The 72,089-nt window shown below is 41.2% G+C and overlaps 2 protein-coding genes and 1 pseudogene across 3 annotated transcripts; all 3 read right to left on the bottom strand.

Moving 5' to 3' along the window:
* Window positions 1-17,008: 17,008 nt before the first annotated feature.
* On the bottom strand, window positions 17,009-30,296 carry ARRDC4 (arrestin domain containing 4). Of its 2 annotated transcripts, none has more exons than XM_027571510.2 (8): window positions 29,825-30,296; window positions 25,437-25,503; window positions 25,038-25,185; window positions 22,926-23,028; window positions 21,439-21,695; window positions 20,767-20,929; window positions 20,170-20,324; window positions 17,009-19,794 (listed from the first exon to the last, which is right to left on the bottom strand). In XM_027571510.2, the coding sequence occupies exons 1-8, from the start codon at window positions 30,111-30,113 to the stop codon at window positions 19,738-19,740; spliced, it is 1,239 nt and encodes a 412-aa protein (XP_027427311.1). In that variant the 5' UTR covers window positions 30,114-30,296; the 3' UTR covers window positions 17,009-19,737. The 2 variants fall into 2 exon arrangements, with proteins under 2 accessions (XP_027427311.1, XP_027427312.1); XM_027571511.2 differs by lacking the exon at window positions 29,825-30,296 and adding an exon at window positions 28,954-29,572.
* A 26,589-nt stretch (window positions 30,297-56,885) lies between these two features.
* On the bottom strand, window positions 56,886-57,804 carry LOC113908581 (annotated as a pseudogene).
* A 7,923-nt stretch (window positions 57,805-65,727) lies between these two features.
* On the bottom strand, window positions 65,728-66,784 carry LOC113909165 (Y-box-binding protein 1-like). The gene has a single exon (XM_035728073.1). The coding sequence runs from the start codon at window positions 66,782-66,784 to the stop codon at window positions 65,861-65,863; it is 924 nt and encodes a 307-aa protein (XP_035583966.1). The 3' UTR covers window positions 65,728-65,860.
* Between the last annotated feature and the right edge of the window lie 5,305 nt (window positions 66,785-72,089).

The raw sequence follows: 72,089 nt of genomic DNA on the forward strand, positions 1-72,089 counted from the left end.
TCTTTGATTTTAAGAGTAAGAGAATTTTTTAAATGCGAGGACTGAAGAGCCATGTAAATTTTTCCTTTGACAGTTTCCATGGCTAGCAACGGCATTTTTGGGTTCCAGAGAGGTATTTATTCAGACACTAAGGAAGGAGTGTGAACCAGGAGAGGAGAAAATGGCATATTAGAGCAAGCTTAGGCGACACTTCGGGAAACCTGAACTCTAATCCTGGTGTCTCGCTGGTGTGATCTGGGATGGTGCCACCTCTCTGGGTCTTTGCCTTGTCTAAAGTGAGAGATGCTACCCAGGGGAGTGTGCTGAGACCACTAGGCTCTATGAGCCTGTGAAAGGCAAAAGTGTCTCACATATACTCTGATGTTGTCAAAGTGATAAGCAGCAGATCTCTACCAGACAATCCATGTAATTTAAAAAATAAAATGGCATTAAGAGTGAAAAGTACCACAATAGTAATAATTGACATTTGCCAAAAGTATATAATGTGCCGGACAGTGTTGGTATGGAGACTTTCCATTAAATTTCATGACTCCTGGATGGCAAAAGTAGCATTCTGACCTTTCTATTATTATTATTATTATTATTATTATTATTATTAATTTTTTAAAGATTTATTTATTTATTTGAGAGAGAGAGAGCACAATCATGAGCCAGGGGAGGGGCAGAGAGAGAAGCGGACTCCCCTGCTAAGCAGGGAGCCCAACTCGGTGCTCGATCCCAGGACCCCGAGATCATGACCTGAGCCGAAGGCAGACGCTTAACTAACTGTGCCACTCAGGCATCCCTGACCTTGCTATTTTTCCACACCCATGGAGGCTGGGGCTCAGAAAAATGGCAGCAATGGCCAGAAGTGATAAAGCTGGAAATTGGCAGAACTAAGGCTCAAGCCCAGGTGTCACGCTGCAGCTGTCGGGTCCCGAAGGAGGGGAAACTCTTATGAACAGCTTGTCTTCCTCCATGGATGGTCTCCGTAAGCCACTGAGGGAGGGGGGAAGGAATGGAGACCATGTTTCTCTCTCTCTGGGTTTCACATACCGAAACAGCTTCATGGATCCATCCCACAAGAAGGAATTTGCTGGAGGCAACCTGAGGCATTATCTTGTAGCTGACTCTCAGGTATCCATAACCACCACCTGCCTGGGACCTGGTGATTTGACAAAGGCGCCCAGATATCACCCCATAGTGACTCATCTCACTGCCTGCCTGTCAATGCCATTGTCCTCAGACTTAGTTGTCTGTTCATGTCTCAGGGATATGGACATGTCTTTGAGATGCAATGTAAGATGTTTTGAAAAATCAGATATTGCTGAACTGGATTGCATTTGGGAAAATCCAGGGAGGGTTCTCTAGATTCCAGGCCTGATGGCAAATGATTAAGTGGGAGTAAAGCCCCGAGAGGAGATTCTCTAAGAGAATCAAAGCCTTGAAACATAGGAATGGCTTTTAGAGATCGTCCAAGGCTGCAGTCATTAAAAGTTCGAATGTGTGCTATATCATTCATTCATTTACCAAACATTTTCTGAGCTCTGTGTTAGGCTCTAGGGAGGCGAAGATGAATAAGGGAAGTTGTGTACTTTCATGATCTCGTTGGGAGATACCTCTTATTACTACACCCTCATTAGTTTTGTGGGAAATTTTACAAGTTGTATTGCATAGTGTATCTCTTTCTTTGGAATCAGAATATCAACCTTGAATTTAGATCGGGGTCTCATCTCTCATTCTAACCATGCAACTGCTCTGTACCTGTTTTCTCTTCTATGATTTGGGCACAATCATTTCTACTTCATGTATCATTCTGAGGGGTAAGTGAGATTCTTTGTATGGATATACAGTTGACCCTTGAACAACATTGGGCTTGGGACAGTAGATATTCTGCATGTCATTTTGACTCCCCCAAAACTTAACTACTAACAGTGTACTGTTGACCAGAACCCTTGTAAACAACATAGTCGATTAACACATATTTTATGTTATATGTATCATAATTTGTATTCCTACAATAAAGTAAGCTTGAGAAATGAAAATGTTATTAAGAAAATCATAAAGAAGAGAAAATATATTTATGGTACTGTATTGTATTTATTTTGAAGAATCCACATATAAGTGGACTTGCACAATTCCAACCCATGTTGTTGAAGTGTCAACTGTAATTTGCCAATGATTTAAGGTAAAGGATGGTGAATAAATTGGGTGTATCTTGGGCTCCATGAACAGATTTTCCTCCTCCTTCTATATTCCAAGATCGTATGTAGCAGCCTTATAGGCAACAGGTGCATTTTTTTAGAAAGTTGATTAGTTGAAATTATCCCCTGCTTTTGTTCCTAAAATGAGACAAAGTCCATTTTTACTAATTTCTCAGGGTTGTCAAGCTTGGGAATTTTTACACCAGTTACAGCTCTTGGATGATAGGCATCTGGTGTTACTTGACTTAAAGGGCATTTCAGGGATGAGGCAAGGGGGATTTTTTAAAAAGATTTTATTTATTTTAGAGAGAGAGCAGGAGCAGGGAGAGAGGAAGAGAGAATCCCAAGCTGATTCCCTGCTGAGCATGGAGCCTGATGTGAGGCTAGACCCCATGATTCTAAGATCATGACTGAACCGAAATCAAGAAAGTCAGACCACTTAACCAACTGAGCCACTCAGGCTCCCATAGGGGGATTTTTGCTAACTTCATCAGTACAAAAAGTAAGCAAGGGATCTTAAGGATTATAGACAAAAGCCTTCATGAACACCTTTTGACCACTGTTGCCCAAATAGGAACAGACTTGTGGTGAGAAAGCCACAGACGGGCTTAGGTTTCCTAACAACCTGGATGGCCACCCAGGTGTTATCAAGGGCTGACCCAGTTCCTAGTGGCACCAACAGTAGGCGTTAAGAAAGTTCTTCTGTTTATGAGCTCAAGGTCAGGTGGGCTTGGTCTAACTGGCTTGCACTGTGCCAACAGATGCACATATTTGGGAAAGGCTGGTGATGGGCCAAGCTGAGCTATTGGTCCCAGAGCTGATCTCTTGACCTCTCTGTACCCTGAGTCTTCATCTGAGTTCTCCTTTTCTCTTTCCCACCCAATTCTCCAGTTCCCCATTCCTTATCTGTCACCTTATCTTAGCTTGAATAGATGACCCAACCAGGCCCCTCACCCTCCTGACTAAACACTTTGACCTCCTATTGGTTTTTGCTTCCAATTAGTCCTCAAAACTGCAAAGCCTGAGTTCAATGTCTAGAGTTCTTTCTACCTTGGCAGGAGTGGTCTAAGACAGAGTTTCTTAGAATTCCCAGACTTCCTGGGTTGCCTGGGTAGCTCAGTTCTTTAAGTCTCTGAGTCTTCATCTCAGGCCGTGATCTCAGGGTCGTGAGATCAAGCTCCAAGTCTGGCTCTGCGCTCAGTGGGGAAGTCTGCTGGAGATTCTCTCTCTTCCTCTCCCTCTGCCCCTCCCCCCATTCTCTCTCTCCCTCTCTCTCTCAAGTAAATAAATAAATCTTAAAAAAAAAAAATCCTGACCTCGTTTTGGCAGGCCTGAGTCAGAAGATTCATGGGGTATCCAGGAATCTCTCCTTCTAACACGTACCCTGCGGGATGTGATAATCAAGTTTGAGAAATAGCTAGCATCCTTGTGGGCATGGTAAGAGTTGATAATAGTGTCATATTTTACTTCTTCAAGTACATTTTCATTTTATGTTAATGAACTCCACATTGCTGCATGATTGGTTGTGTGGATGATCTGACCAGCAAGTATGGTCTTAATGGAATGATAAGAAATACTGTGCATATATGGTGGGGAAAGGGCTCTGGATGCTGACATATCCCAGGCTTTAACCAGGCCTTATGAAACATATTTTTGAGCTCTCAGAGCCATAAGGATAAGTTTTCAACGATGGCAATTCAGTCACCTGGGAAGATAGAAAAGGAGAGATTTATGTTCAAGTGTCTTACACCTTGTTTATATAAAAAAGACAAAAAGACTGGAACAAATAAGCTTCATGATGATAGGGACCTCCACGTGCTCTGCTCACATACAGTGCCTGGCACACAGGAGACTCTCAATAAAGCAAATGGATTGAACGACTAAACAAATGAGGGGCCACTGCATTCAGGGAATGTGAATATGGCAGTGCTCCTGACTCTATTTGCATATCGGTCTTCCCACCTGCGTGATGTGGGGAGGAGCTTTGCTGGAATCACAAGAATGGGGTGTAAACTTCAGACCACTTTCTATAGGACAGACATTCACTCTCCGTGGGCATCCTGGGCTTCAGGTATAAAGGAGAAGAGTCTCTCTAGGACACTGTGTGGGGGCCAGCTGAGACAATGGACTCAAAAGGCTTTGTCACCTCCTCAATCCTGAATAGAGGTAAAGGATTATTATATGTTTCCTCTATGTAAATCAAACCAATTCTCTACCGCATGTGACCTCAACATCACTTCTCGATTTCATATTCCAGAGGGGCATCTTTTAAAAGGAATCAGTGCCCAAGAGTTTGCTTCTTTTTCTCAATATAAGGACATTCAGTCTCTTTCAACTGCAGAAGAACTAAAGGTAAACTCTGGTATTGGCAGAAGAAAACAGCCAGAGAGGATGATGTCCTCGGTGACCTTGAGCAAATTCCTGGACATTTCTAGGCCGTGGTGTCCTTCCCTATAGAATGAGTCAATCCATTTCAATCATCTGTCCTGTACCTCCTATGTCTTTGAAGACCCCTGCCAGGAGATCAAGGGTAGGTCTATTTAATGGGCTGAGGATATATGGGAAGAAGCTCAAGGGTATAACAGAAGCAAAACGAAGGTGAGGGCCCTTTGACCCCTTTCCACAATGCACACAAGGAAAGGTAAAACAGCCATGACAAAGAAAGGAATCCTGAAAGAAAAGAACAGTAGCCTTATCTGTTTTTCCTCTCTGCTACAGTGACCTTCCCTGGGCCGCTCACCCATGTTGCGAGTCTACTTTTCTTCTTTTCCACCTTCATTTATACACTCATTCAACAGGTCAGTTCTGCTGGCTTTCTCGTCTGCACAATGGTGTTCCTGAGCTTTCCACTTTCCTATTGCTGAACGTTCGTTCCTTTTCTCAAGCAAAAGAGCAGTTGTTCCTGTTTATCTGCTTAGCTCCTCGCAAGGACAGAGTGTTAAAACCCTCTCAGGTGTTACTGCTCCGACAAATAGCTTGCCTGTGATTTCCAGAGGGCTGAGCTCCCTGTGTGCCACTCTGCTCAGGGTGACTCTAGCCTCTCACCCTCTGGCCGGCCTACCCCTTTCTAGGTGTAGCTTCCCTGTGCCCAGGCATCAGGCAGCAGACTTGGGCTCTACCAACTGGCCTGTTACCATGGCACGCATGTCCCTTTCACTTGGACCTGTGAGCCCTTGGGAGGGGGTGCAGTGAGATGGAAAGAGTAAAGGCTCTGCAGATCAAGAAACCAGGGCTTTACACAGAACTGGTTTTGAGAACCCTACAGAATTTCCTAAGTTCTCTGAACCTTGGGTTCCTCACGTATGAAAAGATAATGATGATAATCACTTTGCAGAATTGTCTTTAGGCTAAAACGAGAACAATGCAAATGGTTTGCTCAAAGAATGTGTTGCTATTTGCTCATGGAATGTCTAGCTAGATGTCCTGATCCCTGTTCTTGTGCTTCTAATTTCTACCCAAAGTTTTAAAGTAGGGTTTTTGTCAAATCAATGAGAAAAAAGACACAGTTAATAAAGTTAATAAAAACGAGCAAAGAGTAGGAATAAGAGATTTCACAGAAGATAAAACCCAAATGGCCAATAAACATGTGAAAAGTTGTAGGACCTCACTAGTCGCTATGGATATGAACACTAAAATAATGGGGAATCACTCCATAAAATGAAAACTGGACAAGGATTAAGTATTGGTGAGGATATAGGAAACAAGGAGTCTCAAAAGATATGTATTTCAAACAGATCACGAGGTATTCCTACAATGAAGTACAAACACGCATTCATTCCTACAATGAAATACAGTGAACCTGAACTACATGTGTTAACATGGCTAAATCCTGAAAACATAACAAAGAATGATAAAGAAGATAAAGAAGTATAGAATAGTGTGACCGAATTAATGTGTAGCGTCAACACACAACACACACACACACACACACACACACCCTATATTGTTTCTGAGGGGGAGACAGAGTAAGATTATGAAAACATGAACGAGATAGAGTCACACTATGGTCTTCTGTGGGAAGGAGTGAGGGGGGAAGCCATCAAAAACTTGCAATAAGATCTTTGACTTTACCTAATATGTTAGATTTCTGTATGTAGAAAATTCTAAAGTAGATAAATCAAAATGTGGGTGGAGAAGAACTGGGTGGTGATTAGGAGTGTTTGTACTTTCTTTGTGTTTCCTAAACTAGAAATAATTTATAGTTTTAAAAATAAAAAATAACATAAAATTTTCATGACTGACACAGTGAATTACCAAATGGAAATTCAGGTTTGCCTGAATTGGGCACCAACCTACCCAAAGGATTAACCTATGCCCAGATGTCTATTTCCTGAAGTTTCCAGGAATAAGCTCAAAAGGAATGGGGTGGGGGCTTTTTAACCTAAACAGAATCATACCTGAAGTGATCCTAAAAATCTAGGTACATTGTTAAGAACACATTTAAAAAGCTTCAATCTCTCCTACAGATATACTGCTTCACGTAAGGTGACCACTGTGCTATTTTTTTCTCATTTTCTACTCAACACTGATAGCGTATCACCTGCTGATAATGCCTTGACCTTCAATGCTGAGCGCCGAAGTCATTTATAGAAACACAAAAAACAGCTCTCCCCAAGGTCCTTCCCCCAGATCCCACTTCTCTCCTGAGTAGTAGTGCTGTGGGTGTTTAGTGGAAGTTGGCTACCAGGATCCTATGTGGTGGCTATGCTAGACCCTCCAGAACATCTTTGGGGGAAGAACAGAGGGTTAGTTTAGGGATTACTGGGTAGTGGGGGGTGGGGTGCGTTCAGGGAAGAGAAGAAGAAGATCTGGATGCTCAGTCTCCCTAGAATCAAATTTAACTCATCTCATCATTGAAGCAAATGATTGACATAACTGTTCCAGATTCATCTCAGGTTTACTGAACACCCATTATGGCTCCATATTTTATGGGATCTGTGCTTTGCACATGTTACCCCAATATTTCTCTAAACAACCACTGAGATTGTATTATTATTATTGTTCAGATAAGGAGACCGAGGCCCAGAGAAGTTGAGTGACTTGCCTAAGGTTGTATATTTGGGGATCCAGGAGTGAAAGCCCAGTCTCTGATTCTATCGCCTCTCTCTTGGATAATTCTCTGACTGGATCTACTTTCCTCTGTTGAATAACAAGCTCTTATTTCTCTTTCCAGGAAATGTTCTTTGGTTACTTGTAAACATATATTTTGAGAAGAGCCTTGCACTTTTCCCTACAATGTCCCATTTGATAACCTCAGTGGATGCAAGTGAAGAGAGAATGCCTTCCGGTCACTCCACAAACCTTTGCAAGTGGAGTAGGCAACTGACCCTAAGTCAGAGTCAAGTTTTATGTTGCGCACAAGGAATGTTTTATTCAGGGGCTAACAGGAGAGAGCCATTAAAGGATTCCTTTTGAAAGAGACTAGCAAGTTTACGTTTGTTTGAAAATACGTGGTAGCTTATTATAGGTTTAATATTATTAAAATAGTTTGTAATATTTTTCAGGGATCTGAGATAAAATACTTCTTTTTCATGTTTTCTTTCATCAGGGATCTGTCCATCCCTAGCTGAGTAACTCAGATTCTTTTCCAAGTCTTGCCTCTGAGTGTCCATCTTGAAGGTATCAGTCAACATTGTTGAGACTGGCCATGTCCAGTCATACAGCCCTCTGTTTCATGCAAAAAAAAAAAATACCTGGCTGGATTCCCGGGAAGGTGTCTTACATTGCTTGAGGAGTTCATGCCCAAATCGCTGGGACAGGGGAGAACTGAAGAGCTCAGTAGGAAGGACGCCAAGGATGATAGCTGCACCCAACTACAGATATGGCAAATTAGAAGGAGTCATTGGGGTTCACCAGAAAATCGTCCATGCCTTCGGGGCAGAGAAGCTCCTGCCTGATCATGCTTTTGAAGGAGACATCCAGGAACAGACTCAAGGGAATGACAAGGGTCGAAGATGTGGAAAGCATTCAGCTTCTAGATGCTGAACTGGTATCTGACGTTGCCTTTTGTGCTGTAAAAGCCAAATGAGAAGCTTTTAAATTATTTCCATTGCCTAGGAAAGAGAAGTATTATCTGTGGTGACAAAATCATCAAATTTTATTATGCACAAGTCAGTGCTATATATTTGAGTTTTGCTTTAAAGGATATCATTTAGAAAAATGGGGACAGCTTTTCATTGGCTTGCAAGTTTCTATTGTCAAAACATATTACCAGGAAAGTACAATATGTTGTAAAATGACAAGGCACTGCGATTTAGCCGTATTTTGACTTTATTTATAAAAAACAAATTAATAGCAAATGCATAAAACTTTTAAACCATTATCTGAGTAATAATACTAAACAAAACAACTAATAAAGCAGCCGCATTCAAACAGCTGTTTAAGAAAACCCAATGATATTTCATCCATTGTCAAACTTGGCATTTGGGCAGAATAAAGACCAAAGTAAATATTTATTGATTCATGTGAGAACACTGAAAATTCCTCCTTTATAAGTAGAATAAGCAAATAAACCATGATTTATAAAAACCCTGGCTAACTAAATCAGCTAATGGGTCTATTCAAAAAATTCTTACCATGTAAACTGTGAACTGACAATTATAATTGAAAATTACCAGTTTCTCTATGAATTTAATATACATATAGTTAACCACCTGCTTGACTGTTATACAGAGCCATTTAAACGTGCAAATGGATGTACAAATGTTTGAAGGCTTTTGAACCAAACACATTAATTGCCAGTCTGTGTTAATGGAAACAGGCAGAATGGATGCTTGCCTCTCTCTGTAATAAATATAAAAATTCCCTGGGCTTTTGAGTCTGTGCTGAGCACAAATGGGGGTCTTTTATAGGAGAAGCTCATGTGTCAGATGGAACCCCTCAACCCCAACCCAACAGATGAAAAGGAGACAGGAAAAAGTTACACCAGCCAGATTTATTATGAGTGTCACATTCTTAACATGGTTCTGTCTAAGCGGGGGACTGGTTGCTTCCCAACTGAGCCCCTACAAAATGGGCCGTGAGAACCAAAATAAGTACAAAGCAAGCCAGTGGGCACGTCAGTGCCCTGTTACTTTGTGATCCTGTGCTTTCTTTTAACCCCTGGACCTGCCCTCACAGGTAGTGACCCACGAGCTCAGAAACGCTTCCTTCCATGAAAGATCTATCAGTCCTCTGTTCCCGGTCTACTTATGGGGCCTGGTATATACTCCTCTGCCCAGTCTCTCATTCAAAGGAGTTATTGGTTGTCTGGGGTGGGTGGCCTCTCTGGGAGCTGGGCATTAGGTCCCTCCTGCTGTCACACTCTGGCATGCCCTGCTTTTCTGTGACTCTGCCCACCTCAGTGCAGAGTGACTCTGAGCCAGAGGTCTCTGATGGATGCAGATACATGGAAAACAGTAGGGGAGCCTCTGGGGTGGGAAAGACTCATCTCTAGGTAAGAGGCTGCTGGGGAAGGCAGATCTGGTCCCATCTCAGAGCTTTAGTCCTCAGAAGGGAGTGACGATTCTGAGGAGTGTGGGTCTCCAGACTATGCCAGCAACACAGTCCCAAGGTTGTTCATCTGGGTTGTAGGGAGCGGGAAATCAGCAAAAATAAAAAAAAAACAAAAACAGTAGTTTCACTAAAACTTGGCTATAGGTTGGAGTCCAAGAAGCCATTCTCTACTTGGTAAAAATCAACCTCATCTGTGTCTGTGAAGCCCTTAGGGCATTAGAGATGATGTCAGTGGCTAGTGGGGTTGGGCTTACTCATGGAGCCTTCTAGAAAGTTCTTGGGAATAGAAGAGGAACTTGGCAAGAACGTGAGGTTTTTGAAGAGCAAGTTGAGGTCAGAGTGAGTGACACAGAGTGGGGTCTTTATTTTTAAAGGGACCCAATTTACCTCCACAGACTAATGGCACCTGGGGACATCCAGGTGAGGTGAGGTGTGAATAAAGTATTACATGTCAGCCATTTGAAAATTTGTTTCAGAGCCAGCTGGTCCAATCCCACGAGGACGTCTTGCTCAATGCTGTTTCTCACCTCAGCATTGGTCAAGTTGCTCAGTGCCACCACAGCCTGGCATTTGTTTTTACTCTCCAGCTTGTTTCTCTATGGCTTTTGGATGGTCTCAAAGCACTGATGCCAATCTCAGAGGATAAAGACTTTTCACCAGTGACGATATGAAGAAGACTGTGCCTGAGGCTCTGAGGGCAAGTTCAAGAGAGGAGCTCCAGACGTCCTGTGAGCAAAGTTGTGTCGTCATGCTCTGCGCTTGTTCTGGTGTGCATGCGCATATCGTCTGGTCCTGGGACTTACCCCACGTGGTAATTACACAGTGAGGGGGGCCAAGCTCAAGCTGGATCCAGGTCATTGCTGAGGGAGCTACAAGAGGAAGAAAGGGACCCTGCAGCTCTTGGGAAATCAGGTCCTCATTTCTTTGAAGGCGAGAAAGGGGAAGAGAGACAGAAAGAGAGAGAGATGGCAGAGGAAGACAGCAGATGGACAGGGCACCACCACTGTGGCCGCAGGCCGTGTACATATGTGCACAGAGCTCAAAGCCTGGGAGGAAATTGTGTGCAGAGATGTGACCTGTGGTGCAGAACCAGACTCTGGGCCCGGCAGCGCTGTGGGCTGTAGGCAAGCTGACTGTCCTTGGCAGAATGAGGAAGGAGGGGCCACTGGGATGGGGGGAGATGGAGATGGGGTCATGTGCAGGGCTGGCCTCCATGTGGGTCCCAGTCCAAATCCCAGTGGCCAAAGTGGCCTCAGCATTCCAGGCCCCACGCATGCATCCTTGTTCACTTCAGGGGAACAATTCTCACAGGGGCTTTTGGGTGACAGAGGCAGACACAAGAGACAGTGACTCAGTGAAGGCCTACAGCCAATGTAGTTTGGGGTGTGAGGAATTGGAGCAGGCTTGTTCCTGATGGGGGTGGGTCAAGGGTAGGGTGACCAACTGTGCCAGTCTGTCTGGAAATGGGTCCTAGGGCATGGGGAATGTGCTGGGCAAACAGGATAATTTGGGTCCCCTCGAAGAGGGCAGTTAATCACTGAGCAGGGCATTAAGATCCTGGCTAGGTAGGAAGTGAGTCTTCAGCTTTGGGATTATCTGGTCTTAACATATAAACTTCCCTGACAAAAATCAGGTACAAAAAAAAAAAAAAAATTCTCACACAGCACAAACACCAACACAATTTCCTCCTCTTTTTTTTTTTTTGCATTTATTTTTTATTTTTTTTAAATTTGAATTCAATTAATTAACATAGTGTATTATTAGCTTCTGAGGTGGAGTTTAGTGATTGTATATCACACCCAGTGCTCATTACCGCAAGTGCCCTCCTTAATGCCCATCACCCAGTTACCCCAGCCCCTCCACACGCCTCCCCTCCAGCAACCCTCGGTTTGTTGCCTAGTTAAGAATCTCTTATGGTTCAATTTCCTCTTAGTGAATTTATCTGATATATAGGAACTCTCATTTTTGCCGAGAGGAGCCATTTCTGATTTATTTTTCAGTTTAAAGAATTTCTTGCACCCGTGTCTTCCTGGGGGACCCTGGGGTTGGAGTTGAGGTTCTAGGTCTCAGCTGGGAAGGCAGCTATCTGGGGAAAGGTTCTGTCCTAGCATCTGGCCAGTCCTATGTGTGGGTCACACAGCCAGTGTGTAGCAATGGCTGAGCAAGGCAGGTGCTCAGGTGCCTGGCTCAGACCAGACTTGAACAAGGAGCCATAGTCCAGCTCACAGCAGTATCTACCTTGGAGCCTCTGGGGGACTTGATCTTGGAACCAGTCAGGCTCATTTTAAAGGGTTGAAGACCTGGTATCCATGGCCGGGTGAGGCTGGAGAAAGAAGAACATTAACGTGCAGATTGTCCAGCCCCCACCAACTCAGCTCTTCCTTGTTGAGACTTCTGTATTGTGACCAGAAGCAAATGTGAGACATCAGAAAGCCCCCTGTTCAGTGTGGACACTGTTTAACACATCTCCCACTGGCAGATTCTTGTTTCGTTGGTCAGAGGACGGTTCTGGGGCTGGTTGTCTTAAGGCGGTCTCACGTACAATGCAATTCATTTTCTTTTTCTTTTTTTTTTTTAAGATTTTATTTATTTATTTGCCAGAGAGAGAGAGAGAGAGAGAGAGAGAGAGAGAGCACAAGCAGGGGGAGCAGTAAGCAGAGGGAGAAGCAGGCTCCCCTCAGAGCAGGGAGCCTGATGCGGGACTCGATCCCAGGACCCTGGGAGCATGACCTGAGCTGAAGGCAGACGCTTAACCGCCTGAGCCACCCAGACGCCCCTGCAATTCATTTTCTTAAAAAACGCCACTTTCGTGTGATGTGATCTCACCACTCTCTTAGAGGAACAGCTGTTGGTGTCTGCAGCGGGCCACGCGTGTTTAAGATAAGTTATCTACTGACATGGTTACCGAGGTTTTTTGTAATGTCAGATAAGATAAAGGTAGGTATTCGTTGCTACAGTTTTCCCCGGCACCCAGCATTCTGTATTTACCTAAAAGAGCCAGATGTTGAATTAAGGATGGAATTACAAACACTGGGATTTGCTTTTAAATCCACCTCTGGGGAAGTGGGTTCTCTTAAGAGGTTTACAAGGAATGTTTCATGTAGCCTCTCCAAAGGAAGATAAAGGAAACTTGCTTAATATTCAATTCCTCCTGTGAATACGCATACACAGATGTCTTAAATTTGTTTTGATTTAGGCAGGAAAAACATTATAGTGTGCTTAGGTAATTAAGCTGTTTTTCCATAATCTTAGTTCTCTTGGAACTATTAAAACTGATTTGCAGGGATGCTGTCAGGTAGCAAATATTCAGCGTACTTTCTTGTATGGACTCATATGGACACCTAGAGCTTTCTTAGTTATGCCATGAACTCTTATGACTCAACATTAGGGTTTTGCTCTTAACTTCCTGGACTGTAATGACTCAGGGTGGGCATGAAATACGGAATTGTTTCGTTGAAAGCCTCTTTCACTCTTATTTACTGCCCGTCCGTAGATCAGCTCCCAAAACAAAGACTCATCCTTTGTGTTCCTCTAGTAGTGGGATGGGTTGGTGATGACAGTGTGCCTCTCTTTACTCCCCAAGAGTATCAACAATGCAAGTTTTCATGAGCTGTCTGGCCTGTGGGGTAAAGTCCCCCGGCCAGAAACAGAGCATCTGTGTATCTGTGAGTGTGTGCCTGTTTGTTTGCCATATTTTGAAGTAAGCTAATTAACTATGGACCATAAACCTTTATACTTTACTTGAATAAACTCAGTAAACCAGTCCAGACAAGTCTGAATATTTGCAGTGATGGCAAATACAAATAAGCTATCCGATAGTGTGAGTGCTTATCATGCAGACTCTCAGATAGATTTTGGCATCTTAGATTAAAAGACAAAAACAAAAAACCCCAAACCTGGCATCTTTACGTTAGTTAAAGTGAATTTGTGTATGTGAAGAACACAGTAAATACTGTATGTATGAGTGACATTACTGTGATTTTGGTTTGGAAGACATGTCCTTCAGTCATTAAATAGACACAGGGCAGAGCAGGGGTGACGGGGGGTCGGATGACTATAATGACTGTTGCAGTATGCAGTAACTATTTTTTTTTTTAAATATTAGCTATAATTTTTTTTTTAAGATTTTATTTATTTGACACAGAGAGAGACAGCGAGAGAGAGAGAGAGGGAGAGAGCACAAGCAGGGGGAGCGGCAGGCAGAGGCAGAAGCAGGCCTCCCACATGAGCAGGGAGCCCGATGTGGAGCTCGATCCCAGGACCCTGGGATCATGACGCGAGCTGAAGGCAGCGGTTTTAACCAACTGAGCCACCCAGGTGCCCCTGCAGTAACTATTTTTATATAAGAAAAAGATAAATTCCTGGCATCTACTGCCTTCAGTTTACTCATTTAATAATTATTAAAAAATAAATAATAATATAATGTAATAAATATATAAAAATATGTAAAGGGGAGCATGGGTGGCTCAATTAAGCATTCAACTCTAGATTTGGGCTCAGGTCATGATCTCGGGGCCCTGCGATCCATGCCCGCACTGGGCTCTGTGCTCAGCAGGGAGTCCGCTTGAGATTCCCTCTCTCCCTCTCCCCCTGCTCTACCCCCCATGCCCTGCTCATGCATGCACTCTTTCTAAAAAAAGATCTATGTCTATCTATATAATAAAGATGATAAAAATGATTAGTCCCCTAATACCTCTCTTAGTGCTGTACTGTTGTACTGTTTAGGGGAAGACAGTTGGTGGAAGAAGTTGGCAGAAAATGACTTCGCTTCCAGCAAAATTCCTGTGTATGCAGAACCCATTGTCTGCTTCTGCCTTTTGTAACAGAACTGACATCCTTCCCTTGATTAAATAGACTCAGGTCTGAAGGTAAATAGCGTAGACAAAAGGGTGAGAAATAAGGGTGTCTGTGTGCATGTGCACGTGTGCTGGGGGGTAGGACAAGATAGCTAAGTATGAGGGAAACGCCTGCACGTTTACTTGTTTCTACTGGCGGATGCTGCCTGAACCATGTCTCCTCCTGTCCATGTAAGACATGTTGGTTTTTTGAAAATGTGAGCAGGGGTGAAATCTCCCATCCGTGAGCACAGCAACAGCCCCGCGTGAATTCAGTTCCGGTGACGTTCTGGAAATTGGCGCCGGTCACTTTTTATCTGCCTTCACCCCCTTTCACTGTGTATTTGGTTTGCTACTTCCTTCCCTGACAGATTCATGTCTTCTTCTAGGGAAAAGCTCCTTAGGTTAGTGTGTAATGGCTTCTAGAAGAGTTCTCTTGTCTAGAAAAATCTAATTGTCTTAAGTCCATGTTTTATAATATTGTATTATTAAGAAGAAGTACGCATTTTACAGTTAATTTTTTCTCAGCTTCCAAGGGGGCTTTTCATCTCAGATGTTAAGCAGGACTAGAAAGAAGGGAACTAAAACAGAGGCAGGAAAAAAGAAAAAAAAAAAAAACCCCACAAGATTTAATTTAAAAAAAATGCAGGGCAAATGTAATTTCTTTCCTGCATAATTTATATTAAAACTTATCAGCTGCTGATAGGATAAATAGCCCAAGATAGTTTCTGCTTGGCTTATACTTTCATCACAGGTATATCTGCTCAAGTATAATGTAATAGTTTTCTATCTAAAGGTAAAACATTCAGGAAGCCTGGGTGGCTCAGTTAGTTAAGCATCTGCCTTTGGCTCAGGTCATGATCCCAGGGTCCTGGGATGGAGCCCCACATGGGGTTCCCTGCTCTGCAGGGAGCCTGCTTCTCTTTCCCCCTGCTTGTGCTGTCTCACTCTTGGGCAAATAAAATCGTTAAAAAAAAAATAAAGGTAAAATACTTCAATTCCTTGGCAAGCTAAAAATGAACGCCTAAAAATCTGTAAACCTGCATTTATGTATTTTTGTCCATAAAAGGTAGTTCTCAAAATCAAAACCAAAATATTTACAAAGGTATCATGTGCACGTTACACATTTTCTTTGCAAATTGAAAAATGAAATTTCAAAGCCGGTAATAACCGATTTCTTTCAAAATGGCTCAGCTGAAACATAAAGGCACAAACTATGGATACAATTTGCACGAATCTTAAAGGTGATAAGCCTGAGTGAAAAAGCCAATGGAAAAGGTACAGAACAGTTCCATGTACCTAGCATTCTCAAAATAACAAAATTATAGAGATGGAGAAGAGATGAATCAGGGACTAGGGAAGGGGAGGTGGTCCCTGCACGGGGGCAGCTGGAGGGAGTTTCTTTGTGGTGACGGGAGTTTTTTATCTTGATTGTGGTGGTGATGGTATGAACCTAGACCATGATAAATGTCATGATAAAATATCACAGAATTGTCCACAAAAACATATGAACAATGACTGCATTCAAAAACTGGCCAAATCCAAGCAAGTCCTGAATTCTACTTAACTGTAGGTAGTGTGTCAATGTCAGTGTCCTGATTTGGGTCATGTATTATAGTTATGTAAGATGTTACCTTTGCAGGAGACTGGGTGATGGGGATGCAGGATCTCTCTGTACTATGATTGCAGCTTATGGGTCTATAATTATTTCAAAATATAAAGTTAGAAACAAATCCCTCTGCTGAAGAAAAGATTCCAGCTACTAATTAAACATACTTAGGAAGCAATTTAGTCAAAGACTGGTCCCCTTTCAGGAGGCAGGCCTCTAAGACAGAACACAGAAGATTCTTGATTTAGCATAGGCTTAGTATCCAGTTCTGCAAGTCTCACACTGTGTAACTTAAAGCGATTACTGTTCCTGTGGGCTTCTATTAAAGTAGTAGAATCAGGAAATTTTAGAGTGAGCAGAAATCTTACAGAGAATGTAGGTCAGACTTTCAGGTTACACCTCTGGGTTTTGGTATCCTCGTTTGTAATAGGAGGGCTTTGTCCTAGATTCTTTGTTAGCGTCCTCCATAGTTCTAAATTTCAGAAGCCACCACTTTACAATAGAAACTACGGAAACTTTAAGGGCGAACTGATAAATTCTGCCTCAATATTTATTGCAGGAGACAAATGTCTCCATTTATGTCGACTGCCAGTGTGGATCCACAAGCAAATAATGCTCTCTCAACAACCAAGACTAGGCTTACTCATGTTACCACTTTTCTTCATGGAATGCTAAAAACTGATTTCCCTGGGGAAACTGAGCCCACTGTAAAACCAGGCTCAGAAGCCCCCAGGGCTATCCGACCTGGTGATAGTACCCGTATGCAACAAAAGGATCTTAATTTAACAGCAATTACATTTTGTCTTGTGGTACTGATTTCCCCTAAGTCTGTAACGATTTAAGTCATAGTCTTACAAAAACAAAGCAAACACAGAACCAGTACCTCACAGCATTGGTGTCATCATTTTATTAACAAAAGGAACCCATGGGGTTCAAACCAGAATACAAAATACAATCTTTATTTTTTTTTTTTCCTGTGGGCTAAACTGTTACATTTTTAATAATAAAAATAAAAAAGCTTTCATAGTTAACTTATCAAAAACAAAACCCCTGCCTATTGAGTTTCTTATTGTGCAAAAGAAAAACATAAAAATTAAAGTTCTGCCCATGGAAGGATTTTGTGTGCCAAAAGATGCACATTTTCAATTTCAAAAATTTTTGCATCAAAAAGAAAAGTCTAAGGCCACAGTTTCTTTGCAAACTAAACAACAGAATAACAAGCAAATAGCAGCTAAATTTTCATCTTCATTCCCAAGAATTCTGTTGCAATGTAGAATTTTCTACATTCATAGAATAATTTCTTGATTATAAAAAGGTATGCAGTTTCAACCTACTACTTAAGGTCAGATATACTGATACCAATTTGATAAGGCAAATCATACCTCTTAGCTACTCTTTTTTAAGTGCTACAAAATCAGCTTTGCCTTAAATTTGTTAAGCACATTTCACGATGTCTCTGTTACAGGTGCTAAAACATCCTAGTGAAGGATTCCACTGAGTAGTTGGAAGCCAACTACTTGGCTTTCTACATGGGGCCAAAACTTAACTTTCTTTCTTCATACCATTTTCCTTAGCTTCTTTCACTTTATTTTGGTATCATGGAGATGGACAATGTCTTGACAAGGCATATAAACTACAACTTAGAAGTCAAGACACAGCTGAAGAGGATCTTTTTTTTTTAGACTAAGAACAACACTGTTCAGATAACACTTAAATACACATACCTCTTTAAAAAGACACAAAGACAAAGCAAAATAAAAAAATAAAAATAAAAGCACTAAAAACCAAAGCAAGGAATAAAGTTCTGTGACAATTTCAGTACCACAATTATTGGTGTAACAGTTTTGCACTGTGATTTTAAATAGTGGCTTACAATGAAAAAAATTGCTTAACATGCTTACGTGATTACAGAGAGAGGTGTGTCCAGAAGGGGGAGGAGGGTACATTTGCCTAATGCATGTAGAAAAAAATCCCTGATCAGATGGCCAACTAATTTCTAAATACAAAACTTAACCTTAGAAGAACTTTGATACTTGTGACTGAATATACTGATTGAAAGAAAAATTATTCGCTCTGGTGAAAGAAGTACGGCATTCTGCATGGGAAGCACCAGGGTTTCTAGGTTGAACCCGTAGGGCATGGAGAAAACCAAAGTACTCGGCTGGTCCAAAACCTCTACCGTGGAAATCCCTCCTTCCTTTCTACTGAGGGTCCAGGAATGCTCTCAGCTCATGAAGCCAACAGATGAAAGGAAAAGCAAGGGACCATGTGACCAACAACAGAAGGGGAGAGGGGAAAAGTCAAAACACTGCTCAGACTTCTAGCAGCAACACAATCTTGTTGGTCGGAATATCCTGAGATTAAATGATAACAAAAATATTGCACCAAAACGATAAAGAAAAAAAAAAATCACAGTTTAAATAATTACTAAAGAATTGGAATTGGAATAGTAATACACAGCGCCGTGACTGCCGTCAGTAGACTTCGATCTCGGCAGGAATTCAGTTTGTCCTTTTTAAAAACCACAGTTGTCTGTACCCTCTTTTGATTTTGCATTTATTTTGAAATACCCTTTGGTAGGCATATATTAACTTTCATCTAACACTAGCCTTATAGATTTTTCCCTTGGTCCACCTGCAGATTTAGTGATAAGTCAGAGGAGATTGCTACTGCCAATTAGCAGAAACTCCACACAAGGCTTATCAGGCCTCGAGTTTTCAAAGGATTCTGATAACCCCACTAGAGGTAGGTTAGGAAAGGCTTTTTGTTGTTTTGTGTTTTTTTTTTTTGTATTTTTTTCTGTGTAGTTAACAAGGCAGCCTGAGGATGCAACCTTCTTTTTTTTTCTACTGTGATCCTAGGTAAATAAGACACCGGGAAAATCAAACGCATATCCTAACAAAGTACTTGAATGGGGTAAGAAGTATAGGCTTCAACCAAACGTGTTCTCGTACTGATCCCCTCTGAACTGACATGCCTTGCAAGGAACTCTTTTCTTGGTTTCTTAATACTGTAGAGCCAATTTATACGGTGGAACTGCGTGACTTCATTAGGACCTCACTGAAAGGTTCTTTCGAGGACGTCAGTCCGATGAGACATGGTAAGAAACCACGAAGCCCCTCACACCTGATACTTAGAGTGGGCCTCTCCTATTTGTGCATGCCTCTGTGCTGCTACCCTCTTCAAACGCCAGGCTCCCAGTGAGTCTACATTTCTTTAAAGCTCAGAGTGAACTTCTGTTCCACCTGGAGCAACCTCTGTAAAGTGACACTCACAGAGCATTTCCACTCTCCACACAGGGTCCGTTCTCTGGGGCCAAGCGCTGGCAGCCCCTTCACTTACTCTATCACCATCAGGACTTCCGGGACGTTCTTCTCACGTGACTTTTCACATCTGCTTCACTGGATTATTTAAAGGGGACGCATGACCGTATCGTCAACTTGTGCAATGATCCCGTTGGCCCACTGGGAAGTTCACATGTTCTTTAATTTCTATCACCTTCAATCTGGATGTTCATTTATGTTCTTACACGCCTTTTCTCTCCCTCTTTTCCAAAAAGGCAGGGGGGAAGGAACTGTTTACTAATTTGATGAACACAGTGATTTCTGACATTTGTTCAGAGAATGAAGGAAACAGGCTGGGTCTCTTCTACATCAGGAGGATATGGATCAACCTGCAAAAAAAGAGCAGACCAGGATTACTATTCCAGCACCCTATAAATAATCTTAGTATCTATTTCTAATTATATGGTGGTTAGAAGCCAAGCTGCTATGAGCCTATTAAGAAGTCCCAGTGGGTCACTTAAGTGCTTTGTACTCCACGGCCACATAAAACAATTTAAAGGCGATCCATGGTACTCTATGGGCATGCTATCGTTTACAAGGAAAATATTACAAAAGGAGGTAATTGGATCAGTGCCAGTTTATCATCACCAGAAAAATTTTTAAAATATTTATCCCCTACTACTTAGGAATCAGCAACAGATACTTACCAAGGGATTATTTCCAGACAGCAACCTAAAAGTCTTATTTTCTTTCGTTTTGCTTACCTCTGAATAAAGAGGCGGAGGGTGAAACCGGAATTCCTGTATGCAGGCGAACATGGGACAGCATGCTTCCCCCTCACAGTTAGGGGGCTGAGGGTAAGGAGGCACATGTCTAGAGAATTCCTCCTCTGACACCACGTCTGCGTAATTTGGTGGTGCTGGGACAAAAACAGAGTTGGGTCTCAGAAGTCCACGCGAAAATTCATTACATTCTTCCGAACTCTTACCAAAACAAGAAATTTAGATGAATTTGAAAACAATGTTTTTCTCCCCCCTCTAATGAGCAAGTTTTTGTGCCCATCATGACAAAACATACTTAACTGATCCTTCTGTTGTGAAATCACTACTAACAGTTATTGCATTCTCCTCTTTTGAGATGGAGACTTCCTTCTGGCTCTGCAGCCAGCAGCTCTGTGCCCTGGCTAAGCTAGGCTCCCAAAGTCCCTGCCAGGAAGGCGGTGTTATGATTTCCAGGGCTCAGAAGAGTCAGGATAGCTGCAGAGGCGGGAGTCATCGGCATCTGAGCACCTGCTGTCTTACACTGCCCTCAGGTACCCTACGTGTGAAACTCCCCGCGGAGGGAACCTCCATGCCTCATACCTTCGGGCTGCTCTGGCAGGGTCAGCGTCAGCCAGCTCAGATCCATACTGAACTGGCTGGCAATGCTGGAGTTTCTGCTGCCAAAACCATGGTATGGAATCGTGCCAATCACTAAGGGCAGCTCGAGCATCAATTTTTTAGCACCAGGAATGTGAATGTACACCTAATATGTCAAAAAAAGAAAAGAAAAAAAGAAAAGAGAGAGAGGGAGGCAAAAATATAAATTAAACCTCCAAATTATTTTTTCACAGAAACAAGTACCTTTGTTGCCTACCACCGCTTCTCCAACAGCACTGTAAAGGATCCTGACCAAATAAAATGAAGAACAAACCAAATTAAGAGCCCAGGAAATACACTGAATGCTCTGTGATGGGGACCTGTAGCCTTAACATACTTCACTGTAACCAAGCACGGCTTACATAATAATGATAAAAAATGAAGTCTATGTTTTCAATATAACAAACACCCTTAACTGCATGTTAGTTAATTCGATTCCTTAGGGGGACAGTTTTTGATTAAGAACAAAGGCCAATCTTTTATCATTCCACGGTCTGCCGTTATGCTGACATACAAGGACATTTTCCCAGGTATTAAATGTACATATTCGTGGTAACATGGCATGGTTATTACTCCATTCTACATATTTTTCATTTTAAGAAGATCTCCGCTTACAGCTAAGGAATAGTCTATTCTGATAATGCAGCAATCCAGGATGGACGGGGTAACAGGTGGGATTTTGAGAGTCTTCCCATTCCACGTGTCAGTGCCCCCAGATGCAATGTGGTTTCCTCGTACGTTGGCAACCATGTGCCGGACAGTCTTTGTTCTCCCACTCGCCAAGTACGTCTGGGTTTGGAAAATAGCAGCTTTGGGAACAATCAGCCGAGAGGAACAATTCTCTATCTCTGCATAGATTGGAATGTCTTCTCCTAAAAAGAGAACAAAAACACCTTCAGAGACTTTTCAGAAAGTTCTCACCACGGTGGATGAGAGTCGCTAACCAATTAAAACAAACCTTGCCTTGTGACTTTAACAAATTGAGAACTTTGATGGAAAACTTACATTGTGAATCTGTGTCAGAGATCTGAGAATTCACTGCAGGTCACAGTAGATACTGGCTTCTAATTACTGCATTATTTGCTTTTCTAATGTAGCAGTATTAGGTTGCCAGTTCTAAACATATGTAAATAACAAGTATCTATAAAAATTAAGATAAGACATACAAATAAATGGCCCAGTACTACGTTAAGTACAAAAGATCACTAACAAACTCATTAATGCCCATCAAATTAAAACCTGCCCAACAGAACAAAGACATCGCTTTTAAGGAGCCGATGTGAAGGCACAAATGAAACAATGGATGGAGCAGACGACTTTCCCGTCCGCATTACGTGTCCGCTGTTCCACCATCTGTACCACATTCATTTCCAATGAGCCGGAACCCTGGAGTGGGGGCCAAACCCACTGGACGGAATCAGATCCTTCACAAACAGATGCTCCAATATCAATCTGACTGTTCAGGCTGTTCATGTTCTACACTCTCACCCCCTATGTTTGGGTACATATCCCCAGCACAGGGTCAGAATGCCTGACAGAGTTTCCTGCTGCAATAGCACTCTTCTTCTTTTTTTTTTTTTGAAGATTTTATTTATTTATTTGACACAGGGAGAGAGACAGCGAGAGAGGGAACACAAGCAGAAGGAGTGGGAGAGGGAGAAGCAGGCTTCCCGCGGAGCAGGGAGCCCGATGCGGGGCTTGATCCCAGGACCCCGGGATCATGACCGGAGCGGAAGGCAGACGCTTAAGGACAGAGCCACCCAGGCGTCCCTTGCAATAGCGCTCTTCTGAGCAACGCTGCTCCTGACATTCTTTGGCAACATCAAGTAAAATGCTGGCATTTTCCCCACTTTCCCAGTTCTAGTCTTTGTTACTAACGTGAAAGGACCGAAGTCAGAAACACCAGAAGTTTTACTGGAAGTGGATCTCTACTGATCCACTCAAAAATACTTGCATATCCATAATTTATATGAAAAACCTATTATCCACATTTTAAAACAGTATGTACCTCGTGAATTACAAAACACACTACTTAAAATCACTTAAAAGTAGCTAATAAAATGCATGACTCCTCCATTTAGACTTTCAAACATTTAGCTTACCATTACAGTATCCTTTTCTTTCGATTTTGGCACTCAGTGAGACAGGACCAGACGTGAAAAACCAACAGCCAACCATTTTCTCTTGAGTTTTCAATACAGGGGTCTTGAAAATTTCAAGAAATAACATGACTTTAATTAAACCAGTAGAAAACTCACAGAACTTAAAATTACATTGTTCTTTATTAAACAGTTGTGAAGAAATGCCTTTCAGAAAACAAATCAACTTTTTATTCTCACGCGATGTATTAGACAAATACTTGCTGAAATATAAAGCATTGAAAAAACAAAGTCATTCTCTTTTTAGGAAAACTAAGATGAATTGTCAGACTCAAATTAGGTGACACCATCCTATTTTATCCTCTAATCATTGCTGGGAAACGATATACCTTCCCTTAAGGTAATAATAAAAAATTACAGTAGTAACTAGTAACGTGACAGAGATTTTTTTTTCTTTTAAAGACTTTACGTGTAGATTAGGTAAAAAAAAGAAATGGTATAAAAATCAATAATCAAAATCTTCTATTTGTTTTGGCATCTAAAATGTAGAAGAAACAAATAGGCTTTTTTTCCTGAATTCAAAAATGCATGATTAGGCAGAAATTTCAAGCGCCCTCAAGTGAGACTGGTTTTGGGTTCTGTGTGGCAGCAGCAAAACACACCCAATGTAATGGATCCACAAGGTTCTACAAAAAATAAAAACAGACCACCCCACCTTCCTTCTCTTCTATGGCGTCAAGAGAAAGGACACAAGACTTAAAATGCTCAGTTTTTAAAAGATGCACAAACCAAAAGTTCATAGTAAAACCCAAAGCTGCAATAGTTTTTTCACTTATAAAAAGAACATTAAAGGATTAATAGTTTTTCTTTTTGGCCAAAAAATAAAATCTCCTTAAACCATTTGCCACAATGGTCCTATAAATAGCTTAGAAATAACCAACTTCCCAATTCTAAGTAGTTTTTAAAAGTACAAGACAGTATTGTTAGTTTGCAAAAACAAAACAAAACAAAAAGACAAAAAACCAAAGAAACCCAAGGTGTGAAGTGGACGGTAACTTCCGGCCATAATGGGAGCTTTCAGCCTGCTCAGCTAGGTGCGGGCTGTTCTAGGATTTTGGCCACAAGGGATCCTGCAGCCAGAGCATAATTATTATATTGTCACCTTCCAAAAGTGAACGTTAGAGAGAAGTCCATTCCATTTTCCAATGAAAACGGGGTGAAATACCTTTTAGCTCCTGTTTTTTCCCCTTATCTTTAAAAACATTGGCTAGAAAAAGAAACCCCCCAATACTAAACATACATCTTTGGAACACCCGTATCATGATGGAAAGTTCAAATTATCCCAGTATTTTCTATGAAGTAAAAAAAAATCATTCATTCATATTTAAATGAAGAACCATTAGGTCCTCACAGCTATCATGAAAGTACAAGGTATAATTTTATATTATTTTGATAATATGGGTTTAGATAAAAGAATCTAGCTCATTAGCTCCCATCCTGCCTATTCTGTTGTTACTTATAGCCTAATCTTTCTTATCAGCCTACAGTATTTCTGGTGATTATTAGAAGTTCAATGCTTTAATGTGGCCAAATCTGTCATAAGGAAATGATAAGAGAAAGGCTCTCCACAGCAGCTGCACGCACTTACTTAATGTTAGAAAATGACATGCAAAATGGAAGGATACATAGCATAATGGCCTGAGCCTCAATAACAGGCTGAGCATGATTAATACTCTTCCGTAATTACTGTTCCTCAACCTGCTATTATTGAAGAGTTTAGAATACCACAGCCCCGTGAATGTGGCCGCTCTGGTAAAAGTAACCACTCTCTGTGTGAGCATTATTATTATTAAGCCTTATTAATGCATTTCAAGCCTGTATAACTTTTTGGCAAAAGCAGGCCTGAACAATAGAGACATAATCAATAGTATTAACACAGACAATTTGTAATTTGCCCAACCTAGAATCACACATTTATAGTGAAGGCCCACGGGTTACAAGATTGTATGAGAAAGTGACAGGACCGACTAGCACCACACTGGATCGGTGTATACAGCCCTACTGAAGGGAAGGGGGAAGGGGGGGGGAGGGGAAGGAGGAGGAGGAAGAACTTACTAATAATGCTGGTGTGTTGACATCAATGTGACTAACAACCTGAAGCTCCCGCTTCACACTCTGATCAGGTACCTTGGGTCGTTCCAAAACTGCCCGCACACAGTACTGAATACTTCCGTATTTCCCAGTGAACGAGGTTACTAAAGGTCTGAAACGAACCGAAGAGGTTAATTGATAAGTTTATCTTTCAGTGAAACACTACTGGAAAAAAAACCAAAAACCCTGAAAGTGTTGGTTTGGGTTAAAAAAAATAAAAAGAATGTGAACAGGGTAAGTCTATTGAGGAGCTATTCAAGATCAATGGACATAACTGAGTCTCAGAAGATACTTGGTACCCTCACCTCGGGAAAGACATATTGCAGAGAAGGGAAATCACAAAAGTAGTATCGTTTCACTTACTCAGATGGAAGTTGAAAGCTAAATGGAAATTCATGTTTTCCAGGCTGTAATAAGAGGATGCCTTCACCTAAAAAAAGAAAATACATTTTAACTAAGGTCATATTAGATCACGAATTTTCATAATGTAATCCTATTTTTTTCAAAGGAGATTTCCCTGGCTATAGCATCCAGGATACTCCAAAAAGTACATTAATCTCTAAGATTTAGAGAATTAGAATTTGAAGCAGTTTCTATCAAGTTTCATCAATTTCAAATCACATATATACACATAGTTTCTATCTTTAAAGAGACCAATCACGCAAGTAATTACCATAAAGTGTCAGAGCCCAAAGTTCTCATGTACACACACGTACACACGTGTATACGCATACATACAAGTATACATGTGTGTGTCCATCTACACACACACATTTGTTCGCCCCACTCATAAACTAGCACCAGTGTCCCGACATTATATTATAAACATACACCAATGCTACTACACTAACATTATAATATACTATTATACTAATATGAGATACCAATATTAAATTGGATTTAAAACTGATCTAGAAAAAAATACATCTATTTATTTTGGGTATACCATAAAAATCAGATTCTGTATTCCTTGGGCAAAAATGGAAAAAGGTGAAAAATTTCCTTGGAATATTGTGAAGATTGAGTATAATAATACCAAACAGCCAAACTAACAGGACAACTTATGAGGTAAGAGTCATGCATTTACACTTAAGCTCTACCAATTAACAGGTGGCTAGTTAATTGGTGGTTTAAGTCAGAATATAGAGCGGGGTCTGCCTAGCACAGCCATGACTCCTCCCTCCTGCTCTGGGTTCTGGGTCAGCCAGCTCGGTTTTATCGCCCATAGAGGCTGAGATGCAGGGTGCGGATGGACCGTGTGAGGCCAGGGGCGCTGCGGGCGCTGCCAGGAACACACAAACAACCGGCATCATTCAGATCCAAAGCCAACTCTAGGGCTGTCATGTGGCTTAGACAGCTCCTGCAGAGATGCTTAGAAACTTCCCCTTCACTTTACGCTCATCGATTCAAGTTCAGAACTCAACCCTCTCATCAAGGGTGGCACGATTCAGATGAAGGAAGTGCGGCACAGATGAGAACTTTCTTCAAGATTTGCCTGGTCAGTTGATACTAAAAACAGAGATTTCTACTATATCCATTCATTAAAAAAAAAGAGAGAGAGAGAGCCATTTAAAGGGCTAGTAAAATGGAATAGTCTTTCACTTACTAGAAACAAGTTAACATCTCAACCTTGTCCTTTCAGAAAACAGGAATGCATTATTGGCCCATTTAGTCTTCTGAATCTATCCCCAATTTTCAGCGTGAACTATATTACGGGGAAAAATGACTGAAGGTCATTCAAACAGAAATACAACACAGGTGGCTGACTTGGAGGTGAAGTGAACAGGCGACAGGGACAAGAGGTCATGTTCAGCCACCGTGATGGAGGCAGTCCAAGGGCTCAGGTGTGCCCAGAGCTGCCCTCCCTGTAAGGCTCAGCACTTACAGCCGTGCTATCCAGTAAAAGGCTCAAGGCAATCCCAGTGCTTCTGAGAGAGCTGGACTTAAGTTCTAAGTTGTAATCCTTAGACTAATGAACGGGACAATCTGTGTACTTTACAATGTTTAAAAATGTGGATTTCATGTGAGTTCAAACCGTACAGTGCTTAGACATCAGGCCCCGTGGATACAAAGAGGAGTAATGTCAATCCTCAGATAGACCATGGGAGGTGGGGGGGGGGGGCGGGCTACAGACACACGCATGCAAGTAATGAGCACAGAGGGCGGGAGCCCGTGGAGGGCATGGTGCCTGCTCTGGACCCGAGGGCCCGCACGGAGATGTGGAGGAGGCGGTTTGAGAGGAAGGGAACAGCATGAGGCTGGGCACGGTGGGCATGTGTGGGGAAGTTACTTGGGATACTGAGAGAGAGAAAGTTCTCTCATCAGAGAGAACACAAATGAACACAGGAACTAGAACATTTAAAACAAGGCTTTCAATCCCCTCCACACATAAACAGGAACACAAATGGAGAAAGTTGATCAACAGAGGTTATAGCATTTGGAATAAAATCTTAGTTTTCTTCCTTTCTCTTATGATTATTTTTTTTGTTAAAAGTTTCATAGCTGCCATCATGTGCCCATTTCTGCTTCTGTTCTCATGGCTCAGTACTTCTGCCTTATACACAGGACTACAAAATCGCAGAGAGGTGTTCCATTCACTGATGGTCTTACAGCCCAAGCTCCTCATTCGGGGCACTTGGGAGCGGTGGGAGCTAAGAACATCATTATAGAGTCAGAGACTTGGGCTCAAGAAGGTTGAGGGACTCAAACAAGGTCATACCGCTGGTGGGTACCAAGTGCAACTAACTCTCTTCTATCTTATCTTTCTACCACAGTTCCTCAATTATTAAACAAAAAGTGAAGAAAATCAATCACAAAGATAGCAAGCAGAGTGCCAAACAATTACCTGGGGGGAGATTTCCTGAAAAGAAATGTCCTAGACACATTTCCCCCCAAAACTCTAGATTTCTAAAAATCTCTTCAGGTGATCAAAATTCAGCTAGGTTTTGGAAATAAATGACCCTGACAATCTACGACTGTGCAAAGTTGCTAACTTCTTTGAAGCTACAGATGTTAGGAGTTTTTTGTTTTTTTTTTTCCTCTCAATGAGCTCACCTAAAACAAACTCTGATTTTTAAATAAAACATAATTTTTGCCAATATCTGGTATGATATCTTTTAAAAACAAGCTAAAAATTTTCAGGTTGTCTAGGCTTAGACATTCTCTTCCATCAGAATGAAAAAGCAAGATCTAACCTGTGATTCAAAACAGTTATTTGTCAGACCAGATTTTACCAAAGCAATTTTTTATTACTAATCCCAGGTCCAACTGCTATTAATCTCATTTCTGTTTACTCAGTAGTTATGGGCACAGAGATATAGAGAGTCCAAAGTCCTGGACAAAAACCACTTTACTTCTCTCTTCCACGACCCTGACTCCAGTCAGCCATCTTGAAAATCTGTGTTGTCCCTGACCATTGGGGGAGGCACGTGTAGGCTGATCCTGGAAACCATACCAAGGAAAGGGTCACCCAACACACTGTACTTGTGAATCCAAAAAGGCTTTGGTTCCAAGTATGTTTTTTTCCTTACAATACTTGGGATCACTGGATTCTCACATACCTTGAGCATTTAACGGGGAAGAGTCTACTTTTCCAAGGTAGGAAAAGGCAAAATTGCACATACTATTTATTTTGTATAAGAAACAGAAAACATTAAAACATTGGTATACTGCCTTTTACTCTTCAAGGGTGGGGAGTTTATACCATTATCTCCTTTTATAGATAAAAGCTGAAGCTGATGAGGCAGAAATATAAAACAGCTTAAAGTAGCTTCCACCAGCTTCATGAAGAGCAAGACTCACTGTTCCTAGTATTTTCATGATTAAGAAAATCAATTTTTGCATATTTACTATATAAAATTATATAAAGTTTTATACTTACACAGACTATACATATAGATGAAACAGCTATGATGTAGGTTCCCACATAAGCACTTGGAAAAACCTACACTATTAACTGGACTTCACAAGAGTGGACAAGAAGTGGGTAATCATTCCTCCAGAAACTTACAATGCCCAGATCCCACTGTCTCCAAAAGCCTACGGGGCAAGGGACGGGGTGGGGGGAGGGAGGAAGGGATGTTGCAAGGAAACAAAAAGAAGAAGAAAAGACAAAAGAATACAGGGCACAGGCAAAACTCTTGTTACTCTGCTCCCAGAAGAGGGAAAGTATGATGGTCAACTCCAGAAACACTTCCTTTTAACCCCTACTGCTCACGAACGACTTCACTTTTTCCAAGATTGAGGTTTTGCTAATTCATCGTGAAACAAGAACGAGTGTCTACGTCCAGGATGGGAAGAAGGGGAGGCCCATAAAACACAGCATGGAACCTCATCGACTGATTCCACTCTCCATCCCTCAGGCCAGAAGGGACAGGACCTAGATCCCCAGATCTTAGATTTCTGACTGCTCATTAAAGGTTCCCATGGCAACGGTTCACTCCTGGAAGGTCCTGGGACGCCCGGCGCTGGGCAGGCCCAAGCGACCCGGAGGCGAGGAGCCAGGTAGACGTGCGCACTCACCTCGCGCGATCTCCCTGGTGCTTTGCAGTGGGGGGCACAGGCATTGTTGTCGCCACTGGCGACCAGACTGAGGCTCCGGCCACCCCGTGGGCGGACCCCAGCCTCGGATCCCGCCCCCGCCCCCCTAGCTGGTGGGCGTCCGCAGACGCGCGCCCTCCCGGTTCCTGCCAGCCCCTCTGCGGAGCCTCCCGTGGCCCGGCGGGGACTCCGGGGCCGTGGCCCTCGCTCACCGGCCGGGGGTTCGCGCAGGCTCAGGCGCACGTTCAGGTACTCCACCTCCGAGGAGGCGGCCGGGGCCGCGGCGCCAGGGCTCGGGCCCCAGGCAGCAATGGCTCGGCCGTGGGCCTCCAGGCGCAGTGCGCGCAGGGCCACCGGCTCGGCCGCTTCCAGCAGCACGTGTCCCGCCACCGTCTCGCCGCTCGAGTAGCAGCCCTTGCGCTCATCCTCGAACACCAGACCCAGGCTCTTTACGCGGCCCTCGGAGCCCACGGCTGCCGCGGACCCCGCCTCGCCGCCCATCCCGCCGGGCGATGGGGCCGCGCCAGGGAGGTCGGCAGCTGCCTGGAGCCGGCGCGGCGAGCAGAGCAGCACCGCTGTCACAGGCGCCCGCCGCACGCCGAGGGCCGCCGCGGCGGCTTTGCCGTGCCCGGTGGAGCCCTGGAGCGCCTTGGGGCCTATCCCTTTAACAAACCCAGGTGGGACTGGACGGGGCCGGGACAGCCCACCCCCGGCGCGCGCCCATAGGCCGGCTCTGAGCCCCGCCTCGTGCCGATTGGTTGTAAATGGCTATTGAGTCATTTCATAGGTGCTCCCACGCACCGGATGGCGCAGGTAGGCAGTGCGTGATCAGACAGTGGTGACCAATTGGGGTACGCAGGCGTACACGTGCACAGGCCTCTTATTGGCTGGGGCAAGGCACAGTTTTCGGGCACTGACCAATAGTGAGGCGGTGCGCCCATGTGGACAGATAGTGGGAAACAATATTTGTTAGGGAGGGGGCGGAACCGGGAATCTCCGGCTCGCAGAGTGTCTGCCGTTCCCATGGTTACGAACGGGGGCGGGGTTTCTGGCAGCGTGGGGACTGTGCAGAAGCCCCTGGGTTTGCCCTGGTATATGAAGTTGTGACTGCAATTGGCTTGTATTTATGATTTAATCTGCAGTACTCGTGGGGGAAATAGATAACCTGGAAAATGGAACTCAGCAATAATTCTCCTGTGAGGTTTTTGGGTGGAGGTGGGGCGGCTGCCTCGAAACTTTAATGGATAAACTTGGCAACTACTAACTTCCAAGTTCCCGAGCCGCGCCTCTCCGGGGTTTCGGAATTCCCAGCCTGAGAAAGAGCCGCAAACTGGAGGAATGAAGGCTGTGATTCTCAACCTGGTATGACTCCCAAAGAGTTCTCCTGGACTCACAGCCTTTCTAAGCTGGGGATAGCCCAGAACACTGATTCTTCCTGTTGTAAACAAGGTCATGAATCAGGTTGTTTCTAAACAATGTGTGCTATCCAAGTTTCTGCTCCACTGGAAAGGATTTCCTGACTTCGTGTCATAGTCAAGGAAGACTTAATAGTTGCCTTGATGACTTGTTCTCCACGCCTGTGGCTCCTTTTGCCTGTCCTTGTTTTCATTTTGTTCTTTAATATTCCATTCCTTATCTACTCTATTGTTTTTTTTGTTGTTGTTGTTGTTGTTTTTTTACCATCTAGCGTAGCTGACATTATCTGGCCATTTTCTAAACCTTTCAAGTTCTTCTCTTATTCAATTTCCAAGTTTGTGAGCTGTTATCACAGATTGATCTCGTATTGAGATTTAAAACCTTTCCTGAAGTAGGTATTTCCTTTTTTGTTTGTTTGTTTTTTGTTTTTTGTTTTAAGGATCCCAAACGACAGGTTACTTTGCTGCCTTCTTTGAGTTTAAATTATCAACGTGGAACTTTACTAAAGCTTTGCAACTTCGAAGTTTCTTTATCACTTCTGAAAGAAAGTGGAAAGGGTCACAAATCTCTGCTGACGGTTCTGAAATAGCTGTTAGTTTCTCAGTACTTTATCTAGAGGAGTTCCGAACATGCTATTACTGGTCCACTTTTCTTTATAACACAGCCACACCTTATGTATTTACTTGCATATTGTTCATCACTACCATTTGAAGCACAGAACCTGTTCTCATTGTTGTACCTGTAGTACCTAACACAGAGTTTAGGACACAGTTAGCACTCAATGATGTTGACTTGATTGAATGAAGGAATCCCAACCCATACAGTTTTACTTGGCTTTGCAATAAATTAATAGTACTCTGCCTCTTACTCTACTATATCTTCATCCAGGCAGATGGTCTCTATCTCCCCACACCTTCCAAATTATGTGGCTGAGAAAGGGGGAAGGCTAATGGCCGTAACCATGCCCAAAAGGCAGAAGACTTGCACGTATGGCAGGCATTCTGTGCTGAGAAAGATCAGGCTCTCTTTGCTCATTTGTCAGTTAATGATACTTTGAGTCCAGGTAGCAGAACGCATAGCCAAACATTGGCTTAAACAATAAGTATATTTCTTGTTTACTTAACCAGAAGTAAGTCCAGTGGCAGGTGCTATCGAGGTTGCTTCATGAGAGTCCTCTTATCTTTCTCCACTGCTATACTCACTTCCCTTTCTGGTGGCAGTGGTTACCACAGCTCTAAGTATCCCAAAGCAGAATTTAAAAAATAAAGCAAGGGAGTCCATGTTCACTTAAAAAAAAAAAAAAAAAAAGTGAATTTTTTTTTTCTTCTCTTCCTCTCTCCTTTCAGAAAGAAAATACATTTCCTAGATGCCCCCAGTAGACTTCTTACATGGTGTTGGTCAAAATGGACTCGTCTATGCACCCGTAGGTCATTAACTGGCAAAAAGAAATGAGATTTTTACAATTCGCTCAGACCGGTGATTTTTCTCTGGGGGCTAAACAAAATTGGAGCTCTGTTAGCAAATGGCTGTTGTGTGGTCAATCTAGAGCCATTCGACTGGTGTGAAGTGGGCCTGGCCATGTTTGCTATAGAGCAGAGCTGTGTCAGTCAAACCTTAAAAAAGGAGGATATTAAAACAAAAACTATTCTATGACTAGGTGGATGATAACCTATATGGTGAACCACCTCATTCACAGATAAAATTCCATTTTTATTGTGTGTGCATTATTATAACTATTAGAGTTTTGCTACCATTAATATGGCAGCATATAGCATGTTAAAAAATAAAAAATCCAATCTGACAGCCTCCATCATTTAATTGGTGCATTTAGACCATTTACATACAATGTATCTTTGATATGTTTGGTTTTATGTGTATCTTTTTATTATTTGCTTGATTTGTGCCTCTGTGGGGTGTGTGTTTCTCTGTTCCCCTTTCCTGCTTTCAATTATTTGAATATCTTTTAGTAACCTATTTAAATCTATCAATTTTCAGACTCTGTCTCTTTGTAGTATGTTTTAAGCAGTTTTTCTAGGGATTACTGTACCCCTTTGTGTCATAGTTGGTATGTATATTACATCCACGTATATTGATAACTCCACTAGACAATGTTTACATTTTTGCTTCAGATAGTTATATATATTTTAAAGAATACAAGAGAAAAACAGTCTATTATAATTACCCATATATGTATCATTTCTGTTTTGCTTTTTTATTCTGAAGTTCTAAGTGCCCTCAGGAGCATTCTATAGGGTTGAAGAATTTTCTTTAGCATTTGTTTTAGAGAAGGCCTGCTAGCAATAAATTCTCTTAAGTTTTCCTTCTTCTGAGAATGTTTTCATTTTGATGTCATTACTAAAGGATACGTGTGCGGCATATAGAATCCCAAGTTGGAAGTTCTTTTCTCTTCGCACTTGACAGATGTTGTTCCATTGTCTTCTGAGAACTTTGGTTTCTAGTGAGAAACCAAGCAGGCCTTCAAATCTTTGTTCCCATATATGTAATGGGCTATTTTTTTCTGTTTGCTTTCAATATTTTTTCTTTAGCTTTCATAAATTTGAATAGAATGTGGATGGGTTTGGTTTTCTCTGAGTTTATTTTGTGTGGAGTTCTTACAGCTGTATATTTATGTCTTGCACCAGATTTATGTTTTCTGCCATTATGTCTTCAGATTTTTTTCCCACACCAATCTCTTTCTCCCCTCCTTTTGGAACTTAAACATTAATATTAGATCTTTTTAAGAAGATGATAGCAGGAGGGGAAGAATGAAGGGGAGTAAGTTGGAGGGGGAGACGAACCATGAGAGACGATGGACTCTGAAAAACAAACTGAGGGTTCTAGAGGGGAGGGGGTGGGGGGATGGGTTAGCCTGGTGATGGGTATTAAAGAGGGCACGTTCTGCATGGAGCACTGGGTGTTATGCACAAACAATGAATCATGGAACACTGCATAAAAAACTAATGATGTAATGTATGGTGATTAACATAACTAAAAAAAATTTAAAAAAATATTAGATCTTTTTAATATTGTCCCATAGGAACTGGAGACTCTGAGTTTTTCAGTCTTTTTTTTCCTCTCTCTGTTGTAGAAATTGGGTAAAGTCTATTGGTCTGTTTGCAAGTTCACAGACTCTTTTCTCTGTCCCCTTTATTGGGTTATTCAGATCATCCAGTGAATTTTTTAGTTATGATATTTTAAGTTTCCATTCTAAAATACTCATTTAAAAATAGTTTCTGTTTCCCTGATAAGAACATCTATCTTTCCATTCACAAAGAGTGTCTTATCTTTATCTCTTTGAGCATGACTTTAATAATTGTTTAAAGATCTTTGAAAAAAAATTAATTCCTGGGTAATCTTGAGGTTGACATCTGACTGTCTCATCCTTGGAGAATCAGTCACAATTCTCAGTTTTTCATATGTTTAGGAATTTTAGCTTATATCTTAGATATTTTGAATATTGTTATATTAAAATCTTCTGGAGACGGGGGAGGGGGCCCCCGTCGGCCACTTCTGGCAAGTGATAGAGCCGCGAAGCACAAAATCAGAACTTTTAGAAGTCAGCTCTGCTGAGGGACGTCCCTCCAGTGGCTAAGCTGGGGGTGGAATCCTCCCGGGACAGTGGGGTCTCAGGACCCTCGGGGTCACAGAAAGACCGGGGGAGCCTGAGTGCAGCAGAGCTCCCAGGTATCGGAGCGGGGAAGCTGGCTGCAGAGACGGAGCCGAGGCGCGGGCTCTCAGCTCGGGGTGGCCATAAACTGTGATCCACGGCCCAGTCGGGCCACTGCTCCTCTAGCAGGGACCCAGCAAGCGGCAGATCTGGGAAGACTCCCCTTCCTCCCCCGGGAGGAGCGGCGCGGGAGCGCACCGCAGGGATCTGCTGGGTTTGGAGACTCCACATGGGGTCGGGTGCCAGAGATAGAAACATTTGGTCACGGGCCGGGTGAGCACGGAGTGCGGCCGGAGACCGGGGACACGGGAGTGACTGCTTTTCTCTGGGGGCGCACTGAGGAGCAGGGCCCCGAGTTCTCAGCTCCTCTGGGTGGAGATTGGGAGGCTGCCATTTTCTCTCTCGTTCTCCAAAGCTGTACGGAAAGCTTGCAGGGAACAAAAGCTCCCAAGAGCAAACCTGAGCCGATTGCTTAGCCCAGACCAGGCAAGGGCGGGGCAATTCCGCCTCCAGCAAAGACATTTGGGAACCACGGCAACAGGCCCCTCCCCCAGAAGATCAACACAAACGGCCAGCCAAGGCCAAGTTTACTGATCAATGAGAATGGGAGCTCTAGGAGAATACTGCACATAGAATTTGTGGCTTTTTTACCATGATTCATTAGTTTTTCAAAGTTAATTTTTTTAACTTTTTTAAAAAATTTTTCTTTTTCCCTTTTTCAACCAACATTTTATCAATCCCTTTTTTAAAAAAACATTTTTATTTTTCATTTTTAGAGTCATATTCTATCCCTTCATAGTACTTACCCTTATTTTTGACATATATATGTAAGTTGTTCTCTCTTTAAAATTTTGAGATACAGTTTCTTCTAACAGATCAAAATTTACCCTAAATCACTAGTGTATGGCTTTGTTCTAGACTCCTGCCTGATCACATTCTCTCCCTTTTTTTCTTTTTTTTAATCTTTCTTTTTTCAAACAACTTCTTATCAAGTCCTTTTATAAAATCTTTTATAATTTTCATCTTTACAGTCATATTCCGTCCCTTCATCGTATCAACCCTTATTTTGCACATATATAAGTCTTTCTTTCTTTAAAATTTTAGGAGGCACTTTCTTCTAACAGACCAAAATGCACCCAAAATCTAGTGTGTGGCACTGATCTATGCACTAGCATGATCATATTTGATCATATTCTGTTTTTATGTTCTGTTTTTGTTTGTTTTTATCTTTTTCTTTTTCTTTTTTTTTCTTTATTTCCCTTTCTTTTACCCTGGTTTCAGGGCTTTTCTGAATTGTTTAGAGTATATTTTCTGGGGACATTGTTACGCCGTCAGCATTTTGTTCTCTCATTCATCTATTCTCCTCTGGACAAAATGACAAGATGAAAAAAATCACCTCAGCAAAAAGAACAAGAGGTAGTACCATCTGCCAGGGACCTACTCAATACAGACATTAGTACGATGTCAGACCTAGAGTTCAGAATCATGATTTTAAAGATACTCGCTGGACTTGAAAAAAGCATGGAGGTTATTAGAGAAACCCTTCCTGGAGAAATAAAAGAAGTAAAATCTAACCAAGTCAAAATCAAAAAGGCTATTAACGAGGTGAAATAAAAAATGGGGCACTAACTTCTACAATAAATGAGGCAGAAGAGAGAATAAGCTATATAGAAGACCAAATGATGGAAAATAAAGAAGCTGAGAAAAAGAGAGATAAACAACTACAGGATCACGAGGGCGGAATTTGAGAGATAAGCAATATGATAAGGCGAAACAACATTAGAATAATAGGGATCCCAGAAGAAGAGGAAAGAGAGAGAGGAGCAGAAGGTATATTGGAGCAAATAATAGCAGAGAACTTCCCTAATGTGGGGAAGGAAACAGGCATCAAAATCCAAGAGGCACAGAGAACCCCTCTCAAAATCAATAAAATTAGGTCAACACCCCAACTTCTAATAGTAAAATTTACGAGTCTCAGAGACAAAGAGAAAATCTTGAAAGTAGCTCGGGAGAAGAGATCTGTAACCTACAATGGTAGAAACATTAGATTGGCAACAGACCTATCCACAGAGACCTGGCACGCCAGAAAGGATTGGCATGATATCTTCAGAGCACTAAATGAGAAAAATATGCAGCCAAGAATACTATATCCAGCTAGGCTGTCATTGAAAATAGAAGGAGAGATACAAAGCTTCCAGGACAAACAAAAACTAAAGGAATTTGCAAACAAGAAACCAGCCCTAGAAGAAATATTGAAAGGGGTCCTCTAAGCAAAGGGAGAGCCTGAAAGCAGCATAGATCAGAAAGGAACACAGACAATATACAGTAACAGTCACCTTACAGCAATACAGTGGAACTAAATTCATATCTTTCAATAGTTACCCTGAATGTAAATGGGCTCAATGCCCCAATCAAAAGACACAGGCTATCAGATTGGATTAAAAAATGAGACCCATCGATATGCTGTCTGCAAGAGACTCATTTTAGACCCAAGACACCCCCAGGTTGAAAGTGAGGGGGTGAAAAACCATTTACCATGCTAATGGACACCAAAAGAAAGCTGGGGTGGCAATGCTTATATCAGATAATTTAGACTTTAAAACAAAGACTGTAATAAGAGATGAGGAAGGACACTATATCCTACTTAAAGGGTCTATCCAACAAGAAGGTCTAACAACTGTAAATATCTATGCCCCGAACATGGGAGCAGCCAATTATATAAGGCAATTAATAACAAAAGCAAGGAAACACATTGACAACAATACAATAATAGTGGGGGACTTTACACCCCCCTGACTGAAATGGACAGATCATCTAAGCAAAAGATCAATAAGGAAATAAAGACTTTAAATGACACACTGGGCCAAATGGACCTCACAGACATATTCAGAACATTCCATCCCAAAGCAATGGAATACCCATTCTTCTCTAGTGCCCATGGAACATTCTCCAGAATAGATCACATCCTAGGTCACAAATCACGTCTCAACCAGTACCAAAAGATTGGGATTATTCCCTGCATATTTTCAGACCACAATGCTTTGAAACTAGAACTCAATCACAAGAGGAAAGTCTGAAAGAACTCAAATACATGGAGCTAAAGAGCATCCTACTAAAGAATGAATGGGTCAACCAGGAAATTAAAGAAGAATTAAAAACATTCATGGAAACCAATGAAAATGAAAACACAACTGTTCAAAATCTTTGGGATACAGCAAAGGCAGTCCTGAGAGGAAAGTATATAGCAATACAAGCCTTTCTCAAGAAACAAGAAAGGTCTCAAATACACAACCTAACCCTACACCTAAAGGAGCTGGAGAAAGAACAGCAAATAAAGCCTAAACTCAGCAGGAGAAGAGAAAGAATAAAGATCAGAGCAGAAATCAATGAAATAGAAGCCAAAAGAACAGAAGCACAGATCAATGAAACTAGGAGCTGGTTCGTTGAAGGAATTAACAAGATGGATAAACCCCTGGCCAGACTGATCAAAAAGAAAAGAGAAATGACCCAAATCAACAAAATCATGAATGAAAGAGGAGAGATCACAACCAACACCAAAGAGATACAATTATAAGAACATATTATGAACAACTCTATGCCAGCAAATTAGATAACCTGGAAGAAATGGATGCATTCCTAGAGATGTATCAACTACCAAAATTGAACCAGGAAGAAATAGAAAACCTGAACAGACCTGTAACCACTAAGGAAATTGAAGCACTCATCAAAAATCTCCAAACAAACAAAAGCCCAGGGCCAGATGGCTTCCAGGGGAATTCTACCAAACATATAAAAAAGAATTAATACCTATTCTCCTGAAACTGTTCCAAAAAATAGAAATGGAAGGAAAACTTCCAAACTCATTTTATGAGGCCACCATTACCTTGATCCCCAAGCCAGAAAAAGACCCCATCCAAAAGGAGAATTACAGACCAATATCCTTGATGAACATGGATGCAAAAATTCTCACCAAAATACTAGCCAATAGGATCCAACAGTACATTCAAAGGATTATTCACCACACCGAAGTGGGATTGATCCCTGGGCTGCAAGGCTGGTTCAACATCCGCAAATCAATCAACATGATACAATACATTAACAAAAGAAAGAACAAGAATCATATGATCCTCTCAATAGATGCAGAAAAAGCATTTGACAAAGTACAGCATTCTTTCTTGATCAAAACTCTTCAGAGTGTAGGGATAGATGGTACATACCTCAATATCATGAAAGCCATCTATGAAAAACCTACAGCGAATATCATTCTCAATGGGGAGAAGCTCAGAGCTTTTCCCCTAAGGTCAGGAACGTGGCAGGGATGTCCACTATTACCACTGCTATTCAACATAGTATTAGAAGTCCTAGCCAAAGCAATCAGACAACAAAAAGAAATCAAAGGCATCCAAATCGGCAAAGAGGAGGTCAAACTCTCACTCTTTGCAGATAATATGATACTGTATGTGGAAAACCCAAGAGACTCCACCCCAAAACTGCTAGAACTCATACAGGAATTCAGTGAAGTGGCAGAATATAAAATCAATGCACAGAAATCAGTGGCATTCCTATACACCAACAACAAGACAGAAGAGAGACAAATCAAGGAGTCGATCCCATTTACAATTGCACCCAAAACCATAAGATACCTAGGAATAAATCTAACCAAAGAGGTAAAGGATCTGTACTCAGAAAAATATAAAATACTCATGAAAGAAATTGAGGAAGACACAAAGAAATGGAAAAACGTTTCATGCTCATGGAGTGGAAAAACAAACATCGTGAAGATGTCAATGCTACCTAGAGCAATCTAAACATTCAATGCAATCCCCATCAAAATACCATCCACTTTTTTCAAACAAATGGAACAAATCATCCTAAAATTTGTATGGAACCAGAAGAGACCCCGAATAGCCAAAGGAATGTTGAAAAAGAAAAGTAAAGCTGGTGGCATCACAATTCCGGACTTCCAGCTCTATTACAAAGCTGTCATCATCAAGACAGTATGGTACTGGCACAAAAACAGACATATAGATCAATGGAACAGAATCAAGAGCCCAGAAATGGACCCTCAACTCTATGGTCAACTCATCTTCGACAAAGCAGGAATGAATGTCCAATGGAGAAAAGACAGTCTCTTCAATAAATGGTGTTGGGAAAATTGGACAGCCCCATGCAGAAGAATGAAACTGGACCATTTCCTTACACCACACACAAAAATAGACTCCAAATGGTTGAAAGACCTAAATGTGAGACAGGAGTCCATCCAAATCCTAAAGGAGAACACAGGCAGCAACATCTTCAACCTCAGCCACAGCAACTGCTTCCTAGAAACATTGCCAAACGCAAGGGAAGCCAGGCAAAAATGAAGTATTTTGATTTCACCAAGATAAATAGCTTTTGCACAGCAAAAGAAACAGTCAACAAAACGAAGACAACCAACAGAATGGGAGAAGTTATTTGCAAATGACATATCAGATAAAGGGCTAGTATCCAAAGTCTATAAAGAACTTATCCAACTCAACACCCAAAGAACACATAATCCAATCAAGAAATGGACAGAAGACATGAACAGACATTTTTCCAAAGAAGACATCCAAATGGCCAACAGGCACATGAAAAAGTGCTCAACATCGCTTGGCATCAGGGAAATCCAAATCAAAAACCTCAATGAGACACCACCTCACACCCGTCAGAATGGCTAAAATTAACAAGTCGGGAAACGACAGATGTTGGGAGGGATGTGGAGAAAGGGGAACCCTCCTACACTGTTGGTGGGAATGCAAGCTGGTACAACTACTCTGGAAAACAGTATTTAGGTTCCTGAAAAAGTTGAAAATAGAGCTACCATACGTTTACCCCAAAGATACAAATGTAGGGATCCGAAGGTGTACATGCACCCGAATGTTTATAGCAGCAATGTCCACAATAGCCAAACTGTGGAAAGAGCCAAGATGTCCATTAACAGATGAATGGATAAAGAAGAAGTGGTATATACACACAATGGAATATTATGCAGCCATCAAAAGGAATGAGATCTTGCCTTTTGCAACGACATGGATGGAACTGGAGGGTGTTATGCTGAGTGAAATAAGTTAATCAGAGAAAGACATGTATCATATGATCTCCCTGATATGAGGAATTCTTAATCTCAGGAAACAAACTGAGGGTTGCTGGAGTGGGGGGGGTGGGCGGGATGGGGTGGCTGGGTGATAGACATTGGGTAGGGTATGGGCTATGGTGAGCGCTGTGAATTGTGCAAGACTGTTGAATCACAGATCTGTACTTCTGAAACAAATAATGCAATATATGTTAAGAAAGAAAAAAGAAGAAGAGAGCAGGAGGGGAAGAATGAAGGGGAGTAAATCAGAGGGGGAGACGAACCATGAGAGACGATGGACTCTGAAAAACAAACTGAGTGTTCTGGAGGGGACGGAGGTGGGGGGATGGGTTAGCCTGGTGATGGGTATTAAAGAGGGCACGTTCTGCGTGGAGCACTGGGTTTATGCACAAAGAATGAATCATGGAACACTACCTCAAAACCTAATGATGTTATATATGGTGATTAACATCACAATAAAAAATTTAAAGAAGAAAAAAATTTGGCTAATGTCAGCTATTTTCATTTAACGGGCAATGAACCTGGGTATTTTCAGTCTCTTTTGGGCCTCGCTTTCTATGGGTGGTGGTTTCAATGTCAATTCAGTTCTCAAATCCTTTGCTCTTTGGCTATGGGTCTTTTCTTCATGTGAGCAGCTCAGAATGAGCCCAGGACTTCTGTCAGTTCATACACAGAATTAAGGGATACTCTTGTCCCTTTCTTTCCTCTCCATTATTTGCCCCATTTTCTAAAGCTTCCAGGGGTCCCTTTCTCCAATCCTGTAAATAGAAATTTGGTGATTCTCTAGAAGTTTTAGCCACACATGCTGCTAAGTAGTTTTGTACAATTGGGATTACTCTCAAGGCAAGCAGGGAGGGATAAGAGAGAAAAAGATGGGGGATTTCCCAGAAAGATGAGTTTTCTCCTTAGGATTTATGTAATGCCCATATAACCCCCTCATTGCAGCTCCAGGACCAGAGCCATTTTTAGGACAGGGCAGAAGAAAAAAGAGAGAAAAAAGGGGGGAAAAAAAAACAACAACCAACCAAATCTAAGTGAATCCATACTGATATAATTAAGTGATTACATAAATAAATGGAGAAGAGACAAATCTTCCTTATAGAAGAATTCCCAGTAAGTAATGTAGATTCTTTTCTTTCTCCCCTTGATTTTGCACCAGACGTAGTGATTTGTTTCCAACCCAGAAAACACTATTTTAGCCAGGTTGACATCATCAGTGATATATTATGTTGGTAGCATCTTCCTCTGATAGGATGTCATGAAAAGAGCACATCACTCCCTTTGTATTCTTCATCCAAGTCCATAATTCTAATCTAAGCAGGGGCAGAAGATCAGGCAAACTCAATGGGAAGGACATTCTACAAAACACCTGACCCTCAAAACTCTCAAGGCCATAAAAACAAGAAAAGACTGAGAAACTCCCAGACACACGACTAAATGCAGTATGGTACCCAAGATTGTATCCCAGGACAGAAAAAGGACGCTAGTGGAAAAACAAGTGAATCCAAATGAAGTCTGGAGTTTGGTGATAATAATGTACACATCATGACAAATGATAACTGTACCAATGAATAGTTTTTTAGTTTTAAAAAAAAATGGATCATGGTAGTATAAGATGGTAACAATGGGGTAAAGTGGGTGAGGGGTGCTTGAGAACGCTAGACGATCTTCGCAGATTTTCTGTAAGTTTGAAATTATTCCAAAATAGCAACAGGGATTTGTTTTTTCCATAGTCTCCTGCTTGCAAGAACACTAGATCTGGGTTCTCTGACTAAAAGATAGGGGAGCCCTTTGGTATTTTTGTTGCTTGTGGCTGCGTTGTACTTCTACACTGGGGTCATCCTTGGTTCCAAGCCAGGGGATGAAAGAAAACCCTCCAGAAAACTCATTCATGATGGTTTGCTTTTTAAGTTTTGACTTCCCTCCCCAAGCCACTTGCTATTGCCAGTGCTCAGCTACTTCTTTTCTTTCTTTTTTTCTTCCTCCTTCCTCCTCCTCCTATGTTTTCCAGCTCTAGAATTTATTTTTCCCGATCCTTCAGATCTTAAAGCGGTAATTAAAATGCTGCATAGGTTTCTTAGAGTCCATAGTCTCTCATGGTTCATCTCTCCCTCCAATGTCCCTCCCTTCATTTTTCGCTTCCTTCTCCTAATATCCTCCATGCTGTTCCTTATGTTCCACAAATAAGTGAAACCATATGATAATTGACTTTCTCTGCTTGGCTTATTTCACTTAGCATAATCTCCTTCAGTCCCATCCATGTTGACGTAAAAGTTGGGTATTCATCCTTTCTGATGGCTGAGTAATATTCCATTGTATATACGGACCACATCTTCTTTATCCATTCATCTGGTGAAGGGCATCTCAGCTCTTTCCACAGCTTGGCTATTGTGGACATTGCTGCTATGAACATTGGGGTGCATATGGCCCGTTTTTTCACTACATCTGTGTCTTCAGGGTAAATACCCAGCAGTGCAATTGCTGGGTCATAGGGTAGCTCTATATTTAATTTTTTGAGGCACCTCCACACTGTTTTCCAAAGTGGCTGTACCAACTTGCATTCCCACCAACAGTGTAAGAGGGTTCCCCTTTCTCCACAACCTCTCCAGCATTTGTTGTTTCTTGCCCTGTCCATTTTTGCCATTCTAACTGGTGTAAGGTGGTATCTCAATGTGGTTTTGATTTGAATTTCTCTGATGGCTAATGATGATGAACATTTTTTCATGTGTCTGTTAGCCATTTGTATGTCTTCTTTGGAGAAGGGTCTGTTCATGTCTTCTGCCCGTTCTTTCATTTGAGTATTTGTTTTTTGGGTGTTGAGTTTGAGAGGTTCTTTATAGATCTTGGATACCAGCCCTTTATCTGTAGTGTCATTTGCAAATATCTTCCCCCATTCTCTGGGTTGCCTCTTTGTTTTGTTGACTGTTTCCTTTGCTGTGCAGAAGCTTTTTATCTTGATGAAGTCCCAAGAGTTCATTTTTTATTTTGTTTCACTAGCTTTTGGAGATGTATCTTGAAAGAAGTTGCTGTGGCCGATGTCAAAGAAGTTATTGCCTATATGTATATATACTCCTCTAGGATTTTGATGGATTCCTGTCTCACATTGAGGTCTTTCATCCATTTTGAGTTTATCTTTGTGTATGGTGTTAGAGAATGGTCAAGTTTCATTCTTCTGCATGTGGCTGTCCAATTTTCCCAGAACCATTTATTGAAGAGACTGTCTTTTTTCCATTGCATATTGTTTCCTGCTTTGTCGAAGATTATTTGACCATGGAGTTGAGGGTCCATATGTGGGCTCTCTATTCTGTTCCATTGGTCTATATGTTTGTTTTTGTGCCAGTACCATGGTGTCTTGGTGATCACTGCTTTGTAATTAGGTTTTTAGAGGGGAGGGGGTTGAGGGGATGGGTTAGCCCGGTGATGGGTATTAAGGAGGGCACATACTGCGTGGAGCACTGGGTGTTACATGAAAACAATGAATCGTGGATCACCACATCAAAATCTAATGATGTATTGTATGGTGATTAACATCATAAAATAAAATTAAAAAAAGAAATAATAGACTCCTAAGAACAAAATGTGTTTTATTAAAGAAACTTTGTCCCCAAATAAAATAAAATAAAATAAAATGCTGCATAATTACCAACACACATTCATTATCTTTTTGGAGAGTGGACACATTCATCTTGCTTTTGCCTCACTATTTTTATCCAGTAATTTTAATTTGTGCTCACTCATACCTTGATTTTTATTTGGAGGCTGGCTGATGTTTGAAACTCATTTGCTACCTGAATTGGAAATCAAGTTTACAAAGCACAGATCTCTAGGAAGAAGGAGAAGAATCTCACCATACTGAACATTCACTGAACACCAGCCTAGGTGCTCAACACGTGTGATCCCGTTTAATCGTACAAATATTCCTGTGAGAGGGCATTTCAGGATAGAGATCCAAGTTTACAGACAAGGAGCCAAGGTTCAGAAAGATGGAGTGCCTTGCTTCACATTCCATTTTCAGCAAGTGACAAGGCCCCAAGGTCAGACCCAAGGCATTCTGTGTTCATAACGTTGCCCTTTAGTATCATGGTTGAAGGGAAAAGAGAAAGGAAGGAAGGGAAAAAGGGTGGAAGAGAAAGGAAGAAGGAAAAAAATTTAACTTACTTTAATAAGAGGAAAGAAGAGACGTTCACCACTCCCAGTTGGGGTTCCCTACCAGCACAGTACACACGCCCTTGACACTGAGGTGCTCCTCTCTATGTTGACAATACCCTCCCAAAAATGGTTAGCACCTGTCTCTCCACAGGCCTAAAGTGATCCTCCACCTTCTTCCAAAAATGATTGGTGGCAGATGCAGAGGAAATAACTGCAATGAGCTTTTTTTTTCTAGAAGGAAAGTTGGAAGGGAGAAAGCATATGGGGGAGTAGATAACTGAACAGGGAAACAAAAAAGGACAAAATACACCCAAAAAGGGAAATACAGCAGACAAATTTGTTTGATCTCCCCCCGCCCCCCGCCCCTCCCCCACTGTGGGATGGAGAGACAGGAATTCATGAAGAACGCAGGACTCTTTTGCTGCAGATATCTTATTCTGAAGAGCAGAAAGGCCCTGCCTTCTTCCTGCAGGGTTCTTGCATACATAATGTGGTTGAATTGTGACAGCAACAGAATGAGCACAGCAAGGAAGTATTTCCTGCGAATGAATTGGTAGTAGATTACAGTTTCATTACTGAAACTGAACAGGCAAACATGAAACCAAGACGCATAAGATAAGTAACAATTAAGGATCTTAAATAAACATCATTAGACCCATATTGAATGCAGAATCAATGGGAAGAGCTTGTCTGTGACCAAACATCATCTGTTCGACGTAATTCTCCTTGACGACTATACTTTTTCCCCATACGGGTCTGCTCTGATGGAAATGGCCACGTATGGATTTCACAAAACACCTTCCTGCAACTATTTGGGGGCTTATGAGGAATTCTAATTGAATTAAGTCATAAAATTATCAATAGAAATTATAAAGCTTTATTCCACTGTAAATTATAAAAACTGCAGAAAATCACTTTAGGAATCAAGACTCTTTCCCAGTGAACTCAAGCAGAGAGCAGGAGAGTCCTGTGAGTGGAGAAGAGTCCCATGCTCCTATTTTGGTCCCATTTAGACCCTTTTCCCCTGGTCCGAGGCTATAGCCACCATTCCCAGCTTAGAACTTATATTTGCAAGCGTGTGTGCATTTATATAGTTTTATGTTTGTTTTACATCTGTACGCACAAACACAAAAAATCATACTCTAGTTATGGGCTCTGCACCTAGATTTTCTTCACTTCAAAGTATGCCGGAGCCTGTTTAATCACAACTTAAAGGTCTGTCTCATAGTTTTTTATGAATATCATAGGATTTCATGGTGTGACTGCACTATTATTTATATAATCATAACCCACTAATAGGCATTTAGGTTCCTTTAGATTTGGAGCTATTAATAATAATTTTGCACACACCCTTCTGTAAGTCTCTGCATAATTATCTCCCCTAAGGTAGAAACCCTACAGTGTGATTGCTGGGTCAAAGGACATGTCATTTTTAATTTAAATGGATACTGCCAGATTGCCCTCCAAAAAGATTATAGTCTCATCATCAGTGCATGGAATCACTGTTTTTTATCTTGCCAACCATGGATAAAAACAGCCTAAAATTTTTGCCAATCACTTGGGTGGGTAGGGGTATTTCATTGGGGTTTAAATGTATTTTTGTATGAATCTGAGTGAGATTAAGCATATTTTCATGGGGCATGTTATTCTTTAAAATGGTACTTCATCTTTCTTGCTCTTTTGAAGATCATCCCTTTACCATGATTATGAAAACTTTACCAATATTTTCTCCTTTTGTTAATTTTTTTTACCTTAAGCTCCTTAAATTTGAATATCTTGTGAAGAAAAGTATTTAATCATTTATAGCTAATTCCTCCAACATAATTTATTGTAATTTATTTCTTTTTCTCACTGCATGGAATATTCATTTTTATCACATAACAAATTGATAGAAATCCATCAGTCTTTTTTTTTTTAATTATTCTCCCTTATACTGTCCTATTGTCTGTTCCTGCACCAAAACATTTTTGTCCACTTCAGGTTTTTCTGTAGTAAGTTCTGATAACTAGTGGAGCAAATATCCTTTTACACATTTTATTTTGGCGATTTTTATACATTTTATCTTCCTGAAGATATTTAGAACTAACTTGTCAGGTTTTCATCGAAAAACCTGGATATTTGATTGGAATAACATTGGGGAAAATTTGGATTTATCAGTTAAGTTTGTAGAGAATTAGCGTTTATAAATATTAAGTTTTCACATCCAAGAGCTTATGTGTTCTTCAACAAAATTTCCTTTTTCTTCATATGGGTCTCACACATTTCTGGTGAGGTTTATTTTATATATTTTCCCTGCTATTTTGACATACATGGGATTTCCCCCTCCCCCCCCCCCCCCCGGACATTTTCAGATTGGTTCCTGCTAGTGTATAGGAAGATTATTGTTTGTATCTGCTCCTGCACCTCAGCAGTCAGTGGACTCTCTCCATCTGTTAGATTATGGGGCTCATGAAGCCCTCTCAGGTTTTTTCATGGGTCAAGTAGATCCCAGGCAAATGGGGTTAGTAAGGCATAACAGTATAAAAATAATAAATCCTTTCACAGATTCCAAGTGTCAACTTCCCTGTGTCCTTTGGACCTCTTGAGTTATACGGGAGCACAGCATCAGCCAAGGCAGGGAAGCCTTCCAGCTCCCCACATCACACGTCAAGCTGGCGGATCCCTTGGCCTTTGACATTGGCTCCGGGGCTACAAGCTGCTGAGTGGGGCTTATTGTGTGATGGATGTTCAAAGGCATGTGAAGAGCACATCTCTGCCTCGGGTGAAGGCCACCGGGGCAGAGAAAAGAGTAGGAGCTTTTGTTCTTAGGTTCAAACCCTACTACTATCACTTGCTCTATATAATTGAGGAAGGGACTGAGTTCTCTGGGCTTCAGATATTAATGCCTTCTTTGCTGCCTGTGCATCTCTCATGTTAAATGGAGCTTTCTATGAGATGCCTGGTATACAATAAGTGCCCAGTGAATGGTGGCCCTTGTTATTCTTAAGATGATGGTGGTGGAGATGGGCTTTGAGTCTGATAAGCCTGCTTTTGAGCCTTGGCTTTGCTATGTCCTGATGGCATGACCATGGACAAGCTATTTGGATTTCTTAAGCTCTGGTTTCCTCAAAGTTGGTCTAGTGACAATTTAAGGATTCAGTGAGAATATGTAAGTGTTAGTTCTCTGTGAACTGCCATATTTCATGTAATGGTAGCTAGTGATGTCATTTCTGTCATTCTTCCTTCTAGGGGCAAGATAAAAGGTTCCCATTGAGATGCTGAGAAATATATTTTATTAGCTCACATTAAAACCACATTTCTAATTATAATCTTTAGAGGGAGCTTCACATAACATTTGTGTCCTGTGAAGAATGTTAAGATTTTGAATGACTGGATTTGTGTGTGTTTTAAATATGTCCTTAACTAGCTTTTTCCCATAAATATATGGAATAAGGATCCCAGGTAATGATCTAAACTATGTGCTCAAATCCTAGTGTCTAACTGCTCTCACAAACCTGAGCATCACAGGACACTGCTTTTCAAAGGTGTAATAAGACCAACTTACAACGTTGAATTTGTACCCCAAGCCACACCATTGTGGATTACTTGGAGAAACAATGAAGACCTCTCAGTTGCTTGGGCCCGATATATTTTGAGTCTCATTAGCAGAGTTGAAATAATCCATTTCATTTATTCATTGCACTTAGGCTAGCATGGAGAGAGGTAGTTCAGTTATTGTTAATAAAGAAAATTAATTGATTATAACAAATTTTGAGTTGGAGTCAGAAGTATTTTGTTTGTTTGTTTGTTTTTTAGCTGGGGAGGAGCAGAGGGAGAGGGGGAGAGAGAGAATCTTAAGCAGGCTCCATGCCTAGCGCAGAGCCCAATGGGGGTTTTGATCTCCACAACCCTGAGATGGTGACATGAACCAAAATCAAAAGTCAGATGCTTAACTGACTGAGCTACCCAGGCGCCCCTGGAATCAGAAGTTCTTTAAAATTGGACAAGGTGGGTTGGGGTGTGAGAGCTAACATTTCATTGAAGGAAACCTTATTTACAGAGGCACTATTTCTATAGAATCTGCAACCAAACAGTGGCTGATGTGCCCATTCTAGAGGACAAGCCAGATGCTAACCAGCCACCAAGATGTGGCCACCATGTATCCATCTATCCTTGAAAAAAAAAAATGAGTGCTTTGTAAAGTAGCCACTAGAAGTAATGAATGTTTCCAAGTGGAGCTTTAAGACTGCCAATTAGATAATTCATCACATTTGTTGCCAATACCCACGAGCTTTAAATTTGCTGCTCAATGATTTTCAAAGAAGTAACTTACTTTAAGGGTTGACTGGAATAATCACCTCTTCAAATGCATATGGAAATGATATGCACAAGTGGACCAGGGCTTGATTCACAGGCAAGTAGCTTGGAGATACTGACTCTTGTTTGCAAAACACGGTGTGTCTCACCTGATTTTTCACACCGACAGGTGGTGAAAGGCTCTGTGAGTGAGGTCAGAGGCACGTCCCCACCCTGCTTGTGGAAGACTTTTGTCATTGATGGAGAGGTGAAGATTGACAGTTCATTGGAAGATGTTTGTTAAACTTGGGTTTTAATAGGGTGTGTTTTTTTTTTTCCAGGTCTCATGTTTAGGACAGAAACAGGATTGTACCTGAGGGAAAGGACATGAGTAGAAGACATTCATCTCATCTTGCTCAGGTTTGGGCACACCAGCTTCTTGTACACAGAAGAAGCTGAGAGGGACAGGGGAAAGCAGAGTAGGGATCACTGCTTAGCCCAGATCCAATTCAGGGCAAGAGCACCCTAGATCAGTGGTTCTGAAGTCAGGATGCACTTTAGAATCACTTAGAGAGCTTTAAAAAAATGCAGATGCTTGTGGGGGGAAGCCTGGGTGGCTCAGTCAGTTAAACGTCTGACCCTTGGTTTCAGCTCAGGTCATGATCTTGGGGTCCTGGGATCATTCCCCCTATTGGGCTCCCCACTCAGCGGGGAGTTTGCTTGTTCCTCTCCTTCTGCTCCTCCCCCTGTGTGTTCTCTCTCTCTCTGGAATAAATAAAAGCTTAAAAAATATACAGATCCTTGGGCTCCACTCAGATCAATTGAACCATAGCCTCTGACCTGGACACTACTGTTTATTTTTTTAAAGATTTTATTTATTTATTTGAGAGAGTGAGCGAGCGAGAGAGAGAGAGAGAGAGCAGGATGAGGGGTAGAGGGACAAGCAGACTCCCCGCTGAGGAGGGAACCCGATGCGGGGCTCGATCCCAGGACCCTGAGATCATGCATGACCTGAGCCAAAGTCAGATGCTTAACTGCCTGAGCCACCCAGGTGTCCCTGGACACTAGTGTTTATTCTGAGCTCTCTGGCTTCTTCCAGCTTAAAATAGCACATCTGGAGTAAGGACTATTCATTGTCTCAAATATGAGTTAGTTCTCATTGATCCCAACCAATGGGAAGCAAACCGGTAATCCTTACTTGTTTAGACAATGGTACTGTGAAGGTTTAAAGTTATAGATTCAAAGAAAAAAAATGTATGGAAGGTGACAGGTGTGGGTTCTTAACCTGAGATCATAGGGGGTTCCATCACCCCCTGAAACTGCGTGCCAAGCTTTGAGCATATGTAGGTCTCTATATTTGAGGAATGGGGTGACAGGGGGAAAGGGTTCACCCCCTTTAGAAGATTCCCAAAGGAAGCCACAGACGGCAAATATTTTAGGAACTGCTGAGGGGAAAAAGCACCTTCGTGAAATTCATGCCCACGCAAAGACACACACACACAGTTTTGAAGAAAGAAAACTTATAGGTGGGAGGGTCCTGAGTGCTCCCCCAAACTTTCACTCTTCTCCCGCTGTTCCCCACACTAACTGCCTTGGTCACCAGTTCCCGGTGCCTGTGAGAGCTCCCACCTAACAATTCTGACCCCGTGAAAATCACCTTTCCTTGATAAACCTTAGCACAGTGGAGTGAGTTCAATCTTCTCAAAACTACAAATGATGAAATAGAACAAATAATTAAGATGATCAACCAGTGAAGGAAATAATAGCAGTTCAGATGGAGAATCTCTCTCTCTCCCTCTTTTTTGAAAATTTCAGATGGAGAGTCTTTTAATTCTTACTATGCTCGTGCTCCAAATTGCTGTCCCACTTCCCATATATCTTAACTGGCTTCCCCCCAACCCTCCATCTCCCCTTGGCCCAGGACGCTCTTATTTCTGGCTACATGAGAACATTCTCATGAGCCAATGTCCCTGGCAGATCAGTAAGAGACTGTTACAGTTTCCAAAATGTGGGACATGCTTCAATACTTCAGCACCTTTCAACTTCAGTCTGTTTTCAAAGCAAAAATGGAAAAGCGGTTTGAACTCGCACGCTAAATCCTACCAGCTGATAAGGAAATCCTAGCAGAACTTCTTGAACTGAAAGGGGCATTTGAATCCCAAGGCTATCTTGCTAAAGATTTTGATTCCCTCCGAGAATCACTATATGTGGCAAGATCCTAAAGGAGTCTGTTGCAGATGACTCCGAGGTTGGGACCCTTTGGCTCTGTCTGCCACCGGGCTGGGGATTTGAGAGAGCAGGTGACAGTCCTTGTTTCAGGTTATCAGCCCTGCTTCCCCCCGAACACTCTGTAGTTGCTGCAGCTGTGTCATTCCAGTGGGCTCTGTGCTTTCCCTACCATTGCTGATCTCATGCCTTCCATTAGCTCAGGAAGATGGTCTTGTCCCTACCATCAAGGAACAGCTCTCATTACAGCGCTGCCTTCAGTTGGCTGGAGAGCTGATCTTGGCAGCTCCTTGCAAGCTCCTCCCCTCTGCTGACTGGATGGGTTCGGAGACTTATTGCTGCCCCAGTCGGAGCAGTATGACCAGAGCCCTGGTGTCCCACAAGCATCAGTCTGCCCCCAACCAGGCTCCCCCACTTGCTCTTTTTCTCTGCTGGGTCTGGAGCCCAGGCCGGAAACCTAGATGTGGTCTCGCCTCCCTTCTCCTGAGGTCTGCTGCTGAAACTGCTGGTCCAGCCCAGATGGAGCATGAAGGTGAGATGCTGACCACATGGGATGATGGAACTGAGAAGCTGAGACACAACACCTTGCCCCATTTTGCCAGATGGTTGCTGCTGGGGCTGATGCCAATCCTCCTGGTACCAGTATTAACTCTGCTGCTTCGACGTGTTGAGTCAGACGTCCCTGGGTCTTGCTGTTCCAGCCCTGGAAGCTGCTGGTGTGTTCAGTGGTTGCTATTATTAGTAGTACTAGTAGTAATAAAAAAGAAGTCACAATTAGCATTTATTCAGTGCTCCCTACGCTGTAAGCACTGGACTCAACATATCACAATTGTTATATTTAATCCTCCAAAGAACCCTATGAGATCGTTTCTTTTTTGGGGGCACCATTTCCCCCATGGGGAAACCGAAGCCCAGAAAGCTTAAGTTACTTGTCCAAGGTCACTCAGATAGTAAGAAGCAGAGTGAGATGGCAAGTCACAGTTTTCAGTCTAAAAGCCCCTGCTTCTAACCACTATGACGCCCTGTCTCTGCTGCCAAGTGCCAAGCCTCTCCCTGATTGACAACTGCTAGAACTTCAACGTAAAAAGAAAGCGAAAACAAAAAACAAAAAACAAAAAACAAATTAAAAACCACCGAAACGCTAGTGAGTTTCTTTTAGAAGCTGTCGAACGTCATCTGATCCTGCAGCATTTGTGCTCTGGGCTCTGCGTAAACAAAGTTCTCCAAAGTTTGTGGGCACACTTTCTGCATATAGATGGCTGCTCACAGTTTAAATACCCCAGAAGGGAGCTGATACCTTCTGTCGTCCCTAATTGGTGCAGGGAATTAGTAAGGAAACATGACCAGCAGTCAGTGGAAATCATGAAGAATTTCACGCCCAGAGTGATTGTAAAACTACAGGACAACAATGGATGAGCTAATAGGACCTCGGCCCAGAGCCGCCATATGTCAGTGGAAGGCAGGAGCTGTGAGACAGTTGCCTTCCTAGCCTGAATAAGAATATTTGGTCCAATTGCCAAGAACTTTGGCCTCTCTTAGCATGGGAGAGCCCTGGCGTACGGCAGCTGTGCCACATGGAAATGCTGCTGGACAGTTCAGCCTTTGCCTAAAAATAACACGCCAGAGTTGTTTCTATAGCGTTGGTTGCTACTGCTTTGCATCTGCATTGCATTTGTCCTTAAGGATGTTGCAAGAGTTTCTAAAAGTACTTTCTGCATGCCAGTTATCATCTGAGGGATCTCTCGGGGTTTTGTGTATGGCATCTTCCGGTCCTTCCTTTTGCAAGGGACACTGGTGCCTGGGAGGAGCACTTCCTAAGGAGACCATACAGCCCCAGGCTGAGTGCTGACAGCGGTTCTCTGGCTGGGTTCTTTGGTGGTGAGCAATAGAAACCAACTCCAGCTGATTCCAGAAGGAAAGAATGGGTGATTATTGGAAAGCATGTGGTAAGTTTACAAAAGAAAAACCCGATGAAGCAGACACAGGACAGGAGAGGACATAGACAAGCTCAAGAAATCTAGACATCAGGACCTAAAGCTGTCTTTTCAAACTGCTCATTGTTGGGATGAAGCCATTCATTCTTCCTCTTGAGTTAGCCAGTCGAGATTCTTGGGGTGGGGAGCATTTGACCTTCTTTATATAAAATATAAAAACAGGCCTCTCTCCACAGCCCGAAGTGGGCTAAGGAGGGGAAACATCTTGACTGATCATTCTGTTGTGGTGGCTGATTGCCAAAGGGGCCTCAATTATCCCCCTCCTATTAATTATCTCCCTCCTATTATCCATGCCCCCCCTTTTTCAGTAGGCTCTATGCCCAACATGGGGCTTGAACTCATGACCCCAAGATTAAGAGTCACGTGCTCTGCAGACTGAGCCAGCCAGGCATATCCCTACCCCTTTTACGAACGTGACTTTGCAGCTTGTTCCATCAAGGGGAGGAGTTTGTGTCCCCACCCTTGAACTTGGACTGGTCCAGTGACTTGCTTCAGGCAAGAGCAGGTGGCATGCCATTTCTGAAGTGAGGCTCAGGGGGCTCAGAAGCTTCTGCTCCCTTTCCTGGAAGCTTGTTAGTCCCTGAGAGCGAGTCCTGGCTAGCATGATGGAGAATGAGAGGCGTGGCGTGGAAGTGAGTTGTCCCAGCTGAGGTCATTTTAGCCACGGTATCCACTATCTGCTATTGTGCATCAGATTATTCCCCAAACTAGTGGCTTAAAACAACAATGGACGTTGATTACTTCACACAGCTTCTAAAGTCAGGAATCCAGCTGGAGCTTAGAGGAGGTTCTGGCCTGAGCTTTCAGATAACATGCAGGCTGGGCCTGGAATCTTCTGAGGCTGGAGGATTCACTTCCAAGGTGATTCCCTCCATGGCTGGCCACTTGGTGTTGCTTGTTGGCTGGAGGCCTCTGTTACTCCCCAGGATGGCCTCTCTCCACAGGCCACAAGACGGCTATCCCCCTGCCCCTCCCCACCTCAGAGCAAGCAATCCAAGAGGGCGAGCTGGAAGTGGCAGTGCCTTTGAGGACCTAGCCTCAGAAGTCTCCTGCCTTCACTGCTCTGACACCTTCTGCTTATTAGAAATGAGTCACTAAGTTTGGCCCATATTCAAAGGAAGGGGGATTAGGTTTCACCTTTTGAAAGGAAGAATGTGGAAGAATTTTCAGACACATCCTAAAACCACCCCAAAGAGCAAGCCTCCAGTAACCCCTCCCACTGACCACAGATGCCTAGGTAAGCCCTCAGCGTCAGCCAGCCCAGCCCACAACCACAGAACTTCCCAGCTAACCTGCAGACCCCTGGGCAAAACCAATGCATGTTTTAAATCACTAGGTTTTGTCATGGTTGGCTAGATAGCAGGACTTAATTAAGATACCTACTGAGACTGTGTGCAGTGAGGGAAGGCTACTTTTCTTTTCTTTTTTTTTTTTAAGATTTTATTTATTTGAGAGAGAGAATGAGTACAAGCAGGGGGAGTGGGAGAGGGAGAAGCCGACTCCCCACTGAGCTGGGAGCCCAATGTGGGGCTTGATCCCAGGACCTGGAGATCATGACCTGAGCCGAAGCAGACAGTTAACCATCTGAGACACCCAGGTGCCCCAAGGGAAGGCTAATTTTCTAAAGGAAGGTGAGGATGCTACCAGGCACAGAGATCTGCTAAAATACTTGTCTTTACAGAACCTTGACAGTTCTTTTTTTTTTTTTTAAGATTTATCTATTTTAGAGAAAGAGAGGGTACATGCACACACAAATGGGGGCGGGGGGCAGCAATGGGAGAGGGAGAGAATCCCAAGCCGACTCTGTGCTGAGCACGAATCCCGACACAGGGCTCAATCTCCTGACCCTGAGATCATGACCTGAGCCAAAACCAAGAGTCAGATGCTTAGCCAACTGAGCCACCCAGGTGCCCCAAACCTTGACAATTCTATAAAGGCATGGCATAGATAGATGTCACAGTGTGAAACAATCATAGTAGTAGAAGCATTTCAAGGTCCGGAGTTATCACAGATTATAAGCTCCCAGGACATAAAGGTCATGTTTACCTTGAGTAGCCCTGCAAATAGACCACAGTGTAGATACTCAGTGACTGACTCTTAATACAGGAAGAGGGTGGTTGACACTGGAGGTCCTTCCTAAAAGTTAACCATCTGAGCATGGTTTTAAAAGTGCAATAGGAATTTCTGAATTACTCGGTAGTAATTACTGAATTATTCAGAGGGCTTTGAATATGCAACACCTTGAAGGTGTGGAGCAGTGTGGCATAATTTAGAAACTAGTGGTGTGGAATTCCTAGAACCTGAGGTCCAAAGACACACTGGTGGAAAACAAGTATAAGGAGGTAGAAAAAGGACAGAGTGTCAAAAGCTTTGCATGTAGTTGGTCATTCATCTTTGTGTTCCCAGGACAGTGTGAGTTGATGTATGCTGCCTGGATATAATTATTAATAGGGCTCCCTTTCACTGTCAAAAAAGTCCTGGTTTGGGCAATAAATTCTATGGTCAGTGTGATCCTGTGCTGTGATGAGAAGAACCAGTGTCCACAGGTTAATCAATGACTGGGCTTTTCGCTCTACAATGAAACAATGAAAAGACATAACGTTTTTTGAGTTGAGAACACTTTTGCGAGAAAAAATAAGAATCAAAGAAATTTTTTTTCTAATATTTTATTTATTTATTTGAGAGAGAGAGATACAGAGAGAGATCATGAGCAGGGGGAAGGGTAGAGGGAGAAGCAGACTCCCCGCTGAGCAGGGAGCCTGATGCAGGGCTAGATCCCAGGACTCTGGGATCATGACCTGAGCCAAAGGCAGATGCTTAACTGACTAAGCCACCCAGGCGCCCTCAAGGAAGTTATTTCTAGTGAGTGATTGCCAAGGCAAGACTTTCAAAAAAGCCTTCTTAGCCCTGTTTTCCACAAGATTATATTTTAATGTTTTATATGGCTTCCTGTTAGGAATGTGAACTTAATATTTAATATGAACTGACGATTTTCTTTTACTATATGTACCAATTAAGGACTTTTATGACAGGACTGTTGTTTGGAAACGTTGTGTAAAATAAATAGATTTTTTTTTTTCTGATCAGAGAAAATAGTCATGGAAGAAACTTCATTGTTTTTCTTTTTCTACATACTATTTAATTACAAAAGTAATGCTCCTGATAAGGACTCAAGTGATACAGAGATTTACTATAAAAATTATTATTCAATTCCCTCCTGATTTTCAATCAATCCCACTGAGTTAGCTAATGTACTTTCTTACCTACAAAGTTATCAGGATATTGACATATATTTTATTGAAATATTCTATAGTTTTATTAATAATGTTATGTTTGGGCATTTAAATATGGGTAAAATTTTTGGATATGATGTGAGATAAGAATTCAATTTTGTTTTTTATTACTCTTTTTTTTTTTTTTTTAAGGGTGGCACTAGGATTTATTGAACTGTGCCTTAGTACAGATGCTGGGGCTTGCCCATGGTGCTCTTGATGTATAAAGCCCGGACGTTCTGCCAATTCTTCTTGAGCAAGGACACCAGGAAACTGACCGCTAAGTGGATGTTGTACGCAAGCTCATCATCTGTCATCTTCACATGGCCAACAGCCACTGCCAGACACAGCACCTTTTTCATCTGGAATTTGATGGTGGACTTCACTTCATCCTCTTTGGCCACCATGTTTTCATTGTGGGTCAGCAAGGAAGGGAACTTGCCAGCCTTATTCAGGCCTGGGCCCAGGATTCGTGGGATCTGCTTGATCAGAGATTCTGAAGCCAAAAAGGCACATACTTCTTGGCCAACTTCTTGACTAATTTCTTATTCTTGTTGAGTTTCTTCAGTGCCTCAATATCCATGTGGGAAATATCCACTGCCTTGGCCTCATCACAGTGCTGCTGATCCCCCAAAACACATACGGAGAACTTGGGGTGGGGAGTGGACTTAAGCCTGATGGTGCCCGAGAAGCGTTTGTCCTTCTGAGGGTCACAGTTCTTCAGACTGATCTGCAGCTCCACCTCTCCAAAAACTTCCGGCGCTTGCACTGGTTCCCGTGCAGGACTTCCTGCACTGCCTCGTACAGGGTGTCGCAGGAGACTTTGCTGCTCATGGTTCTTTGCACCGCGGTCTGTTTTTTTTATTACTCTTAATCACTAATTTGAAATGCCTTTCTATATTCCCATAAATATATGCTTAGCTTTGGGATTTATCTTGTGTCCCATTAATCTATGTACATATTTTTGCATTTTTACACTACTGTTTCAATTTCTATGGCTTTGTATTATTATTATTATTTTTAAAGATTTTGTTTATTTGAGAGAGAGAGAATGAGAGAGAGAGAGCACGAGAGGGAAGAGGGTCAGAGGGAGAAGCAGACTTCCCACTGAGCGGGGAGCCTGATGCAGGACTCGATCCTGGGACTCCAGGATCATGACCTGAGCCGAAGGCAATCACTTAACCAACTGAGCCACCCAGGCGCCCCTGTATTATGTTTTAATATTTGATAAGACAAGGTCTTTCTTATTGTTCTTGTTTGTCAAAAAATCCTTATTGATTTTTTGTGCATTTTTTTTCTTTCAAATGATTTTAGAATCAGGTTATCAAGTTCCAATTTTAAAAATTCCTTGTGGGGCACAGGGGATTTTTAGGGCACTGAAACTGTTCTGTATGATAATGTGCTGATGGACATTACGTATTATATATTATGAATTCATGAAAATGAAAACTAAAATAAACTACAATACAAAGAGTGAATCTCAATGTAAACTGTGGACTCAGTTAATAATGATGTATTGATATTGCTTCATCACTTGCAGTAAGTATACCACACCCATGCATGATGGTAATAATAGGGAAACTGAGGGCAAGGGAAAAATAATTTATGGGAACTCTCTACTTTCTACTAATTTTTCTGTAATTCTGAAACTCCTCTAAAAATGAAGTCTGTTAATTTTGGGGGGGGGGGGCTGCCCTGCTTAATTTGTGGGGAATTGGCATCTTTAAAATATAAAGTCTTGGCATCCTAGAACATTAGTTCAGGTCTTCTTGGATGTCCTTCCTTTAAGTACGTCTTCCGCTTTTTCATTTTATTTATTCCTAGGCATTTTACAACTTTGTTGCAATAGTGAAAAATATCTCTCTTATTTCTACTATGTATTCCTATTGGCTCTCTCTGTGATTTAAGAAAGATGGCATTTTTTAAGTGTAATTTAAAGTAGTTTATTACTATATATTATGTTACTAATTCACTTAATTACTCACTAAGTCTACATTGTTCCAAAATCAGAACTCTTTTAAAATAGTTATCATGAATTTTCTTTTTATGTCTTATCTCTAGTGTTGTATTAAACAGTGTGTAGGCATATGTACCAAAGACCAAAATGTTTTCTACATTGATTGCAAAGAACTTTTAAGCCTGTCTTTCCAGGGACTTTAAGTAAAGATTTTTAACTCTGAGAACAGCAGTTTTGTGATGAGCTACAAGAGAATTCACATTATTTGTCAACAATGGTATTGCTTATGCACTTCCTTTCAGTCCACAGTTACTAAATAGGGTACAATTACAGTTCTGGCATTCATGATTCAACTCCAAATCACAGTGCTACATAGACAACTAAGTGATTATATAACAATACTTTTGAATATGCCAGAGGAATTTCAACACACTTCCTGAATGGTAAATAAATTCTTTCACATATGCAGGTAGGTTAGTCATATACTTAGATTATGTTTTCCATTGTTAAATCAAAGATTTTAATTTTGCTTTTTCATCATGGTCAGATGTTTTTATGGTTATTATTTATCCATAAGTTTCCTATATCATTTTTTACACTTATAGTTATTTAAAGTGTATCTTAAAATTTAGATTGATACATTACCCCTAACTTTCAGAGTAAAATTAAAGCAGAGAATAAAGATAGAAGGGCAGATCCAATCCAATCCAATATTATTCCATTTTTATACCTTTTGCTAGCTTATTGGTTTTATAAAATACATTTTTACTTACATAGTCTATTTTCAAGTGATAATGTACCAATTAATTTATAGTTAAAGACACTTAAGCTAATATACTTCCATTTATCTTCCTGTACCCTTTGTGTTATTGTTGTAATATATTTTACTTCTGTATATGTTGTAAACACTACACTACATTGTTATCATTTTTTGCTTTAAATAATTGATTATTGGGATGCTTGGTTGACTCAAAAGGGGATGTGACTCTTGATTTCAGGATCATGAGTTCAAGCCCCACATTGGGCATGGAGCCTACTTAAAAAAAAAAAAGAAACAAATAACCAATTATCTTTTAAACAAAGAAAAACACCTGCATACCCATGTAGTCATAGTTTATAGTGTTTTCATTCCTTTGTATAGATCTGTATTTCCAAATGGTATCATTTTCCCTCTGCTAGAAGCACTTCCTTTAGCATATTTTGTAGTAAGGGTCTGCTGGTAATAAATTCTTTAGCTATCATAACCCCAAGAAAGTTCTTTATTTTGACTTCAGTTTTGAAGGTGGTTTCATTGGATTAGAACTCTAAGTTGCCAGTGTTTTCTTTTACTACTTTACAGCTATTGCTCCACTGTCTTATTGCTTGCATTGTTTCCAAGGAGAAGTATCTTGTCATCTTTACCTTTGAGCCACTGTACATCACATGTCATTTCCCTCTGATTGATTTTTAAGATTTTTCTCTTTATCAGTGGTTTTGAGGCATTGACTATGATGTAGGTTTCATTGAGCTTCCTGGATCAGTGAGTTTAGACTTTATGACAAATCTGTAAAATTTTCAACCATTATTCTTTTCAATTTTTTTGAAAGATTTTATTTATTTATTTGAGAGAGAGAGAGAGAGCACAGATGGAGGGGAAGTAGGGGAGGGAGAGAATCTCAAGCAGACTCTGAGCTGAGCACAGAGCCCAACACAGGGCTCAATCTCATGACCCTGAGATCATGACCTGAGCCAAAACCAAGAGGTGGTTGCCTAACTAACTGAGTCACCCAGGCGCCTCTCAAATATTTTTTTCTACCTGTCCTCACTATCCTTCTGGAACTATAATTACAGGTATATTAGGCTGACTGAAATTGTCCCATGACTCACTGAGGCTCTGTTCATTCTTGAATCTTTCTTTTTCACTTTGCTTCATTTTGGATAGTTTCTTTTTTGAAATGTCTTCATGTTCACTAATCTTTTCTCCTGCAGTGTCTAACCTGCAGTTAATGCCATCTAGTGTATTTTTTTAGCTTATACATTATGGTTCTTGTCTCTTGGTCTTTGATTTGGATCTTCTTTATAACTTCTGTATCTGTGTTACTTTTCAAGCATATTTGGAATACAGGTATAATAAATGTTTTAACGTCTTTGCTAATTTTAATATCCATGTTAGTTCTGGGTCATTTTAAATTGAATTTTTTCCATATTATAGGTTGTATTTTGCCCCTCTTTGCATGCATGGCAATTTTATTAGATATTAGATGGTATAAATTTTACATTTTTTGAGTGCAGGATATTTTTATATTCCAATAGATCTTCTTGAACTTTAGTATGGAATGCAATTGTTAGGAAGGAATTTGATTGTCACATCTTTATGATTTGTTAAGACAGACTGAAGCAGTGCTCAGTCTATGGCTAGTTATTTCCCTACCACAGAGGCAAAGCCTTCTGAGTATTCTGCCTAACACCTTGCGAATCAGGAGGTTTTCCAATTTAGCTAGTGGAAACAGGCATTGTTTCCAGTCTTCTGTGAATCAGAGCCCTGTTACCTATAATACTTCCAGGTGATTCTTTCCTCAGCCTTAAGTAGTTTCTTTACACACATGCACTGATTGGTACTCAGCTGAATCCTTGAGGGAGAGCCTCAGCAGATTCCCATAGTTGTATCTCTGTCCTGCTCTCTTCTCTCTGTTACACCATTCTATAGACACTAGCCACCTTGGTCTCCCCAGACTCTTAACATTGTCTTTTCAAATCAGTAAGTCTGCCTGTTTCCCTCCTCTATGAAATAGAAACTCTCTTCAGTCAGTAAGCTGCAAAAATCACAGGACTTTCATTTCTGGTGAGAGTGTAAATTTATGCAAGCGTTTTGTGAAACAATTTGTTATTGATTTTTAAAATTGAAAGTGTGTATAATCTACAACTTAGGGATATACTCAAAGCACTGAGACATGTTCAAGAGCCTTCAGAGCAGCAATGTTTATGATAGCAAAGTTTTAAAAACAAGCCAAGGTCCATTGATAGGAAAATGAATGAATTGTGGTATATTCATACCACAGAATCCTGGGTAGCAACGAAAATGAGTTCAGGGCAGCTTTATGTATCTCAATATGGACAAGTCTCATCACAGTGTTAAAGTAAAAAGCAAGTTGCAGTAAAAACACAGCATCATACCATTTGTATGAAGCTCAGAGGCATATAAAATATGAAATATATTGTCTAGGGATTCATTTTGATGGCAAACAAGAAAATGACGCACACAAATTTTGGAAGACTAGTCGTCCCTGAGCAACAATGGATGAGAGGAAGGAGAGCTGGCATAGAGAGGCAGAGGGTACCACATATCGGGTTGGGGGGCTTCAAAAGTATTGCTAATGTTCTATTAACTTTTGTGGAAGGTTTATGAGTATTTTACAACTAGGTTTATGCCTTATACTTTTATATTATTTACTTGTTAGTATGTATGAAGTATTTCATAATAATAAAATAAATTTTGCATTCACACTAGCTATATAGGTAACAGAATTTTAATTGTTTAAGCTAATCTTATTCAGCCTTCTAAAAGAGCTGTCCTCAAAACTATAATTTATTCAGGGCGCCTGGGTGGCTCAGTTGGTTAAACGACTACCTTCGGCTCAGGTCATGATCCTGGAGTCCCGGGATCGAGTCCCGCATCAGGCTCCCCGCTCAGCGGGGGAGTCTGCTTCTCCCTCTGACCCTCCCCCTTCTCATGTGCTCTCTCTCTCTATCTCTCTCTCATTCTCACTCTCTCAAATAAATAAATAAATAAAATCTTTAAAAAAACTATAATTTATTCAAATGCATTATAAACTAACTGAATTTTAAGATGGTGTTTGGAGGTCTGTAGTTCTTGAAAATGATTGTGCCTTTTGAAAAGATACCTTATGAACAACCAATTAAAATATTTAATTGAAAATATTAAACTTACATTGGCAGAAAGTATAAACACAACCAACTTCTTTTAAAATCTCTGTTTGGTATGGTTAACATGTCTTTTGAAAATTAAAATTACAATCTTTATTAGTTTAAAGATAAATTCCTAGCAGTAATATTAAAATACAGTTATAATTCAAACTGTGTTGTAATCATTAGTTTTGTTTTTAATTGTAACATTACATTAAAAAAGAAAAAATATAATAACTTCTATGTTGCTAGAACTGACAAGATGCCAAAAAGTATACTCATATATTAATAACATGTAAAATCAAACAGATTTGGTGTGTGCGCATTTGTGTGTGTTTTGTGTGTATTTTAAAGGTAAAATTCTCCCAAAGCTAACACCTTAAGGGAAACAAACAGTATCATTGTGAATCCAAGAAATCATGGCTTTGAGTTGAGAGGAACAATTTAATGTTCTCTCATGGTAGGCATGCTCAACCCCAGGGCCTTTGCACATATCATTGCCTTTGTCTGGAATGTTCTCTTTTCCCAAGTATCCTATGGCTCCTGTCCTCACTTTATTCAGATCTTCACTCACCTTGTCAGTGAGATCTTCCCTTGTCACACATCTAAATGTTACCTATCCCACCCCTAATAGTTCCTATCCCCTTATCTGCCTTTATTTTTTTTCCCTTAGCACTTACTGTTGTCTAACATACTGTATATTTTATGTAATTTTTTTTCACTGTTTGTCTCCAAAACAGAATTTAACTTTCTCATGAACAGGAATTTTAGTCTTAATCTATCTATATATCATCTATCATCTATCTATATCACCAATAACTCAATAAATATTTGTCAAATGAAAAAAGATGAGTGAATGCTATTTTCAAAGTAAGAACTAACCATCACTGGAAGACCAATAGTTTTGGTTAAAGTGAATTTTTGTTTTAATTTTTTAAAAGATTTTATCCATCTATTTTAGACAGAGAGAGAGGGGAGAGGAGCAGAGGGGGAGGGAGAGGGCAAAGGAGAGAACCCTCAAGCAGACTCTGCACTGAGCATGGAGCCTGACACAGGGCTTGATCCCATGACTCTGAGATCATGACCCAAACTGAAACCAAGAGCCGGAAACCCACCTGACTGAACCACCCAGGTGCCCCTGTTTAGAGTAAATTTAAGACAAGTATTTTCTATAAGCTCATTGGAAATAATACAAAATAAACTAATTTTGTTGTCAAGCATTAAGGAGATATATTCAAAAATTGTCACAAAATACTCCAGTATTAAACCTTATATATCACGGTGTCACATTAGTAAGTTTTGTACATATTTTGTCATTAGGTAAATAAATAAACAAATATATGCTTTTAAAGGATTAGAGGTGGTATGAACAATTTTCAGAAACCCTATGAAAGGTGGCTTCCACTGAAAAAAATTGTGGTAATTTGGCCAATTTCAATGAAAGTAAATTACAGATAAGATAGCTTACATCTTTAAAACATGAGGAGGTCTATAATGATATTGGAAATAAAGTACTTTTTTTTAAAAAAGATTTTATTTATTTATTTGAGAGAGAGAATGAGAGAGAGAGAGAGAGAGCACATGAGAGAGGGGCAGAGGGAGAGGCAGGCTCCCCGCCGAGCAGGGATCCTGATGCGGGACTCGATCCCGGGACTCCAGGATCATGACCCAAGCCGAAGGCAGTCGCGCAACCAACTGAGCCACCCAGACGCCCCTAAAGTAAGTATCTTTACTCTGTAAATAACTAGTAGTCTAGTTAGTGTGACTGTATTCAAGTGGGAAAACTCTTTTCAACTTTTAAGTGCCTCTATCTACCGGTCAATGCCCTTGCTTTGTAATGTAAGACTAGGATTCTGCAGATCACATTGCTTTTCAGCCAGCTGCCTTCAGCCGTGGGTAAATGGGTCCTGGAGAGAGCCTGCAGAGCTGATGGAGTGAGACCTGCCTGGGCTCCTTTATTTTTTGTTCCTGTGGCTTTTGTATCTGGTTCCTTTTCTTGCCCTGGAAGTTCCGGTTGATTGAAGTTTACATTTTTTTTTCTTCTCATATGTGCAGAATCCACTTCATGGCATTTCCAGATCACCAGTTGGCCAGCACCATCTCCTGAGATGTCTGGGTCCAGGCACCGGAGACCCATCCTCTGAGCTACGTCTTCCAGTTGTTCCTTTGTGATATGTTGGAGTTCTCTTTTTGCCCCAGTTAGTTAACAACCTTTTACTTAGTTAATATCTTTTTCGTTGTTGTTGTATATTAAATTCTTTAAAGTAACTGTCGTGATTCTGTCTTCTGACTGGTCCCTCACTGACACATCTCGTCCATTTCTACTCCTTGTACAAGGTAACAGAAGTATACGCCCTTGGTGGATTGTTCCTTTTATCTATATTAAAAGCATTCCTTTCAACATTCTTTGTTGGTCCTAGGACTTTGGTCTCCATTCCCATTCTTTGCGCCACCTCCATTCCTCACTGTGTTACAGGGGGGGCTGACATGTGCAGGCTGCACTTCCCAGGCTCCTTGGTTGACTGGCTTTCAGATGGGTTTGGCCAGCGAGTGGCTGTGGAGGGAGATAAAACTGTGGAGGAACAGAAAAGCCAGGGTACTTATCCCCCTTGCTTTCTGCCTCCTGTCTTGGCTGCATTTCCTTGTGACTCTACCTTCTGCCAGGCAGTGATGCTGGCACCCCCAGGCACTGGAGACATGGCCTCCTTCCCGGGGTCACCACACCCTCTCCCCTTACTGATATCTCGGCAGCTCCACTCCTATAAATAGGTCTCTGCCCTACATTCCTACTACTGAAAATCCTTGCAGTGGTTTCTGTTTCCCTGGTTAGACCTGAGTAAAACACCATTTTGTGCCTTCTAACTTGTCTGGTATGGATGTTGCCATTTATTTTCCTTCTTGTTCTTATTTACCTGGCATATCTTACCAGCCACACAGCACATATTTCGGTGTTACCGCTTTTCTTTCTTTTTTTTTTTTTTAACAATTTAAAGACCTTTAAAGGTGTATTGAGAAAAACCAGGTTTTTTTTTTTTAAAAAAAAAAACACGTTTGTCATTACAAAAAAAAAGAGACGTCTTTAGGTAAAAATAATAAAAACTCCATGCTGCATAGATAATGCAGATAGTTCTATTTATCTGGTCAGTGGGCAAAAAGCAAGCACTTAAGGTCTTCAGCTCCAATCTTTTGTTCATTTCTTATTGCTGGAATTTCATCTTCATTTCTTCGTGTTGGATGACTAAACCGGATGATGGTAGAGATGGTAAGCCGGCATTTACTCAGCCCCGCCCTGCTCAGCCTCGGGAGCGGACGAATTCTCAGCTGGTGGCTCGGCTGCTTTTGTCTTTTTGCCATCTTGTGGTTTAGGGTTTTCTGGGCGTCTGCGTCGGTAATTGAAGTTGCGGCGGTACCGACGTTGAGGTGGCTGCTGACCTCGGGTCTCATCTCCTTGATTTTCCTTATCTTCCTCATTGCCATCCTCTCTAGGCTGTCTTTGGCGAGGAGGACCCCTGCGGAATCGTGGTCTATAACCCCGATACATATTCTGTCTCACTGGTCTACCTTGCTCTCCGTCACCCTGGTTGTCAGCACCTTCCATCCCTTCTCCCTGCACAGGAGGGTTGGAATACTGTGGTCGACACCCATAGGGTCTCCGCATGTAGTAAGGTGGGAGCCGTCGCCCGCGGTAGGGCCGGCGCTGTTGGGCCTGGCCTTTGGGAGCACTTTCCGATCCCTCGTTCTTTTCCCCACTCTCACTATTCTGGTAATTCTGCTGGGAATTGCGTGGAGGACCCCTGCGACGTGCATGGCGTCTATACCGGTTACGGTCTGCTGCATATTTACTGCCTTGCCCTGGAACTGCACCAGGGCCTGTCACATTTGCTGCCTCTGCACCCTTTTCTCCTTCAACAACATCAAACTCCACAGTCTCTCCATCTCCTACACTGCAAAGGTACTTCCTGGGGTTATTCTTCTTTATGGCAGTCTGCTGTCCAAATACATCTTCCTTGGTGTCATTCCTGTTGATGAAACCATATCCGTTTCTTACAGTGAACCATTTCACTGTTCCCAAAACCTTCGTTGCAATGAGCTTTTTGTTCCCGCTGGCAGGCGCCGCCGATGTGAGGCTGCCCGGGCCGCGGCTCCCTGCGCCGCTGCAGGCAGCGGGCGGCTGCTGGGTCTCGGCCTCACTGCTCATGGTTGCGGTGATGGTGACTGGGGCCAGCTGCGGCAGCTGCGGCTCCTCCCAAGGTGTGATGGTAGCTAGGCCGGCAGCATCGGTGGGGCTGCTCAGGGCTCTCTGGGGTCCGCTCTCCGCTCCCGCTACCGATCGAACTCTATGGCTTTTCTTGTTTTAGTGATTTTCTTTTTGAACAGCATAGAACCGGATTTTACTTTTTACTTAATTGGAAAGAATTATTTACTTTTAAAAAGGTGAAGTTAACCTCTTTGCACTTATTGTGATTACTATCTTTTGGTTTATCTTATTTTATAATCCTATAATTATTCTATTTATACTGTTCCTTTAGTCCTTTTCTTGACTTTTGACTGGTTGATCAAAGTTTCTTCTCTTTTACCCGTAATAATTTGGAATTTCTAATCTTGTTTCTAAGCATTGAGATAATTTCTTTTAGACTTTAGTTTTTAGAGTAGTTTTATTTATTTATTTATTTTCTAGAGTAGTTTTAGATTCACAGCAAAATCAAGAGAAAGGTACAGAGGTTTTCTATATACCCCTGCCTCCACACATGCATAGCTTCCCTATTATCAACATCCCACACCAGGAAGGGGCATTTATCACAATAGATGAACTTACATTGATACATCATAATCACCAAAAGTCTATAGTTCGCACTAAGGGTCACTCTCGGTGGTGTATATTCTATGAGTTTGGGCAGTTGTGTAATGACATGTATCCACTGTTACAGTATCATATAGAGTAGTTTCACGGCCCTAAAAAATCCTTTGTGTTCCACCTGATCTTCCTTTCCCCTCTGACCACTGATCTTTTTACTGTCTTCACAGTTTTGCCTTTTCCAGAATGTAATCTTTTCAGATTGGCTTCTTTCACTTAGTGATATGCATTTACATTGCCTCCATCTCTTTTCATGGCTTGATAGCTCATTTCATTTTAGTGCTAGAAAATATTTCATTGTCTGGCTGTGCCACATACTGTCTATCCATTCACCTACTGGAGGACATCTTGGTTGCTTCCAAGTCTGGGCAATTATGAATAAAGCTCCTATAAACATCCATGTGCAGATTTTTGTGTGGACTTAGTTTTCAACTCCTTTGGCCAAATACCAAGGAGTATGATTGCTGGATGGTATAGTAAGAGCATGTTTAGTTTGTGAGAAACCATCAAACTGTCTTCCAAAGTGGTTGTACCATTTTGTATTCCCACCAGAAATGAACGAAAGTTCCTGTTACTCTGCATCCTCACCAGTATTTGGTGTTGTCAGTGTTCTGGGTTTTGGCCATTCTAATTGGTGTGTAGAGGTATCTTTTTGTTTTAATTTTCATTTCCCTAATGACATATGGTATAGAACATCTTTCCATATGGTCTTACCATCTCTGTATGTTCTTTGGTTCATTTTTTAAGTTTTTGGCCCATTTTTTATCAGGTTGTTTAAGTTCTTTTATTTATTTATTTTTTATTTTTTTATTATGTTCTGTTAATCACCATACATTACATCACTAGTTTTTGATGTAGTGTTCCATAATTCATTGTTTGCCTATAACACCCAGTGCTCCTTTCAGTACGTGCCCTCTTTAATACCCATCCCCCCACCCTTCTCCCCTCTAGAACCCTCGGTTTGTTTCTCAGAGTCCATAGTCTCTCATGGTTCATCTCCCCCTCCGATTTCCCCCCTTCATTTTTCCCTTCCTGCTATCTTCTTCTTCCACTTTTTTTTTTTAACATATAATGTATGATTTGCTTCAGAGGTACAGGTCTGTGATTCAACAGTCTTAGACAATTCACAGCGCTCACCATAGCACATACCCTCCCCAGTGTCTATCACCCAGGCACCCCATCCCTCCCACCCCCCACCACTCCAGCAACCCTCAGTTTGTTTTCTGAGATTAAGAATTCCTCTTATCAGTGAGGTCATATGATACATGTCTTTCTCTGATTAACTTATTTTGCTCAGCATAATACCCTCCAGTTCCATCCACGACATTGCAAATGGCAAGATGTCATTCCTTTTGATGGCTGCATAATATTCCATTGTGTATATATACCACCTCTTCTTTATCCATTCATCTGTCGATGGACATCTTGGCTCTTTCCACAGTTTGGCTATTGTGGACATTGATGCTATAAACATCGGGGTGCACGTACCCCCTTCGGGTCCCTACATTTGTATCTTTGGGGTAAATACCCAGTAGTGCAATTGCTGGATCGTATGGTAGCTCTATTTCCAACTTTTAGGTTGTTTATGTTCTTATTGTTGAATCTTAACAGTTTTTTGTATGTTTTGAAAAATCCTTTATCAGATGTGTCTTTTATAAATATTTTCTCCCAGCATGTGACCTGTCTTCTCATTCTCTGGGACACTGTCTTTCATAGAGCCGTTTTTAATTTTAATGGACTCCAACTTATTTCTTCCATGGATTGTGCCTTTGGTACTATATCTAAAAAGTCATCACCAAACCCAAGATCGTCTAGATTTTCTCCTGTTTTTTTTTTTTTTTTTAGGAGTTTTATAGTTTTGTGTTTTACATGTAAGTCTCTGATCTATTTTAAGTTAATTTTGGTGAAGGGTGTAAAGTCAGTGTCTAGATTAATCTTCTTTTTATATTTTTAAGGTGGATGTCCAGCTATTCCATCACCATTTGTTGAAAAGACTATCTTTTCTCTGTCCCATTGTCTCTGCTTCTTTGACAAAGATCAGTTCAGCATATTTATGTGAGTATATTTCTGGGCTATCTATTCTGTTCCATTGATTTACTTGTCCATTATTTTGCCAATACCACACCATACTGATTACACTACATTTATAGTAGGTCTTGAAGTTGGATAATGTTAGAGCTTCAGCTTTGTTCTTCAATAGCTGACTATTCTGGGTTCAGTGGCTGGCTATTCAATAGCTGGCTATTCTGCTTCTCCATATAAACTTTAGAATCAGTTTATCAATATACCTGAAATAATTTGCTGAGATTTTGATTGGCATTGTGTTGAATCTATAATCAGAGTTGGGAATAATTAACATCTTTTTTTTTTTAAGATTTTATTTATTCATTTGACAGAGACAGAGATAGCAAGAGCAGGAACACAAGCAGGGGAAGTGGGAGAGGAAAAGGCAGGCTTCCCGCCGAGTGGGGAGACCGGTGTGGGACTCGATCCCAGGACCCTGGGATCATGACCTGAGCCGAAGGCAGACGCTTAATGACTGAGCCTCCCGGGCGCCCGGGAATAATTAACATCTTGACAATATTGAATCTTCCTATCCATGAACCTGGATTATTTTTCCATTTACTTAGGTATTCCTTGATTTTGTTCATTAGAGTTTTGTAATTTTCCTAATGCAGCTCTTGTATGTATTTTGTTAGGTTTATACCTAAGTATTTCATTTTGGGGAGGTGCTGTTAAAATGGTATTTTGTTTTTCATTTTACATTCCAGTTGTTCATTGCTGGTATATACGAAAGTGATGGACTTTTGTATATCAAACTTATATCCTACAACTCTGCTATAATCACTTATCAGCTCTCAGAGTTTAAGATCAATTTAAAAAGATAAAGTATAATATACATATAGAAAATTACTCAGATCAAAAGTGTACAGCATGATGAGTTTTCAAAAAGGTAGCACAGTGTGTATCAGCATCTTAGAATGTTCCTTGTTCTTTTTCAGTCACTTTTCCTTCCCAAAAGGTACCCCTACATTTTGGTATTTTTGAGCCTATGGCTTTCTGTCACATTAGTATCTATACTCTCTGATGAAAATGAAAACTTTGCATTTCTAGACATTTTTATTTGTACTCCTCCACTTCCCAAGACCCAGGTTTGATAATATTTGTAATTTTAAAAATTATTATTTTAGTTCCAGATCGTTAAAAAACAGTTTTTAAATTTTTATTTTTAAAATTTAATTTTCTATTTTTGAAATTTAAAATATATACTTATTCAATTGTCTTGTTTATAAAAGTATCTGTTCTGAGCAGTTGCATTAAACTCTAGAAATGCATTGTCACCCTTGTTTTGATGTAGTTCTAGGGTTTGCCAGTTGCTTTTATCTCTAGTGTTTTTTATATCCAGGATTTTTCTCTTTTTTGGATATAGACATATAATTTTTAATTGGCTGGAATATATAAATGAGAAATATTCTTTTTCAGAAAAGACAAATTTGGGGGTATATTTTATGAATCCTTGTACAACTAAAGAAATGTTTAGTTGGTCTTCATGTGCAAATGATAATATGGCTTGTTAAAGGATTCAGGGTTCACAGTATTTTCTTCAAAACAATGTAGATATTTCTTCATTGTGTTTTAGTATTGAGCATTTTATGATAAATTCAGCATATGTTTCTCTTTCCTTTTTAATAAAATTGTTTTATCTTTCTAGAAGTTCTTAGTAGTATTTTTTTTTTGAATTAACTTCTGAATTCAGAAATAATAGCAGGATATATCTAGTAATATGTAACTACTTTCAGTATTCCTTTTTAGTGTTTAGGTGGCACCTTAGTTCTGAGAGCTCAAAGTCTTTCTCAAATAATTTGTATTACATTTGTCTTTTGCTTTACATTGTCAAATTGGGCTTTTATTTTTCAATTCAATTTCATTGATTATTTATTTATTTATTTATTTATAGTGTGCTCTAGTGAGCAGGGGGAGGGGAAGAGGGAGAAGGAGAATCCCAGGAAGACTCTGCACTGAGTGCAGAGCCTGATGTGGGGCTCGATCCCACAACCCTGAGATCGTGACCTGAGCTGAAATCAAGAGTTGGATGCTTAATTGACCGAGCCACCCAAGTGCCCCTCAAATTGGGCTTTTAAATTACTATTTGGAGGTTGACTGTATGTACATTTTGTTGTTCTGTGCCCCACTGTGTTTTATATTGTGCTAATCATATTTTTGTCTAAGCATTTTTTTTTTTTTTTTACTTTCTAATTGTACCTCTTTACCAGCCTACTCTTATTATATGAATGCCAGAATACCTTCAGCGTCATAGGCATATACAGACTTTTGGCCACATTTTCTTCTCTTCCCTTTGTCAATGATGTTTCTTTTGGGGACCATTTGTTTTGCTTTTATGGGGTGACTTCTCACTTTTATGCCATTATTTTTTTAATTTCTGGTGATTTTTGGTTATCTATATATGTGTGTGTATATGTGTATATCTAAATATATTTATATGTGTATATGCATATATATATATACACACATATAAATTTCGAGGATAATTGACATTAGTTGCTGCTGTAGAGCTTTTTTTTATTAAAGATTTTATTTATTTATTTGACAACAGAGAGAGACACAGCGAGAGAGGGAACACAAATAG

The sequence above is a fragment of the Zalophus californianus genome, chromosome 6 (genome assembly GCF_009762305.2).
Source record: "Zalophus californianus isolate mZalCal1 chromosome 6, mZalCal1.pri.v2, whole genome shotgun sequence".
Lineage (NCBI taxonomy): Eukaryota > Metazoa > Chordata > Mammalia > Carnivora > Otariidae > Zalophus > Zalophus californianus.

Bases quoted from the DNA above. Each gene is read 5' to 3' on its own strand.
- ARRDC4 (XM_027571510.2), bottom strand. From the start codon at position 30,113: ATGGGCGGCGAGGCGGGGTCCGCGGCAGCCGTGGGCTCCGAGGGCCGC. The intron at 25,504-29,824 runs GTGAGCGAGGGC...TTCTTTTTTTAG, and splicing joins CCTGCGCGAACCCCCGGCCG to GTGAAGGCATCCTCTTATTA. The intron at 20,325-20,766 runs GTATGAGGCATG...TTTTTGTCCCAG, and splicing joins CCTGCCAGAGCAGCCCGAAG to CACCACCAAATTACGCAGAC.
- LOC113909165 (XM_035728073.1), bottom strand. From the start codon at position 66,784: ATGAGCAGTGAGGCCGAGACCCAGCAGCCGCCCGCTGCCTGCAGCGGC.